Source organism: Stenella coeruleoalba (genome assembly GCF_951394435.1).
Source record: "Stenella coeruleoalba genome assembly, chromosome: 15".
NCBI lineage: Eukaryota > Metazoa > Chordata > Mammalia > Artiodactyla > Delphinidae > Stenella > Stenella coeruleoalba.
In genome coordinates, this window is record NC_137161.1 from 1,021,402 (window position 1) to 1,090,911 (window position 69,510).

Consider the following 69,510-nt stretch of genomic DNA (forward strand, 5'->3'; position numbering starts at 1 on the left):
TGTAGCATGTTACCATCATCAACAGCACATGAAGAAGTTGGTTTGGCAGATGTGACCGACGTCCAGAGATCCAAGGACCCAAATAACATGCTAAATACCTAGGCTCTGACAGGAGCCGGTGGACATTAAGAAGAAGATGCTGAATCATTTCCTCTTTGGCTTTGAGGGTCAGTTTGCTGTGGCCTCGAGGCTTTACACTTTCTTAAGGAAAACAGGACAAAGTGTCATATTTTGGATTATCACAGGGTACACGTTGTTGTTTTCTCTTCTTGTCCGTCATTTCTTTGTCTTGAAACGTGAAAGCAAAAATGTTTGCGGCCTTATCTGGCCTTCCAGTTCCTCTGACTTTAAACTGCCGACTCTGCTTCTGCTCGTGGTGCAAACACGTAACACAGTGGCTTTAATTTTGGCTTGAGACGGGTGTCCTCGCGCGTCAGCCACAGCCCCATACACGGGCAAACCATCCCACGCTGTCGCCTCTCCATCCTGCTAGAAACCACGTGGCTGGTTTCGGGGCCTGCCGTGCAGGAAACCAGGGGTCTGAGTTACATGCAGGTGGGGTCGTTTGGGACCCTAAGACACGCCCCAGTTCAGGTGGGGACCGCACACCAGCACACCCCACGCTCAGCTAGGACCTGAGGCTGCTGGGGCCTCTCCACTGGGAGATCGCCCTGGAAGCAGGACACCCCCACGCCTGAGCCACACCAGGGCCAGACCCTCTCGGCACTTTGTAAGAGGGCTGTCTTGGAGTTGGCCCTGGGGGAGCCCTTCCTGAGCACCCCTGAAGCCCCACTGCCCCGTGCTGTCCGAGGATCTCAGGCCCCCATCCCTGGGCAGCCAAGCTGAGTTGGCCCATCGCCCTAGATCTTGCAGACCTGCCCCCGGGGGCAGCCGTCTGCCCGTCCCCGCCGTAGCCTCTCCTCCTGCCCCCCAGGAGGCTGAGGGGCTACCTAGTGGTCTCTGCTCCCGGAGCCTCTTGCAAAGGAAGAAATCGGCTGCCGGGGGGCCTCGTGGCAGCGCGGGGAGAGCGTGTGGCCGTGAGGTGATTAGCAGGCGACGCTATTATCATTATGCTGCTAATTAATTCCCAGCTCGTTACATTTCCTGTGGCTAATTTGTACTAGGACTGATTGGATTAAACTCATCTCTATGCTAATAAATGTGTTTTCCATTTGTTTTAGTGGCTGGAGGGAAAGAGTTTGATATTTACATATTTTGACGTTTATCGGAGAAATTGCGGCACCTGAATTGATACCTCTTCGGTTTATAAGTTTGTAGACAGGATCGTAGGTCAGGCATGTTGGTGGATCAGGCTGCCCTTCCTCTCGGTGACCCTCAGGCCCAGCCCAGGGTGGGCGTCCCGCCCCATCACAGCCCTCCTGGGCAGGGCCCCCCTCCCCTCCCTCTGTGGGGCGTGATGGTGCCCATGCCCCTCCCTGCTGACAGAGAGTGGGCACAGGACAAAACCAGCCTTCACATCCCCCAACCCTGAGCAGTGGGGTGACTGGGAACCATGCTTTTCCCCTAGAACAACCTCATCTCGACTGTGGGCCTCATCCCTCCCCAGCCATCCCCCACAGCCCTCGCACAGGTCCCTCCAGCCGCTGTGTGAGCCCCTCATCAACACCTGCACACACACACACACACACACACACACACACACACACACACACACACAGGCATCGGGGAGCCAGACTCAGTGTCCTCACCTCACCTCCACATGGTGGGCCTGAGTCCCGGGGTCTCGCAGGCCCCCAGGCCCCTGGGCCCCTCCTGGTGGAGACCCTTCGGTGCTGCCTCTGCTGGGTGTCCTGGGCTTGGCCTGGCCTCCAGGAAAGCTGAGTAAAAGAACGGTCTGGAATCTACCCATCTGCTACCCGCCAGCCCCGTCCCTCCTGTGACCGTCTGTCCCTCCCTGGGCCCCACAGGCCCTGCACTGGCTCACACCTCCGTTCCCCCCTGTCCAGTCCAGGTCTCCTCGCTTAGGTCTTTGCTTCTGCTCTGATGCCCACCTGGCCCCTGGTTGGGGCCCCTCCTCCCCAGGAATGCCCTTCCCTCTCCTCTGGGGCCTCCCCATACCCCTCCTGTGGGGCCCAGGCTGGAAGGGCAGACGGATCCCCATCCCAGCCCTGCTTGGGCAGAGCGCTTGTGCCATCCCAGACCGCATCTGGTCCAGTCGGCGGGCCCGGGGCTGGGAGGGTGTCAGTGGGCACCAGACCAACCCCACAGGGTCAGTGGATGTAGTGGCCCCTGCTCCACGGGTCCAGGACCAACCTCCAACCCGGCCTCCCTGGAGAAGTGCCCGCCGGCCCCTTGAGGCTTAGATGAAATGCTCTAGGGATGAATGTAATCCAGGAATGACGGAGTGATGGCCCAGGGCAGGACAGTGGGCACACATGGCATCCAGAGCGGAGCAGTCTAGGGGGTCTGTGCTGCCCAAGGGCTGTGAGATATGACAGCCCAACAGCCAATGGGGGTTTCAGGCTGCACCTGCTAAGGAGCGCCCTGCAGGGGATGCTGATGCATAAAGGGGATGAGTACCCCTGCGGCGGGTGTGGGCGGGGCCAGGGAGGTGGGTGTGTCTCGGTGGGTGGGACCTGGGTGGCGGGGCGGGGCCAGGGAGGGCCTGGTGGTTGGGCGGGGCCTCGGCACAGGTGAGCGCCTTGGGTTCTGGGGTCCAGCGCTCACGCCTTCCCGGGACCCACCTGCACGGACCTCGCTCGGAGCCAGCACTTTCTCGGGATTATTCCACGGGGAAATGGGACTTGGGGGCAGATCGCCCTTTCGTTCAGGTTGAACCGGGCTCTGGCTGTTTCCTACCTTTCCCGTGAGGGGACCTCCCAGCTTAGGTCTGTCCAGCCCCGTATCACTGTGAAGGGCCTGGGGCTGGAAAGAGACAGCATGTGAGGAAGGTGGACGTGGGGGGATGAGAGCCTCGGCAAGGAGTGCCCCCACCCACCAGCAGCCAAGATGGAAGACCTGGGAAGGAGAGTGGGGGAGGGGCAGTGAGGGGACGGGGAGTGGGGGAGGGGTGGCGGAAGAGGCGCTTCGGGGGCAGGGAGTGAAGGGGGCAGTGGAGGGGGCTTGGACGCAGAGCAGGCTGCCCAGCATCCTGGCTGACCAGCCCACACAGGGAATCTGAAGCCCCCAGGAGCCCCCCGTGGGGCCCAGCCCCCGGCTTGGCGCCCACTGTGTGCACTTGTGTGCTGCAGCCCCTCACCCTCAGAGTCCCCGGGTCCAAACACGTCAAAAGCACCTGCTGCTTGAAAATATGAGCCTCACCCCGAGCTCAGTAACAGCCGCCTTGCTGTTGCAGGACCCGTCTGTGCGGCAGGCCAGCTGGTGTCATTTCCAGATTCTAGACGCTCAGGGACTGCCCTGCTGACATTTCCGACTCCTGCGGGGCCCTGGGTCCTGACCCCTGGTACGTGGGCGCTCACAGGGGCCATGAACCCACTCTGATAGAAAATTCCATCTCGCTTGTCTTGTATTTTGTCATTGTTGCTTCCATCAGCACCGACATGAAAGCTTTGCCCAAACCCTGGGGCCTCACCTATCTCCCTGGCCCAGGGAGAAGCCAGAGACTTCCCCGCTGTGCCCCCCACCCACACCTCAGGCAACACCACAGGAACGCCCACGCCATGCCTCTCTCTCCAGTAGCTTCCCCACTTGCTGCTGGAAAGGTGACAGGCCAGCCTCTGTTTCTCTGACAGAATGTTGCCCCCTCCCTCAAGAAGGAAGGAACATAAATATTATGTTACATTAAGTGTGATGGGGAATGGAGGGGATATCCTACTTCCTGGGCCTCCGCATCTCAGCATAAACTCAGGGTCGGCACCAACCAATAGGCCACAGAACACAGGCCTCCTTCTCAGGTCTGTAGGTTGCGATTACACGGAGCAGTGCCCAGGGTACTTCCACTCTGCCTACCGGCCTGAACCCCAACTCTCAGGGCTGGGAGAAACTTGGACATTTCCAAATCATTTTCTCAGGGGACCAAGCAGAGGAAGGGTGTCCTCCTCTGTCCTTTGGGGAATTGCTGTGAAGAGGGAGGGAGGAAGGGGAGGAGGGAGGGAAGAGAGCGGCAGGGCACGAGGGATAGGATCAAGGAATGCGGCAGGTCGGCTCAAGATCTGACCAAGGTTAATAAAAGACTTACGTTCCCAAAGACGTGCAGGAAGAACCATAACTCAGATGTGTTGAAGTTAGGCCCAGGGGAGCTGGTGTTTCTTAAAGCCGCTCGAAACTCTCAGAGCCTGGAACGAGTGTCTTCAGCACCTTGGAGAGTGCCTCCAGGCCCAGAGCCAGTCCTGGCCGGGTCCCAGCACCGTGGACAGCGGGCCAGGCACCCTGGACACCCCAGGGACTGGAGGACGCAGGGCCCAGGCCTCTCCAATGGGAGGTAAGGCAGGGTGGCTGCAGTCGCCCTGCCAACAGCCGGGCGAGGACGCGTCTTGTCCTCCTGCGAGCTGGCTGTCCTCCATGGGGCTCTGACACGTGCCCCTGACGCATGATGACAGCTCAGCTCCCTTGGGGCGGCAGGAGCCTCTCCCAGCCTGGCATTTTAACTGGCCCTTAACCAGCAGGTTTTCAAAGCCCAGAGCTCCTGAACAGGTCAGACCCAGCTGCCCTTAGAAACTGGGTGTGGATGGGGGGGGTCCCAGTGCCCCCAGAGCTGCCAGCAGTGAGAGGCAGCTCCACCAGTGGCGGGGGGCCTGGCCCTCCATCCACACCCGCCTCCTCGCACGGTGCTGGCCGCACACTGTGAGCCGGACAGGGTGACCCCCTGTGGTGGCGGCTGAGCCACAGGTTCCCTCCGTGTTACATTGCTGCGCTCTCTGCGCCCTGCGGTCTATCACGCCAGGGCAGCCAAGTCCCAGCCTTTCTGTTTTGTTTTGTTTTGTTTTTTTGCGGTACGCAGGCCTCTCACTGTTGTGGCCTCTCCCGTTGCGGAGCACAGGCTCCGGACGTGCAGGCTCAGCGGCCATGGCTCACGGGCCCAGCCGCTCCGCGGCATGTGGGATCTTCCCGGACCGGGGCACGAACCCGTGTCCCCTGCATCGCAGGCGGACTCTCACCCACTGCGCCACCAGGGAAGCCCCCAGCCTTTCTGTTTTACGAATCCTGACCGTTACGTCCAAATGTGGCTCAGCCGGCTCTGTGACCAGAGATCAGAGAAAAAGCGCCCTTGCCCCATCCCAGCCGTGGGCGAGGCTATCTCTGCTCCCTCACCAGGGCCCGCGGCAGCGCTCCACGTGCCGCTGGGGGGACCAGCAGGCTGGCTTCTCTGCCACTCTGCGGCCCCGGGCCGGGCCCAACAACAGGGCCGCCGGGCAGGTGAGGCTGGATTTGAGGGAATAGCCCGGGACAGGGGCCCAGGGGTCCGGGGTCTCTGCCTGGAGCGGCCTCCCCTCCCTTGCTCACCTTCCAAAGAAGTCGGCACAAATGCCTTCTCTCCACAGAAAGGAGTCATGACGGGCGCACGCCCCCCTCCTGTGTCCTTCCCAACTGCCCATGGGGCCTCCTCCTTCCCTGCCTCAGCCTGCTCTCAGCTACACGAGTGCCGGCCCGCCAGGGCCCCACGTCTCCCCCCCAGGATGGTGGTCCCTGCTTCCTGACCTCTAAAAACCCCCTTTTCCCTGGGAAAGTCCCTTAATACTCCCCAGGAGGGAAGGGGTAAGCAAGTCCCTGTGGGGCAGGAGAGGGTTAAGGACCTAGCTCTACCGTGGGAGTGTGTCTGCCTCCCCCGGCCTGCTATTTCTGTGGAAATGTTCCATTTTGCTTTTCTTCCCATGCTGCCCACCCCAGGAGGCCTAGGTGTCTCTGGGCTCCAGGAAAGCAGGTGGCTTCAGTGGGGCGGGGCCTGGGGCCCAGACTCTGGGAGCTGGGCATGTGCCTCCCGTCCTGGCCATGGCAGGTCCCTCCCTGCCCTTCCCCCTCCTCAGCACCAGGAGGGAGGTGGGGGGCAGGGGAGCTGCAGAGGAGGGAGAGCGGGGCTGTCGCCCACCCGCCCGCCTGTGAATGCATCTTTGTTGCAACTTTGTCTGAGGTCCGCAGCCCCCACTCCTGTCTGTGGACATGAGAGCTGCCCTCACTCTGCATGGAGTGGGGGACCGGGGGTGCAGGAAGGGGGCGGCAGGCAGGACTGTGCGTCAGCACCAGGCCTGGGCTCCCGCCTCTGCCCCCCACCCATGCAGACCCCGGCCCCGCCCAGCTCACACGCACCTCCAGCGAGCAGCCCTCAGGTGGTCAAGAGGGCTGGGAGGCCTGCGTCGTCCCACCCAGCCCCCTAAACCTCAGGCCAGGCTGTTCAAGGAGGGAGGGAGGGAGTGCACGAGGGAGTGAATGAGTGAGTGAGTGAATGAATGACTGAATCAATGAATGACTGAGGGAGTGAATGAGTGAGGGAGTGAATGAGTGAGGGAGCGAATGAGTGAGGGAGTGAATGAATGACTGAGTGAACGAATGAATGACTGAGTGAACGAAAGAGCAGTGGTGATGAAAGTCGGGAAGTGACATCAGGCTCTGGGGCTTCGGTGCGAGCGGAGCCGCTGCCCCCTCCACCTGCCCCGGGATCTCCAGACTGGAGCCCAGGAGCAGGTGGTGGTCAATACTCCAGGGTCCCTGCAGTCCCTGAGAGTCACGCTCCCCCCACCTCCGACCAGGCCCACTGTCGCTGTCCTGGGAGCCCTTCCTGGTCCCCTGCTCAGAGCTGCTGCCCTCCTCTGAGCAGAGCAGCTGCCTTGGGGTCCAACTGGACACATGCTCCCGTGAGAGGGGTCACTTATTCACGCCTGTCTGACGGGCGGGTGGGGTCAGGGCAGTGGACAGACCCGCGCAGGGAGGAAGCCCGCTCACTCAGGCTCCAGGAGGGAGCGCCTCCCGTTGCCTCTTGGTGGCCCTGTCCCCGCGGATGCACCTCTCACCATGTGCTGTGTCAACCCCACTCTGGATCTGTGGGGGCTTCTCGGACAGCAAAACCAAACTGCTGTTTATTTCCGTCTTAAACAAACCTGGAAACCTTAAATTCTGTATTTTGTGATCCCGCTTTGCCCACAAGACCTCAGCACCGTCAGGTCAAAGCTGTCCCTTCCTTACAGGTCGTTCAGGGCCCTTGTGTTCCAGAGCCGAGACAAAGGAAGGCCCTCGGCCTGGGCCCTGACGGCAAGTGAGCAGGAGGAAGAGCCCGTGACCCGGGGAACAGAGGGCAGGTCAAGGGCTACGATTCCACCCCTGGCTCGGTGCTTACAGTAGCATTTCGCATTGTCCAACCTGAGAAAAAATTAACGGAAAACGGCCTTGACGCGGAGCAGACATCTTTCCACCTGGGAGGATGGAGAGGCGCACAGACGGCGGCCGTTCCAGCCCCTCCTGAGTGTGGCCTGCGGCCTCCTCACACGTGCTCCCCAGGAGGAGGCCTGCTTCCGACATGGCCACCGAAAGGGCTCTGAGAGCCTAACAGCCCCGGAGAGGGGGTCTTGGGCCCCAGGAAGGTCTGGACCGGAGGCCCTTCTCCGGAGAACCAAGCACCCACCAGCAGCAGAAAAGCAGTGAGATGGTACCCCTCTTGCCCGGTGTAGCCCCTCGCAGCGGTACCGAGGTCTGAGGTCTGAGACAGGTCCTGTCCAGGCACCGCCCAGGGCCAAGTGCCTCGGGGGCAGCCCTGTGAATGTGGCCGGTCCTTGTGAAGGCTAAGGTGTTTGCCTCTCCGGGGGACCTCTCCCCAGCCCAGCACGTGGGAGCAAAGCCGCTTCAATCTCGTGAGATTCTCCCAAAATGTATCACCCAGCGAGGAAGAGAAGCCAGCGACTTTTTGAGGGCAAAATCCGTCTCAGGCATCCACTGCAGGGGCGAGGACGACGCTGCCTGGCGTTGTGTGCCCATCAGCAGGTGGCACCCCTTGCCAGGCATGTGGGAGATAGTGGGTAAACCCGACCCCGGCCACAGCCTGTGACGGAGCCCGAGGTCTGGGGGGACCAGCACACCCTAATCCCAGAGTCGCACGGCGCACCTCCAGCCTGGACGAAACCCAGCCGCCAAGAGAAGCCCTTGGAGGCGCAGGACCAGAGCAGGGATGCAGCTGCGTCCGGCCCAGCCGTCAAGAGGGACCCTGTGTCCAACCTTGCGGGCGCTCAGGACAAGGGCAGCCCAGCCCACCGCCCAGCAGCCCAGTAGGCTTGCAGGCGTCCCTGCCCGCCAGGCCCCAAACCAAACGCCCAGGGTGTACGGCCGTGGTGGGAGGAGCTGCTGGAGGCCTGGGGGCTGCTGCCGCACTCGCTGCTGCCTGAGGTCCCCGTTTCTGTCCATCCCCCGCCGTCCTCCTGGTTGGCATGCTACTCTAGCATCCTCTGACGACTGTTTAGGGCTTGTTTTAAACCATGAAAAACAGAGCTTGTGATGAACAATAGCTTCTAAAATTATTTCTGTTCCGGCAGTTTGGGGAAGAATCAACGCCTTGGCAGAAGATACAAAGATTCTCATTTTCCCGTCTTTGCTTCGAGCCGACGCCAGCCTCAGCTGATCCTGGACAACGGAGACCATCAGACAGCTCCCCAGAGAGGCCCACGGCACTCACGGGGCCGGAGCCGGGGCCAGAGCAGAGTCACCTTCCGGGGCTGAGCCGAGCGCATGCAGGGGCGGTGGGGCAGCGCCCTGACCGGCAGCAAACAGCCGGCCGTGGGTGGACATGCCTCCCGACGGCAGGAAAGGGCCTCATCTGTGCCAAAGATGGGCCGACATGTGGGTCAGGCTCTGAAGCTCCTGCCCCCTTCGCCAGCCCTCAGTCCCGCTCAGCCCGGGGCCTGCGAGGGGCCCCTTCCTCCTTCCGCAGATCCTTGAGGTCTGGGGGCTGATTTGGACTTGTAATCTCTTTTGCAGGTTAATTTTCCACGAAATTAGCTACACTGCATGCCCTTGAAATGTTCTCTCTGAAGGACTGTTTTCATTCTCCTGAGCTGCTTGTGTCTCCCCTTGTGACTGTCGGAGACGTGGTCACAGATACCTGGAGCAGAGAACAGAGGCCGTGGGGTGCATTTAAACCCAATCTGATGCAGAAGCTGTTTCCGGACAGCCCCTGGCAGGGAGATGCCTCGGGCAGCCCCGCGTTTGGGGAAACCACACGAAAGTAAGTGTGTGAAACCGTTTCTCATATTCACCGTTAGCAAAACCAAAGTGGGAGCTGAGGGCACACGCGAGCTGGTTTTGACAAGACGAACGGCACATGCGCAGTGTCTCCAGCCCCTCGGCAGCAGGAAATCCACACGGAAAACGCGACGGAAACGTCTCCTTGTCAAGACCGGGATTTCTGTCCAGCCCTGCAGGGTTTAAGCCAATGCAGCAGCCAAGAGCAACCTTCCCCAAGAGGTGCTGGTCTCCCCTGGGGCTGGGCTGGTGCAGCCCCTGAAACCAGCCCTGCCCCTGCTGCTTCCAGAAGCTTCCTGCCCAGAGTGTGGCCGCGGTGACCTCCAGCCCTGCCCTCACCAGCCACGCTCTCCGCTCTGCAGACCTGGCTGCCACATTCCTGTCTCAGAAGCAGAGTCACCTGGCCCGTAAGGCGGGAAGCCTGACGCATCCCCATCTCGCCCCAAACAGCGTCTTCCTCGAGATCTAAGGCCCCTCCTGCACACGCCTGACCCCTACGGGAATGCCCAGCCCCGTCTCAGTCCAAACCACGTTTGCTGCGCTGATGCAAAGGGGGCCAGGGTCCCACGAGTCAGGATGCCAAAGCCGCGGGCACAGCCTTCAGCTCTCAGAGCATGTCCTCCCACAGCGGAGCCCCCAGGCGTGCGGCTTCTGTGCGCGGCTCCACCTAGCAGCCCCCCCACCGCATGCACCCTCTCCCGAGGATGTGTCTCCACCGGCCCCCGGCGGCCTCAGCAGGATCTCTCTCTTAGTCTCTCTTGTCCCCTGTCCCCACACACCCGGGCCTGGCCCTCCAAGGTGCAGACACCTCCCCACCTGGGCCGGCGGCCAGCTGGGGCTCAGGTCAGAAGGTTCCTGCCCAGCTCTCTTCTCACCTGCCCCGCCTGCTCCAGGATACACCAGCGGCCACTCAGCTTCCTCTTTCTCAAAGAGCCCGAGACCCAAGTCACAATGGTGGAGGAGACGCCCCCCCTTCACCTTTACCTGGGGTGGGGGAGGACAGAGCCTGCTGCTGCCGGAGGGATGGAGGGTTCCAGAATGGAGCCCCCGGGACAGCCAGGAAGGGCTCTGCGTTCCTCATGAGTTCCCAGGCAGCCCACGGGGGAAGTCGGCTGGTGGCCGTGGACGTCTAGGTCAGGCACTCAGCTGCAGACGAGGCCCCGGGAGAATTCGCTCTCCCTGCGCGGAGCTCAGAGGAGCGGCTTGGAGGACACCCAGGGTCCCCAGGCAGGAGGAGGGTCAGCCACCCAGTACTGGGCGCCCCCCAGCTCAGCTGTTACACACAGATGTCAATTCTCCCAGCCTCAGGAAGTGCCTTGTGCCCCAAGCTGCAGCCCCACCCCACGTGCCATCAGGAAGCGCCCCCTTGTGCCACCTGCCCGGGACCCTCTGTGACCTCAGATGCCCCACTGAGCCCCCTCAGGGCCAGGACCCCCCTCAAAAGACACAGTTGCCTAACAGGTGCAGGGGCCAGGCTTCCCCCAACCCAGGACACTGTGACAGACTCCACCCCTGTCTGGGCAGGGCTCGGGCGCTGCAGGCCTGGCCTGGGGTCTGACTGTGCTGCGGAGCGAGCCCCGGGGCGGCAGACGGCGAAGTGCTGCCCCCGCTGGTGAAGGTGCGTGAGCCGCCGCGGCCGCCATCAGGTCGGGAACATTCGGAGGTAGCACTCGGCCGCCGGCCCCCAGCCCAACCCTTACACCTGGAGTCAAGGGCCAGGTCAGGGTGGCCGCAGTGTCATCTACCCTGCTGACAGCAAGGGCCCCAAGGAGATAAAGAGGGACCGGGACAGTGAGGCGGTTCCCTCCCATGTGTGCACTCGCCCGCCCGCTGGGAGGGGCAGGCATTTCCAACACCTCGGAGGAGACAGACACCCCCCTCCACGTGGGGCTGCCCTTCCCCGCAGTGGATGCCTAGCCAGCCCCCCTGCCAGCTGCAGGCCTGCTCCAGCCTAGCTGACCCCTGCAGCACTGACGGGGGCCCTCGCATGGCCCCCTTAACCGGAAGAGGAGCAGAACCAGGGGCAGGTGGTGAGGCAGCCTCCGTGTCTCCACTTCTGAGGGTCCTGGCGTCGCTGGAGTAGGTCCAGCCTGCAGGGCCCGCTGTCGGGAGGAGGGGCGACGGTGACAGTGCAGCGGCCCCGAGGTGGAGGAACACGGAGGTGTCTGCAATCAAACAACTGGGGGGGCACCGTCGCCCTCCATGCCGGGGGTCACCCTGGGGGCCACGCTGGGATCCACGCCGAGGACGTGGCCGCAAGCACAGTGGGGAGCGGTTGCCAGGCCCCAGGTCACACCCACACACACACGCACCTGCAAGGGTGCACACGCAGGCACCCACAGAGCTCGGGCTCCCACACTCCCACACATGCAACCACTCCTGCAGAGCATGATAACACGTGCACACGTGTGTACACTTACAGATACGCACACGTGCACAGTGAAACCACAGGCACTCATATGTGTGCCCCCAGCACCAAACACTCACCAAGTGCACGTGTGTGCGTCCATACATGTGAGCAGGGGCACACACACGTGTGCACATGCTTTCGAGCACAGCACACCGGGCAGGTGGTAGCTGGCCGGCGGCCACCTCCTTGGGGGCACAGACCCTTCTCTCCTCTGGCAGAGCCCCTCCTTCTGAAGCTGCGTCCACCCCAGAATCCCTCTGGCCCGTCAGATACCCAGGGCAGGGCTGGGGGTGGTCTCTGAGTCACAGGCCCCCAGGGAGGAGGTCAGTTAACCCGTTGTCCCCCAGGCTGGCACCTCAGCTGGGTTTAAGGAGCTTAACAAAGCCTTGCAGGACCTAACGGTGCTGCAGCTGTGGCTCCTGGCGGGAGGGTTCACTGGGAGAGACGGACCTGCACCCCCTCCCTTCTGCATCTCTCTTTCGTTCTCCGCCAGATGAATTCCTTGAATTGGAAAGGTCACAGGAATATTCTGTGTCACTTGCAGTCACGATATCAGACTAACTGCAGGGGAGGAGGGAAACTTCAAAAACGGAAGAAGAGGAGGTGAGGCCCCTGTGCCCCCACCTGGAGGACAGGGGGGCCCCTCGGCCCGCTACAGGGCGAGTCCCTGCTCAGACCAGCAGCCAGACGCTGCTTCTGCCGAGGTCTGAGCCGCGAGGAAAAGACACCTTATTCCCGCCCCCCCTCCTTGGCCCCTGCGTTAAACGAGTGAGTGGACAAGTGTGTAAATGAGTGAGCGAGGGGGTGAGGCTCCTCCTGGGGCCACGCCTGCCTGGTTCCCCTCGGAGCTGTGGGCGATGCAGCACCCCAGGCGCTGGGCTGGGAGTGGCCCGGACATGCCGTCCCTCCAGCTCCACCAAAGACGAATCCCCAGCAGGGCGGGGGCCACACAGGTTGCAGAGATGGACACACCACGTGGCCACGTGTGGACGTGCCGCTAGTGGCTGTCCCCCGCCTGCCACTCCCCGCGGGGTTCCAGCCTCCAGACTTTAGGGACGACGTGGAGACCCTGAAGCGAGGGGGGTCTACTTCCAGCCAGGTCTCCGACCCCCACCCACCGAGTGGCTGGCCCGCCGCTGCCCTCTGCTGGCCATGCAGGCCCACTGAGCCCCAGGCCGGGGCCAGGAGAGGGAGGAGACCACCGGCGAACTGGGCCGGTGTCAGCTCCAGTCGGCGGCACAGAGCTGGTTGCCATGGCAGCGGGAGGGTGGGGGAAGGGCCTTGAGGCCTTCGGGAAAGCAGGGAATGCGCTGTCCTCCTTCTGCTGGAGCCAAATTCCTCACCCCTGCCTCTCCCGCGAAGCCCATGTGACCGCCCAGGCCCAGGGAGGGGGAGGGGCGCAGGGAGAGGCCTGGCCTTGCTTGGGACGCTGTGGGCAGGCAGGACTGTCGCTGGCCACTGCCCTGAACGCTCTGCAGGCCACATCCCCTCCTGATGGACCTGGAAGGCACCTGGGGCTCCCCTGCCAAGTCGGTGGGCTGGGCCAAAAGCAGAGGCCGGGGGGACCTGACACACAGGGCGTCCCCGAGGCCTCACCCCACCCCGGGCCCCAGCTCTTGCTGAGGCCACTGTGCACACATCGCTTGGGGAGGGTGGCAGCTGCCCTGGCCTGGGTGGGGGTGGGCAGAGGGGCTGTCTGAAGCCGGGACCCCAGGCCCACAGCCGGCAGCCCCATTAGTATGTAGCCCACAGCCCTGGGGCGGCCCCCTGCCGCAGGCACTGGGCCAGGCTGCAGCCTCCAGGCCCCCCAGCCATCACACACACCCCGTCACCAGCAGGGGCTGGGCAGCTGAGCTTGGAGCAGAGCGGTGGGAGGGAGGCTCGCGGGGGGGCCCCCCCCAAGGGTCAGCATCCCCCAAACGCTTCTTCAACATGCGACGTCTCCTCGTCCTCCAGTTATGACTTTATGTAGACCAACGGGAGAGTCACCGGCTCTAAATCAAGTTATTTGTCTGTAAATTAATAGATCACATTCTCTCCTGAAGTAGAGGGAGGAATCATGTTAAAGGCTGACGTGGTCTAACGCGCTCATTTGCATATGCAGATACGTGTGATTGTTCAACGGACAATTAAAGGCTGTGTGTTAGCAAATGAGGCTAATTAGGTACATTTATCTATGATAATCAGCTTTTTACAAACAAAATAGGTCCCCTTTCGTTTCACCAGGAAGGGTCGAGGGAGCTTGCCTGGAGCCTGGTCCGTCCTGGGCCGCAGATCACAGAGCGCAGGTGGAGGGAGGGAGCGTCTGGAGCCTGTTCTCCCACCGACCAGCACCAGGAAGTGGAGCTTCCAGGCTTTGCAAAAGCCATGGGGCCCGAGGGCGGGTCTCTGGGCCAGGGAAGGTCCGGGGGAAAGTCTGGAGAGTTGCAGAGTCCAGGGTGGGGGTCCTGTCCCTGGAAAGGAAAGGCAGGTGCATCCCCTGGGAGGGGAGGGGAGGGGACGGGAGGGCCTGCAGGCACGCTGGGTGCAGAGAGCGTCACACACCAGCACCATCGCAGGGCGTGAGTGACTAGCTGTGGGCCCGTTCCAGCTGGCCAAGGGGCCACCAGCCTGGACACTCACGGGGTCACCCGCCAGCCTCGGGTGGCAATGGATCCCTGAGATGGGACACAAAGCCCCGCCCCCCACTCCGTGCCGTTCAGGCCCCAGAGCCACCCTGGGATCTGGCTGAGGCCGCGCTTTCCCAAGACCCTCCCCGCACTCTCCTCCGGCCACACTGGGCCAGGAAGACCCCACACCCCGCGTCTCCATCGGCCCTCGTTCCAGGCAGAGGGAGCAGCAGACGTCCCACCCCCCACCCTGTGAGCAGGGCCTGCGGGGGGCCCAGCGCTCCGCCCAGGCCCTCAGAGAGCCCCCGGCCCACCTCGCCGTTTACCCACCATGTCTGTCTTCCTACAGCGAGCCTGCTGTGCGCCAGGCCCGTCTGGGGACACTGACGCCATGAGTGCAAAACTGAACAAGACACCGGACAGAGAGCGGCCTTTGGGCCCGCGTCCAGTGCAACCACGACCAGCACGACCACGTCCAGACACAGGTGCTGGGGAGGGTCCAGGGCGCCTGCAGGACTCAGGACACCGAGAGATGGCATCCGCACACCACGGACGCAGCGAGCTCTCCCTGCCCCTTCCACACACCTCGTCATAGTCGTCCTTTTTCGGGCAATTAAAGCCTTTATTTGGAAAAGGCCTGACACCCAATTTCTTCAGCCGAGCGGCTTTTTAAGCAGTGTGTCCCGGGTGGGGCCTGAGGCCATGAGGACGTCCTGCCCTGACCGCTGAACCGGGTGGCCGTCCCTCTGCCCCTGGGGCAGACAGAGGCGAAGAAGTCCAGGTGACAGGGTCAGGGAGGGGACACGGGCGGCTGGACAGACAGGCCTTCGGCCTCCTGGAGCTCAGAGGGCGCCTGAGCCCCTCCCGGGACGGCCCCGCACAGCCCCGTCTCCCTGCGAACGGCCCGGCCTCCAAGCGGGTGAGGATGCCGCCGCAGCAGGTCCCCCCGGAGTCGATGGCAATGGAATTAGGCAGCCGGTCTAGCATCAAATGTCCTAATTTCCCCAGGCTCGCTCGGGGACACGAGTGTCTCTTCACAGCCGTGGCTACCAGCCCCACCTGGCCTGCGCACCCTCCGCGGCCGTGTCAGGGGATACCCAGCAGAAACGCTGACTGTTTTCAGAGCCCTAATTAATTAGACCAAGCGTCTGAAAGGCACTCAAAATATCGCCGACAATGTTAAAGGGCAGGACGTGAGCGCAGACGCAGAGCGTCCCCGGCAGCCCCCGTGGAGCCCCCGCGGGGTGAGGGGCCAGCACCCCCTGTGGGAGACACCCTCCTGGGCCCCTGGCTCCCCCCCGTCTCGGGGTCCAGGGCACGGGAAGAGAGCCACGCTGACGGATGCACTGCCCGCCCCCGATAAGCCCAGAATAGGGGCCATGGCAGCCCCCAGTGGGTCGGGATCCCGGGGGACCAGCCTCCGTGGACATCGCAGAGGCCCGCACTCTGGCTTCTGGGTGGGTTTAGCCAATGGGGCCCAAGAGGAGGAGGAAGACGCGTAGGCATTTGCTTCCATCCCTCCCCGCTTGTCTGCTGTTGGCTGAGTCTCTCCTGCGGGTCAGGGGCCCCAGAAGCCCATGGCCCCTCCAAGGGCTCTGCCCCGCACCCGTGGGCACTGGCAGCCTCACATCCTCCCTGCCCCCGCTCCTGGCCCCCTTTCCGCACGGCCCCCGGCGCTCCGGCCAAGGCCTGTCTCTGGTGGGATCTGGCTGGCTTGGTCACTGGTTGGTGAGCTCACTCTGTCACAAATGTTCTTCGAGCCCCTGTGGTGTGTCGGGGGGTCTTTAGACGCTAGAGACACAGCGGAGAATCAAGCAGCCTTGCAGACGCACCAGGCCTAGAGGAGCTGCTGGAGAGCACGCAGGGGCCAGCCGAGGCGGCCCCGGACGGCGGCCCTCCTGCGCCCTTGCCAGAGCTGGGAGAAGGGAGCCGACCGCAAGGTATGCTGGCACATGGCCGGTGCAGAGCCCCACCAGCATCCGCAGAGGCGGGGCTCCGGATCAGTGAGCGTTTGCATCGCTGGCCAAGGCGCCCCCCCCAGGGCATGATCGCGGAACCGGCGAACACCCTGAGACTGTGAGGCCCACACCCGCCGAGGCCACAGGTCTGGAGGGCGGGGTGGGCTTCCTGCAGCCACGAGGTCAGGACCCTGGCCGATGAGCCCTCCAGGCGCTCCAGCTCCCAGGCCCCAGGGTCCCTGTCACCTGCCTGCACATCCCGGGCGCAATTTCCCTCTGGGATCACGCCTCGCAATCAGCTGAGTTAATATGTTACCCCTAAATAAGTTAATTATGTTATTACTTTCTGATGCTGCAATCACAGATTTTTGTTTTGATGCTAAATTCGGTAAAACTTTAAATTAGGGTAATTAAATAATTAGCTGCAAGATGACAAGCTAGCAAACAACTTCCCCCGCCCTCAGACACGCCCAGCGGCGTCACCTTCGTGGAAGTTGCCTCAGAGAGCGGCGTGTGCAGCACCACAGAGCACCACAGAGCACCACAGAGCCGGCACGGGGAGGTGACCCCGGCGCCAGGCCGGCCTCCGCCTTCCCGCCGGGTCCCTCGTCCCCGGGCGCCTGTCTCAGCGTCAGGGCCTGGCAGCCTCTGCGTGTCTGGGGCGGAAGGAGCAGAGCTCGGTGTGACCCGTGCTTCGAGGTGTCCCCACCCCTGCTGGAAGCATCCCTGCGGGAGGGCCATGGGGCTGCTGGGTTTAAGATGGACACGGGCCTACAGTGCCGTCCACGCCGCAAACTGAGCGCTCCTGTCCCTGGGGAGGCTGGGGGCGCAGCGGAACCGAAGAGCAGTGTGGGTCTGAGACCAGGTGAACCCGAGGCCTGCCGCCTGCCCTGCAGATCGGAGCCGTACTCCTTCCTGCCCCTCATCCCAGCCTCCCCGGAAAATGTACCCGCGGCAGCCGTGCGCGGCCGCCGGCTGTGTTCCGGGCGGTGCGGCTATTTGAAGAGGCGTTTGGTTTCTAGGTTAACGCGGCACATTCAGGCCCCAAATGTTCAAGGAAACAGGATCTGAGGAGCGGCCTCGTTTCTGTCCAGGTGAATTCCCCGTCCAGGTGGGACGTCAGCTCTGAGTGTGATACTGCTTCCTTGTGTTTCTAGGGGTCAGACTGCACCGGCTCCCGTGGACTTGGGACACCGTTCCGCTGTGACCATGCCCCAGGCTTTGGGGAGAAACTGCAGGTTTTCCCCGGGCTCTCCGGTTGCACAGCCCCTGTTTGTGAGTGGCGAGAGCCCACGGCCCGTCTGCAGCACGGACAGTACACGAGGGAGCTGCCGGCACGCTCGTGAACACCGTGTTTCCCACACGTCCCGAGTGAACCGTAACACGGCCCTCCGGGTATGGGGACCCCACCTCTATAACGCCCTGAGCCAGCGGGAGCCGGCACCTGACGTCCAGCAGACACGTCGCTCCAGTGGACCCGGCCGCAGCCTGGGGGCCCCACTCGGTGAGCTGTGACTTGCCCAAGACCCTTCTGCCTCTGGAGTGGGGAGGCAGTATCGTTGTTCACTGAATGTGGGTGAAGATGGGCCCCACGGCTGCCCGCCCACAGACGCCATTAGGATGCGGCAGTACAAGGAGAAAGGGACCCGAGACCAAGGCTGAAGGCCCCCCGGGGCTGGGCACCACTGCTGAACCAGCTCCAGAAGCCGGCTCCCGAGAGACACTGTCCTTCTGCCTGAGACAGAGCCGCAGGCCGCGCACCGCCCTAAGCTTCCATCCCCACTTCCGGGCTGCCCGCCGCAGAGAGGTCCCCTGGGTGAGCCTCAGGGGCCCCATGGCCTCAGCAGGTGCCATGAGCGTGAACCCGCGCGCGCTGGCGGACAGTCCTCCCCGCAGCTTGGATGGAGGGGCCGACACGCACGCCCGCTCCCTTGCTCACGCTCCCACTTCGTGGCCAAATCTCCGCGGTCTCTTCTGTCCCCCCGGCAGCAAAATTCCCTGTTCATGGACTTTCAGGCAATGAAAACCCTCAAAGGACAAGAGGAGGGGGACTGGGGACAGAGGAGACCCCTCCCCAGGAATGCTCAGATGATAAAGGGGGACCCAGCCACGTAATCCATCCCAAAAGGAAGCCCCCAAACGCCACTTGCACATGTGCAGCCGCCTGGGTCCGTCGGGGTCCAGCTGGGAGGATGGAGCCCCCCCGGGTGTGTGACTAGGGCACCAGCTTCAGAGGAAGCATGGGAGCATATGCTATCGTTTCGAGGTCCCTTTGGAAGCCAGGAACTCGGAGGCACAGACGGGCAGTGGAAGGAAGACAGGACGGGGGTGACGGCAGGAGGGGCGCCCACAGCGAGGGGGCCGGACGGGCAGGGCCTGGCCGGGGTACAGAGCCCATGTGGTCGCTGCCATGCAGACCTTCCACTTGTCCACGAAGCCCCAAGCCTGGGACAGGCCTTGGACCAAGGAGAGGGGCGAGGGGACCCCAGCTCCACAGCCCGCATCGTGCCGCTTTCCGCTGAGGCTCTGGCCGAGAGGAGCCCCTTCCCAGGGGCCAGGGCTGACGTCCCAGCAGGTCTGGGTCCAGTGAGCAGCTTCATGTGGCCACGTGGCCATGTGTGTGTCCTGCTTGCGGTGGCCCCTGACCCCACGAGCACCCCTGGAGAGCCCGCGTGTGCGCGCCTGTCCAGCCCTTGCCGCCCCTCGAGGGCCCTGCTCTGGTGGGCGCTGGGCCGTTGGCCTTCTTCCAGCCTCGCTGTGCTTTGTTTCTTTGCTGTCATTTCATTGCTAATCACGGAATTTTACTCTCAAACCAGAAGATGTTCAATTGCGTAAAATCTTGTGCTTTACCCCGACCACACCCCACTCTCCTTGTTTTAGGGTTTCACTTCTGAGTTTGTGCCTCCTTGAGTTTACTGAGTTCACGCACAGAGATGGGCTCCGTCCCGACAGCGTGCACAGCTGCCTTCTGGGTCTGAACGGGTGTCACCTAACCCCAAGCCCCCGCGGGGGGACGCGTGGCGGGGATGCAGGAAGGGGCAGATGTGGCCGTAATTAGCTCTGGCTGCAGGACGGCTGGAGCCTGGGACCCGGCTGAGCTGCTGACCAGCCACAAGGGCACTGCCGGCCCAGCCCCCGCACTCCCGCCGGCTGCCCACCCACCGAGAGGTGGGGCTGGGGGAGGGGCATTTCTTTTTGGCCATGACCAAATTCAAATGTACGATTTAAAAACACGCCTGCGGGGCTTCCCTGGTGGCGCAGTGGTTGGGAGTCCACCTGCCGATGCGGGGGACGTGGGTTAGTGCTCCGGTCCGGGAAGATCCCACATGCCGCGGAGCGGCTGCGCCCGTGAGCCATGGCCGCTGAGCCTGAGCGTCCGGAGCCTGTGCTCCGCAACGGGAGAGGCCACAGCAGTGAGAGGCCCGCGTACTGCAAAAAAAAAAAAAAAAAAAAAAACCACGCCTGCACTTCCCACCCCAGTGCCTGTGACGATTGTGCTGAAGTTGTCAAACACCTCATAAATAATAACGTGACATCTTCCGATTGGGCGTCTGATTACCTAGCTGTCATTTGCAGTCTGAGACTGGGACTGTCCCCACAGCCCCCCGGGGGCCCAGGAGTCGAGGCCCCCAGTGAGGTCCAGCACAGACGCGGCCCTCCCCCCAGGGCAGAGGGAGGGGGAGCAGTGCCCCCCACTCCAGGGCTTGCTCTCTGCGTTGGGAGCTGGGCGTCCCCAGCTGTGTGTTTCCCACGAGCCTGCGGCCCCCCAGACACCCCCTCCATCTTCCTGACGCCCGGCCTGCCCGAGTCTGGCCCCGGCAGACGAGAATGATGAGAGAGGGCGGAAGAGCAGGAGGTGTCCCCACCTCCCGGAAAGGGCGGAGGGCGTGATGCGCTTGACGGGCACCAGCTCAGGGCCTGCTGTGCCGGGAGAGCCCCGTGGATGCTGATACCGGCTCCCCGGTCACCACCAGCAGAGGCCTGTGGCTGGCGTGGGGTGGGAGGGCGGAAAACGAAGCCCAAGACACAGGAGGCGTGTTTACCTGCCTCACCTGGTAAATCTGCAGGGTGCCAGGTGAAGCACAGGCCTGATTCAAAAGGCAAGGAAAGCCGCGAGAGGCATGGAGACACCACGTCTCCCTCTTGCCTTCTCTGCAGACTTGCATGGGTGACTTTTACTCAGTATTCAGTGTCGTTCTAAGTGAAGAAGAACGAAATGCCGAAGTACTAGCATAACTGTGCGAGGCCCATCGTGAGTGAAGCGTAAGAGCCACGGAAAAGCACGGTCTTACTCTGAGGCTCATATGCGCATTGTTCTCACAGCCCCAAAAACACCGCACGCGCTCGTCTCATTTCACAGCTTGCTACGCGACCTTCCACCAGCGTCGCTCCCTCCCTCACCGGTGGGTCCACAGGGACACAGTGAAGGACTCCGGGTTTCTTGTCTTCTCTACCGATCCTTCTACACCATCCTTTTCACCGAAAGTGGCTGCCTAACAGGGAAGTGACAGGAGTAAGAAAGAGGCCACCGGCTCTGGCCGCCGTGTCCCGACCACCTTTGCTTCCCTTCTGTGTCTGACGCAAGCTCTGGTTCAGAGGGAGAGCGTGGCCCTCGGGCCGTGGGCGGGCTGCGTGCTCCCCGCGACGGGACCCCTAGCTGCCTCGTCCTTGCCTCCATCTCGCGGGACCCCACGCCTGCTGCCCCTGAGCATCCTGAACCCTCCAGGTGAACGAAGGAACGGCCGAGAAATGACAGGCTCGCCCCTTGTCTCGGCCATCATCACTTACGAAGCCCAGGTTCAAAGATAAAATTATTAAGAATCTCAAGATTGCTGCAGAGCGCGGGCCCAGGGCCCCGTCACTGCCATGTCACAGCCTGCGAGGTGGGCCTGGTCCCCACGAGGGTGGGTGTCACCCACACTGGGAGGGCTGGGGAGCAGGGGGCCGGCGGGGCAGGAAGATGAGGCCCCTGGGGCGTGAGAAGCCACGTGGCACACACTCGAACACACGCACACAAACGCACGCGCACTGCCGCACACGCACACACGTGCCCACTGTGCGTACAGGCGCACACAGTGTCTGAAATCCCATCGGCACTTCCTTTCTGTGGGCTTCCCTCCTCGTTCACTCCTGATCCTACGTCCCAAAAGGATGGCGCTGGGCTCCTCCCCGGAGGGTGGAGGAGAGGTGGACCCGGAGATTCGGGTGCTGTGCAGGCCTGACCGGCCCAGAACGCGCTACTGGGCAGTTTCCATGGAGACGGGGATTCCTTCCTGGCCCCCCAGCGGCCGTGCGGCAGGCTTCTGCCTCCTTTCCGTGGACGGGGACAGTGCTCCAGGCTCAGGCATGGGGAGCCCCCCCAGGTCCCAGTCTGAGCCCCGGAAGCCCCGCCAGCCACCCTGACCACCACGTGTGCCCTGGCCGCTCCATGTGGGTGGCCCCAGGAGCCACCTGGGGGCCTGGGAAGGGCTGCCACACAGTCCCACCTTCCCCAGGACCCCTACGAATTTGGCTGGGGTGGGCTCTCTGAGGGCAGCTCTGGGCTCCCCTGGCCGCTCTGCTCAGACCAGCTGCCCAGAAGCAAACCCGAACCCCTCAGCAGCCCTTGTCCACCCCTCCGAGGCCTGCATGGGCTCCACGGCCCCCCAGCACCTCTGAGTGGCCCATGTGGGGAGCCCCGAGTGCAGCTGAGAGGGTGGCGGTCCAGGAGAGGTGGCCTCACGTCTGACTGCTGGCCCTCGTCCTGGAGTCTCGGTGACGACCCGTGGAACCTGCACGTGCACCGGGCACCTGCCATGAGCCCCCCACATGGAGGGGTTCATTCTTCAGATCCACCCCAGCCCAGCAAGGGCATCACCTGCCCAGGTGAGGACGGAAGGAAGTGGAGGGACCCAAGCTCGGCTCCTGGCGCTAGAGTGGGGAGACCGTCCGCCCTCCTGACCCTTCTGTCCCGTTCCAGAGTCACCTCATGCAGGACCCGCCCGGCCTCCCGACCAGCCAGGCCCCACCCGCCCAGCTCCCAGCTTCTTCCCAGCATGTGCAGCTGGCCATAGGATGCCTGCTGGCCTCCGGGAGCTGTGACCCCCGGGGGACACAGGAGACGGGGTGCAGGGTGGATGCCGGCTCACTCGGCCAGACAAGCACGTGGCCTTAGTGACCTGACAGGGAGCAGTGGCCCTGCCTGAACCTTCTAGAAGCTTCTTTCTTTAGGTCAGGATCACATGACCAGTCAGTGAGCAGTTGTGCAGCCTGAGGCTGGAGGCTGGGCCCAGGCTGAGGAGCCCACACGCCCGACAGGCTCAGGAGGCGGGAGCCACCTGCTCAGAGCACAGCCTGCGGGCGGTCGAGCACTGAACGTTGGCAAAGGTCACGCGGCTTCGGGGCTCCAGCAGACACAGGGTATCGGGGGTCCCAGGCCAGTCACTGGACGCCAGCTCAGACCTGGCCTCTGGCCCAGCGCCCCCTGCACCTGCTGCAAACAACCCCCAGACCCTGAGAGGCCTGGTTCTCTGTCTCCAGCCCCGACTCTGCCCCTAGCACGACTGTATCTTGGCGGTTTGCGATTTTGCCCTAAAAGGATTAAGAAAACAAGAAAGCAGAAGGCAGGACCCTCCAGCCCCTCTGTGGAGCCTGCGCTTAACTCTGTGGAGCCTGCGCTTAACTCTGTGGAGCCTGTGCTCAGTTGAGGATGCGTCTATTTATTTCCTCCCCTCAGTGGTCCAGAACATGAAATAGTTATTTTTCTTGTTGCGCCTCTGCACTCAAACAGCCTCAGACCCACTCCCTGCAGGACCAGAGAGGAAACTGTCAGTAACTCAAATGAGGGCGCAGACCACATGGGCTGGAAGCTCCAGTGGAGCCCAGGCTGGGGCTTCCGTGGAGGGACGCATGCCCCCAGGCAGCTCCTGTCCCCGGCCGGGGGCAGCCCCACACACTGAGCTCGTGGACCTGCCCTTGGTGGTGCCGTGTCCAGTGGAGCTCATGGGGGGACCTAAACGCACCCCGCGGCCCAGCGGTCCGGCCCAGCGGGGAGGTGGGGCGTGCAGGCACGTCTTTGAGCTTGAATTGCAGAAAAAGATGGGAAAGGCCTGGGGGGTCTGAAGCGTCTGGATCCTCCCCCAGGGAGGGCAGAAGTCATCACAGGCAGAGAAACAGCCCTGTGTCTCCACGGGGCTCTGCTAGCACCTCCCGGCTCATAAGTAGGGCAGCTGCTTCTGTGGAACATGGTTCCCCCACTTATTCTGAGAGTCGAGCTTCTTAAAACAGAAGTCATTTTTGAAAGGAGGGCACCCCAGCTCCCTGGAGCTGCACGCAGGGCAGCTGGGGGAGCACGGCCTGTTAGGGGCAAAGCAGGGGAGGGGATGTCTCCCGGTCTCCCACCCCCCAGGGCGAGGCTGGAAGGAGCCCCCGCAGGCCTGGCCAGCCCTGCCAGGCCCCTGCGTCTGTGGCGCCTACACCTGCGCATTGGGAGGCGTCCGAGGCCCTTGGAATCGGGGGCGCCCGGAGCAGAAATCCTGGGGGAGGGGCCGTGGGAGATGCAGGGGTGCCTCTCACGTTCCAGACGTTTGGAGAGAGGGAGGGGCGAAGTGCCCAACCCCCTCCCCATCAGAGGACTCAGCACAGGAGAGGAGGGAGGAGAAAAACGGGAATCCTACTGTCAGTAACGTCACACCTTAATATTGTGGCACATTAGGGCAATCTGGTGGCTGCGCCCCCGGAAAGTGGTACCTGTGCTGTCACTGGGCACCGCCTGATGCCCCCTACACACCCTGCCGCCGCCAGCACCCCCTGCTGACTGTAAGCCCAATTCAAGGGCATCGAATTAACTCCACCCGTCTCCACTCAGCAGACCAGCCACAGGACCCTCTTTGTCTCTCTGTTAAAAGGAGGGGGGGGCTTCCCTGGTGGCGCAGTGGTTGAGAGTCCGCCTGCCGATGCAGGGGACATGGGTTCATGCCCCGGTCCGGGAAGATCCCACATGCCGCGGAGCGGCTGGGCCCGTGAGCCATGGCCGCTGAGCCTGCGCATCCAGAGCCTGTGCTCCGCAACGGGAGAGGCCACAACAGTGAGAGGCCCGCGTACCGCAAAAAAAAAAAGGGGGGGGGAGCACTCACCTGCACAAACTCACGTCAGGAAGTTAGGAAAAGCAGGAGAACTTGACTTCCTTCCCCCCAAAATGACTCTTCTGACTGAAAGGGGAAACAGTGCAATAAATGAGGGGGTCCATTGACATCGCCAAAGAGTGGCCACAGGTAAATTACCACATTGATAAGGTGCTGAGCCTGGGACTCTGGATGGAGGACAGGTCTGAGCCCAGCTAGGTTTGTGATAAGGAAGACCCTTGTGGTCTATTACAAGTTCATCACTAAAGGGATGTTGCCTATAAGCCTAAATTACACTTAGTGGCCCATCTCTGAGGAACCTGCCTCCCAGGTAATGAGCATTCAGCTAAAATATCTTTGTTTAGCTCCCAGGAAACATCTTGCCCAGGCCCACCTGTGAATGGCTGCAGGAAGGAAGGAATTAACACATCCGCTCCGGAGGCTGACCGGAAGCAGGACATGTCTGACTTTACTCCCTCCCCTTTTAGTGTAGAGGGAGCCTGAATCCTAACTCAGGCGAAAGGGTTCTTTGGGACATGAGTCCACCCTCTTCTCCGTCTGCTGGCTTCGAATCAAGTCACTATTCCTGGTCCCAACAACTAGCCTCTCGATTTATCGGCCTGTCGTGCGGCCAGAAGTAGGACCTTGGACGCAGCAACAATTTCAGTTTACTTTTAGGTGAAAATGTTGAGGCTGCCCACAAGGTAAGTTGTCCAGACACAAGAACCCACATGTTGTGTGATTCCACCTCCATGAAATGTCCAAACCAGGCACAAGTTGTCAGTGGTGGCCGGGGGCGGGGAGGGGCTTCCTTCTGGGTGACGAGGGTGTTCTGGAGTTAGAGGGTGGCGATGATTGCAGTGTTGTGCATGTGCTAAATGCCGATGAATTGCACACTCTAAAGGATGAAATGTACAGAGTGTGCGTCATATTCCAATACAGCTGCTCCCGAAAAGGAAACCCCAGCCACGTGGTGCAGGCAGGACCGAGGCAAGGGGGCAGCATCCCCGGCTCCCAGCAGGCACCGTCCCACCAGGGTCGTGAGGTCGGCTGTGCTCCACTTGGGGGGACACTCTGGGGACACAGGCTCTGTGGGGGGCTGACTCTTTCCTGCTGTGCATTAAATAGATTCCACTGACATCACCGCTCGGGAGGCAGCTGCAGGCGGAAACTCCTGGACAAATTCTAACCAGGCCTCCTGAGCTCCCTTTCGGATGAGCCTCCACCCTGGCTTCTGGGTCCCCCTCATAGAGTCCAGTTCTGGCGAGACCCCTGCTAAGTCCGCTTAACCAGAACCCCCAACCCGGCCTCAGGGGCAAGGGACCCGGGCAGTCACTCCAAGTCCCGAGCTCAGACATATTAATGATTAAGGCTCTGTAGCTGCCACCTGGGACTCAACTTTTGAACAAGGGCCCTGCGTTGTCATTTGTGCTGGAGCACATACATTCTGGGCTGGTCCTGCATCCCCCGTTGGGGGAGATAAAGGCTGACCACATTCCCGGCTTCCTGGTGTGTCTGGAGTGAAGGCCAGTGGATCCTCGCCCTGCCAGCCCCCAGAAAGCCACAGCCGCCAGGAGGGACAGCTCTGGGGATGGGGCAGGTCAAGGCCGGCTAATCCCCGGGGGTAGGACCCCAGGGGTCCCGGGCTCTGCCATCCACTGCTCTCAGCATCTGAGCCCCAATGACCAGCAAGGGGCCAGCGCACGTGGAAGGCGGGACGGAGGGGGCTGGCACATGTGGAGTGAGTGAACGAGGCGGGGGCTCGGGTGAATTCGAGAAAAGAAACCACAGGGACAGGGGCTTCCCTGGAGGTCCAGGGGCTAAGACTCCGCACTCCCAATTCCGGGGACCCGGGTTTGATCCCTGGTCAGGGAACTAGATCCCACATGCTTCAACTAAGAAGTCCGCGTGCCACAGCTAAGGATCCTGCGTGCTGCAACTAAGACTCGGCACAGCCAAAATAAATAAATAAATAAATATTTTAAAAAAATAAAAAAAGAAAGAAACCACAGAGACAGCCAGGGAGTGAGACGGCAGGAGGGTAAACTGTCCGTGCCCCACGTGGTTCTGGCCTCCCTGTTACGAGCTGAATCGTGTCCCCCCAGATTCGTCTGCTGAAGCCCCAACCACCAGGACCTCGGAATAGGACCTTATTTGGAAATAACCCAGAGGCCACTGCAGATGCAAATAGTTCAGGGGAGGTCCTTAGGGTGGCCCTGATCCGACCTGGCTGGTGTCCTTAGAAGAAGGGGACATTGGGACACAGCCACGATCATGGGGGGACAGACGCAGGGATGGGGTGAGGTGTCCACAAGCCCAGGGCACCGAGGAAGGCCGGCACCACCAGAGGCTGGGAGAGCCGGGACAGACGGTCCCCCAGACCCTCAGACCCAGAAGGACCAGCTTTGCCACACCTTGACCTCCGATGTTGGCCTCCAGAACCAGGAGAGAATGGATTTCTGCCGTGTGAGCCCCGCCACAGCGTGTGCGCTCTGACAGCGGCCCCGGCTGGTCCTGGGGGAGGCGGACGCGCCCGAAGAGGCCGGGACTCCCTGCGCTGATGGTCACCGCCTCGCCGTGTGCAGCCCACCCCCGTGCGGATGGAGGGCCTCTTCTCGCGGCTCCCGAGGGTCCAGTGCCCAGCAGACCAGGCCTTCGTGGCTCCCTGGGTCTCCCTCCTGGTGTCACTCAGAAGCTGCTGGGATGGCGGCGGCCGGGCCGCCCACCCAGTTCCTCCAGCTCCCCGGGACCCCCGGCCGGCCCCACCCTCTCGAGGCCCACGGGGCCAGTATGTCGCTTCCCGAGCCATGGAGCCCCACGGTGAGCGTGTGTGCACACGGCAGAGAACAGCAGGGATGGACACAGAAACGGCAGCTTCCGAAGAGGCCTGAATCCCAGCCACAAGCATCTATCGGCTCAGAGGAGCGAGCTCGGCACCTCGGTCAGCTAAGCGCCCGCTGTTCCGAGCTTTCATCCTCACGGAGTCCTGGTCGTGGCGGTGGATGTGAGATCGCGCCCGCCTCGCGTGTGGACACGGCAGGGCCGCCCCCAGGCCCCCAGCCTCTGACCAGCCTGGGGAGCGTCTCGGCACTGGGAGGAATCTGGTTTCTCAGACATGAGAGCCTGGGGCTCTCAGGAATTCCGTGTTTTCCCCAATGTTGACCGTTTTCATCATCAAAATAGTTCAGTTGTTTACTCGGGTCCTTTCTTCCTCCACTTTCCTCCTCGCTCTGTGCTGCGCTCAGCCCTCGACGGGAAAGAAAACTTTGGAGTACGTGAAATATGATGGGCTCAATGCCACCCTCCACCCCATCACCCCCTCCCATCAGCAATCCGACTGGAGAAATCACAGCAGGACCCCCTCCAGGGGCTCCTCTGGCTTCAGAGAAACTGCTGGAAATGAAGGGGCCCCGAGAGAAAGTGGACAGAGTCGCTGACGCGTCAGCACGACCTCTGCTCACGGCAGGGCCTGGCTCCAGTGACACCGACCCCACACCGCCGCTGGCGCTCCAACAGCCCGGGTCCCAGGGTGCATTCCCAGGGACCAGCGACCCCACAGCGATGGACCCAAAGCCATTTCTATCTCGTCGGGAGATGCTGTGTGCGTGTGCGCGTGCGTGCGCACGTGTATGTCGGGTGGCGGCATTTCTTGCTAATTAACATTTTTATGCTGAAATCTCTAATTTTCACATTGTTCTAGAGTCTACTTTGTGTGGAAAATGTGAAATAATTCTGAGCTCCCACCCTGTTTTTAAAAGTCGCTCACATTTGACTAATTTCAAAACCTGGGGCCAGGTCAGCTGCAACTGTCGCCCGTCCCCACCAGGTGGCGCCACCATGATGAGCTGCTTACTCGGGCCACAAACGTGGATGCCGGTAGCGGGGCTGGTCCCAGCCGGGCCAGGGGGCATCTGGCCACATCTCCTTCGGGTCGGCACCCACGGCTGCGGGCACTCTGCTGTTGACACGCGTTGGAAGGTTCCGGTCGCCTCCGGGGCACACAGCCCTCGTTCCCTCCCTGCCGCCCATTCCCCTTAATTAAGCAGAACGTGGGGCGACACTGTCCCTTTCACTAGGGTGCACCCGGGAAGGCGCAGGCACAACGGAAAAGTCCCAAGTGCCAGCTGGGCTGGGGCAAAAGGGATGGCGCTGAGTCCGATGCTGAGCAGACCCAAGTCCAAGCCCTCCTGACGAAGGCAGGAGGCTGGGGAGACTGTGCCTCTCTGGGAACCAGAAGTGACGGGCGGGCAGGGCCCTGTGCAAGCCGAGGGGTAAGACCAAGGGGCTGGGTCTGCCCAGCTCTGGCCCCCAGGGAGAGTGATGGGGGAGAGGGCTGGCAGCTCACAGCACCAGCGTGGGCCAGTTCCCAGCAGGACAGCAGCCCTCTGCTCAAACAGGACACCACCCAACGCAACCTCCTCCAGGAAGCCTTCCTGGAACCAGCCCAGCTACGTGACTCCCCATCTTCCCACTCCCCTCCCCTGGGCCTGGGTCCTGCCGCTTTCCAGACTGGCTTGGGGGGTCTGCAGGGTATGACGGAGGGAGAGGGGGAACCCACAGGAGACGATCAGTCTAGGTTGGGGGTGGCTCTAGGGACTGGGCTGCCTGGGCAGAGGCCAGGTGCTGGCACTCGCTGGACTAGACGGAGCTTGGTCTCATGTGGGAGGTGGAGGGGCGGGTTCTGATGGCTGGGTGCCCATCCCTGGAGATGGGGAGGGTCAGCCACCCAAACCGCAAGGACCAAGAGTAGGGAATGAGACTCTGGATAGAATGTTCAGGCTGAGCGAGCAGCTGCTAGAAGGGAAACGAAGCGCCTGCTTCCCCTGGGGCTGCTGAGCTGGTAGGACGCTAGCCTGCAGCTCCTGACACTCTGGGGGGCCCACCTGCCCGAGAGCAAAGTCAGCACAGAACAAGCCGAGCTGAGAGACGGGGACGAGTCCTCGTGCCGTCATCAGGGCACCTAGACCCAGCTGTGCCTGAAGCCATCCTCGGTTCACAGAGCTGAAAACTCCAGAGGCCCCTGTCTTCTTAAACCACTTGGAATTAGTCAGGATTCCTTCCATCAAAAGTGACTGGATTCCAGCAGGTGGTGACTTAAAGAGAAGCCAGACGGTCACAGAGTCAGTACCAGGAAGCTAAGGTGTCGGCTGAGTCAGTGCCCTACGCACAGATCTCTGGACCCCAGCGCCCCGTGCTGCTCACACTCTGTTGCTTGGACGCCCCCTTCCCACCCCCCACGGAAACGGTGGAGGGGCGGTGGGTCATGTCAGAGGCTGTGCCTCGTGTCTGTGGGTCTGGAAGGAGGAGAAGGCCCCACTCCCACCTGCCTCGCCATGATAAATGGCAAACACCCACTTAAGGAAGCAGGGGGCCAGGCCGTACGGGCTCCCTGCCCCCTGTCACGGGCGATCCCCCTCCTGACCCCAAGACTCCAGCCAACAAGCTTGCTCCAACAAACACCATTCATTTGCTTTTTTTTTTTTTGCGGTACGCGGGCCTCTCACTGTCGTGGCCTCTCCCGTTGTGGAGCACCTGCTCCGGACGCGCAGGCTCAGCAGCCATGGCTCAAGGGTCCAGCCGCTCCGTGGCATGTGGGATCCTCCCGGACCGGGGCACAAACCCGTGTCCCCTGCATTGGCAGGCAGACTCCCAACCACTGCGCCACCAGGGAAGCCCCATTTGCTTTTAATTGTGCCATAAGTAATTGTTTAGGGGGCTGAAGATCTCCTTTTTAAATTTTCTATGTATTAATATTTAATCTTAACGAAGTACAGAATCGTTTGTGCAATAACGTGGGAGCCATGGAAGGAGGAATCAGCCACTGACACGTCACCAGGGTCCCCGGGCTGCTGCAGGCGTCACGCCTCCACACGCACTGCAGGCCCCTGGGTGCTGCGGCCAGAAGGGCTGCCGGGGAGCAATGCAGCCAGGGCAGCTCCGGGTTCAGGCCAGGGCCCAGGCCAGGGTCCTGGGCCATGTGTGATGTGTGGAAGGGGACATTTGGGGGAGACCGGCTCCTCTCCTCCTGCCTTCAGAGGGTCCAGGCATGCAGGTCTCCACATCCTCGCAGACCCCTCGTCCATCCAGGCTGCCCTCACACCTGCTGGAGGCCCTGACGCAGACAGCTGCGGCCACGTCCATCCAGCACTCGCCCACGTGAGACACAGGACATGGAGATGGGGGGAGGGGGCAGAGCCAGGTGGGCCTCAAGTCCCCCAGGTGAGAGTGCAGCACCCCCGCCCAGGACCCTGCACCCTCCCAGCCGGGGTTTCAAGCCCAGGGCGCCCCTGATCCCGCTCTGTAGCCAGAGAGAGGCCAGTACAAGCTCGGGCTCTGCCCCTGAGGGCCGTGTGACCCGGGCCACGCCGACCCTGCTGTAGAGCAGGAGGAAAGAGGGCGCTGGCGCCTGGCAAGGAGCACAGTGTCGGCAGAACCTGCCCCTCCGCTGTTCAATAAACATCAAAGCCTCAGAAGCCCTGGGTTCCAGGTGACGGGGAGAAGAAGACCCCGAGAACCCAAGGTCAATCCAGAGACGAGAAATACAGCCGACGCACAGAGACGGAATGGACACGGGGAGAAGAAGACCCCGAGAACCCAAGGTCAATCCAGAGATGAGAAATACAGCCGACGCAAAGAGACAGAATGGACACGGGGAGAAGAAGACCCCGAGAACCCAAGGTCAATCCAGAGACGAGAAATACAGCCGACGCACAGAGACGGAATGGACACGGGGAGAAGAAGACCCCGAGAACCCAAGGTCAATCCAGAGATGAGAAATACAGCCGACGCACAGAAACAGAATGGACACGGGGAGAAGAAGACCCCGAGAACCCAAGGTCAATCCAGAGATGAGAAATACAGCCGACGCAAAGAGACGGAATGGACACGGGGAGAAGAAGACCCCCGAGAACCCAAGGTCAATCCAGAGATGAGAAATACAGCCGACGCGCAGAGACGGAATGGACACGGGGAGAAGAAGACCTCTGAAAACCCAAAGTCAATCCAGAGATGAAAAATACAACTGAGGCAAAGAGACAGGATGGACAGAAGTAACAGATGAGACTTTGCAAGAAAACAAGTCAATTTGAAGACAGCAATATTAATACCCAAAAGGAAGCCCGCAGAAGAAAAAAATATCAAAAAAAAAAAGAGCAGAATGTCAGCGGCATGGGGGCAATATTAGGGTGGGTGGTGGAGGGACAGAAAAGTGGACCCTAAAGTGTGATGGTCAATTTTCCAAATCTGTTGGAAATCCAGAGATTGAAGAAGCTTGCCGAACCCCAAGCCGAATAAACGTAAGAAACCACCACAAGCCTAACAAAACCGTCAAACACCAGTGAGGAAGGAAACTCTTAAGCCATCAAAGAAAACAGACAAATGACATAGAGACGGACAGGCGTCTGAGTTAGAGCAGGATTCCCGGGGAACCACACAGGTTAGAAGACTCGGAGGTGACGTACTGCAAGTGCTGACAGAAGGAGGAAATGGATCCAGCTAACCGCTCCGTCCAGTGAAAACATCCTCGCGACGAAGCTCCTCTAAACCGACGCACGAAAAGTCAGCCCCAGGGCACGCACAGGACACAGGAGAGTTCTTCAGGCAGAAGGAGGGTGACGTCGGATGGGTCTACACAAAAGAGAGTGGGCCAGATGTGGGAAAGACGTGGATCAATAGAAAAACTGTTACAATCATTTTTGATTTTTCAAAGGTAATGGACGGTTGAAGGCAAAAATATTAATCACGCGCTGTGGGGATTATAACCTCTGTAGATGGGTAAAATGCACGACAGGCGTAGCACAAAGGCTGAGGGTGGTAAGTGTGTACAGTCGTGCATACATGACGGGCACACGGCTGGTCAAAGACCGCGGGGCCGTTTGGAGACTTGCGTCCTACACCTGCCGGGTGTGAAGGATCAACCCCTGAGGATGTGAAACGCGGAGGAGAATCTCAGAAGCCAACAGTAAAGGTAGAAAGGGAATCACCTGAGAACTCAATCCAAAGTGACGCAGGAAAAGAGGGGAAGAAGAAACAAGAAGAGACGGGACAGACAGCCAGCAAAACTTGTAGGAGAGGCGGATTTTCAAAAGCGAAAAGCATTGAAGAGAAAAAGACGTAAATAAACACAGAGACCCCGAAAGCGCCTCAGTACATGGAAAACAGGCCATTCAACACCATCGAGACAAACTGCGCTGGGCTTCATCAGGTGAAGCCCTGCCCGCAGAGGACCCCGGGGGACACCCGCCAAACTCCACAGATGATGGGGCTCACGGGCCAGAGCTGGATGGACACACGGACAGACAGACTTTCCTCAGCACCGCCGACTGGCAACGGCCCACGTCCAGGCATCCACACGGGGTCTAATGCGAATATGGCAGCCAGGACACAGCCCGCGGCCACGAGTCACCCACGCAGCTGTGGGCAGGGAGCTCAGACCGACGGAGACGCAGGACTGCGTGTCTGGGGGGGGGGCGTCCGATGCCAGGACAGCGCCCAGGGCACACACGCCCCAGGACGTCATGACCACTAGCCCAGTGTCGGGTCCCTGCACCTGGACACGCACCACGCGTCAGGGCTCAGAAGTGGTGCGTCCAGGCTGAGGGGCAAGGAGAGGGGGACCCCCAGGGTGGGAGACCGACCTCCACAGTCTCTCCAGGCGACCTCTCGGCCTCACTACCCCACTTTGCGGAAGGGGAAATGGCTGGCCTCCCACTCAGGAGGCCCGTGGAAGAGCAGGGCCTGCTGGACGGCCAGCTCCACACGGCGGTCATCCCAGCGGGGCTGACCTGCCGGAGTGCGCGGGGCGGGTGGCGCACATGGGACCCTCCCCAGACTCGCCTAAGCCCACAGCGCCCGAGAAGCAGGTGCCACAGCTGGGCCTCGGTTTACCCATTTTACAGGTGAGGACAGAGTTGGGGGTCCAGGGTGGGCTGCCAGCAGCCTGGCTCCGGGACCTGGGCCCTGAGCACCGTCCATCTGTGCCTGACGCTGACTCCAGACCCTCCCTGGGGCTGGACCCACCTCCCTTCCGGCACCAGGCAAGCATTACACAAACACCCGCCCCCAGCCCGCTCCACTGCCCTCCCAGCTCAGTGGTGCCCAGACCTGCTGCTGGTGTCCGCAGCACCCCCTCCAGAGCTCACCCTGACCCGAGGCTGCTGCCTCCAGAGCAGGACGGTGGGGCTGGGGGTCAGAGGTGGGGACAGCAGGCACCCGTCCCCCCCTTCTGAGCCACTGTGCAGAGCCCAGCACTGGCCGCCCTCCTGGCTACACCCCCATTACTCCAGAGGGTCCAGGGCCTGAGGTCTGGCCCAAGGGCACCCAAGGCCACACTCGGACACCAGCATCCTGCTGCCCCCAAGCCTCCCCCGGACTCGGCCACGCAAACCCCGGGCCTTGCTGCCCCCTGGAGGCCAGGAGGCAGATGGCCCCTAAGGGGCGGCCCTCCTCCGCCTTCCCCAAGTCAGAGGAGCTGGGTGGGGGCAGGGGTCTTGCCCTGGGCACCCAAGCTGTCCCCTAGCCGGCACCACGAGACCTCCCCTGGGCAGCCCCCCTGCCCACGCAGAGCCCGCCACTCACACCCACACCTATTAAGTGCTCAGCAGGGGCTCAGGGCCCCTCGGGGGACCTCAGGGAGGCCCGGGCGGGTGGGCGAGGCTCAGCACAGCTAAGCTGGCGGACAGGGGGCGGGGAGGGACACGGGCCTGCGGGAGGCCTCTGCATTTCGTTTATTTCCCATCAGGGGTCCTGGCCTGTGACTTTCTTCTCTCCTGTCCTTGTCTGGCTTTGGTACCAGAGCAATGCTGGCCTCGTAAAGTGAGTTTGGAAGTGTTCCTTCCTCTTCAAGTTTTTGTAAGATTTTGAGAAGTCGTGTTAATTCCTCTTTAAATGTTTGGTAAAATTCACCAGAGAAACCATGGGCCTGGGCTCTTCCGTGTTGGGAGGGTTTTAATTACTGATTCAATCTCCTTACTGGTGACTGGTTTGCTCAGAGTTTCTGTTTGTTCATAATTCAGTGCCGGCAGGTTGCGTGTCTCTTGGAACTTACCGATTTCTTCAGATTTGTGCAACGCACGGTGTCTTGTCCACAGCAGCCCCTCCCGGTCCTCCGTGCTCCTGTGGCACCAGCTAGAAAGCACGCAGATGTTTATAGCAACTTCACTCACAAGTGCCAACCGCTAACAGAAGAAACAGACGATATTTGTAAGTGTGTGGACATGGTTAACAATGCACTCAATACATTTGATCACATTAATTTGTTTAATATTTATTTATTTTGGCCGTGCCGGGTCTTAGTTGAGGCACGCGGGATCTTCATTGTGGCACGCAGGATTTTTTAGTTGCGACATATGGGATCTAGTTCCCCAACCAGGGACCGAACCCAGGCCCCCTGCGTTGGGAGCGCGGAGTCTTAACCACTGTGCCACCAGGGAAACCCCAAGCAAATTAATTTATAAAGAACACCACACTCCCCAAAAAAGTTCACAAAAATTGAGCAGATAAGTCACAGAGGCTTGGGGTGAGGGAGAAACAGGTGGGGAACAGGAGATTTTTGGGGCCATGAAACTATTCTGTATGGTGGACGCATGTCATTATACCTTTGTAAAAACCTGTAGAGTACAACACAAAGGGTGAACCATAACGTAGACTATGGATTTTAGGTAATAATGATGTATCTGTTGGTTCATCAGTTGTAACAAACGTAGCAACCAGTGCAAGATGTTAATAATAAGGGACACTGAGGGTGGGGTGGGGGAAGGGGTGTGTGGGAACTGTGTACTTTCCCATCCATTCTTCTGTAAACTTTAAAACTACTCTTTAGGGACTTCCCTGGGGGTCCAGTGGGTAAGACTCTGAGCTCCCAATGCAGGGGGCCCGGGTTCGATCCCTGGTCGGGGAACTAGATCCCACATGCATGCCGCAACTAAGAGTCCACATGCCACAACTAAGACCCGGCGCAGCCTAAATAAATAAATAAATCTACTCTTTTAAAAAAAGTGTATAAAAATCTTTGATTGACCATACGCTGAGTCTAAACCAAGTTTGAACAAAGAAAATAAGTAACCGTATTAATGTCTTTGGGGAACAAATTTTTCAGATGAATCTTAACGTGCCCAGTAGAAGGGCTTTATGGGTGGTGTCAGTTTTTCCTCGCCATCTGTCAATTTTTGTCTGATATATTCAATAGCACAGTAAAAGACTTTATCACGGCTCTTTCAGCATCTATCAGACAAATACACACACACACACAAAGAATTTGAACAACACAGTATGCTTGATTGAATATATATATATAAAATTTCAACTATGCCCAATAAAATTCCCATCCCCTATTATATATGAGCCATGTTCACTGACCACGATGAGATAAGATTAGAAATCAACAAGAAAGCGAAATCAAAAAGTATTTCTACATCTGGATATCTCACCCGAGATTTACTTACAAAATGTAGACTAGCTTTCCTGTGAGAAAATCTTCTAACAGACGCTGCTTCAGAGGAATTCAAAGGCTCCGGGTCTGAACCTGGAGAAGCAGGCAGTGTTCATGAACCTGGACTGAATGTCACGAGGCTTTTGGCCAAGCTTGTCGCTCCTAATAAACCATGGTGGAGGCGTATCTTGTCCAGCTGGGGGAGGGCGTCAGGAGGGCTTCCGGGAAGAGAGGTGCGTTCAGCCCTGGGGAATGGGCAGGGGTGTTCCAGGTGCGCAGATGGCCAAAGTCAAAGTACAGAAACCAGAAACATCCCACATCACTGGCGCCAGCGTAGCCCACCTGGCTGGTGCCGGGGGCAACACGGGACGTGGCTCACGCGTGGGGATGGGCAGGACCTAGAATGCCCCAAGGAGCAGGGCTCTATCCTGCCGGTGACTGGGAGCTCCCAGGCATCTTAAGTGGAAGGAGATCAGGTCAGCCGGGAATCTATGTACTGATGGAGAAAAGGGGGCAGAGAACACGCAAGGAAGGGCAGAGCTGAAGCCACCTGCGTCAGAACCCCGGGGGCCCCCTGCTTCCTCCCCGAGTTTTCGCGCGGACTCAGCAGCTCTCTTTTTATTACTCCAGGTCAACGCTGTGCCACTAACCAAGGCGTGTTTGGGGAGGTAAATTCAGGCTGACGCGTTCTGGGCATCCCCCCTGCACGCCCGGCAGGGCCACCTCTGAGGCGATCTGAAGGTCCAGTTGGTGGGACGTGATCTGAGTCTTGAGCAACTCCCGGGAGACGGTCAGTACCAGGGGACTGTCTCCTCTATACCCCACGCAGAGGCCACAAGCCCGCAGCTCATAGGGCGTTAAAACCTCCTCTCCTGCGATGTGGATGGACCTGGGAAACACGCTCAGTGAGAGAAGCCAGTCACAAAAGGCCACAGAGCGTATGAGTCCATTTACACGAAACGTCCAGAGCAGGCAAATCCATAGAGACAGAAAGCACGTTGCTGGTTGCCATGGGCTTCATCTGCAAAGGGAGGAACGGGAGTGATAGGTAATGGATACGAGTCTTTTGGGGATGACGAACGTGCCCTGGAATAGACTGTCATGATGGACACTGTGAATGACACTGTGAATAAACTAAAAACCTTGAATCTTAAACTTGAAGTGGGGGGAAGTGTATAGTACGCAAATTATATCTCAGTAAAGCTGGGTTTTTTTTAAAAATTTCTTTTCATCACCCTGGACTAACCTGGCACGGTGTCCGCTAGTGGGGTGGGGGGAATAAGGGAGGGGGGAGGGAGGGCTTTGTAAACTGTCAAGTCCTGTCAAAATGCAGGAGGTGGTGGTTTTGTGGGGTTTCTAAAAACAACTTGAACAAAAACAGGTTCTTGTAAGTGGATTGGGGGCCATCTTTACCTTCCCCCCAGGGGGACATGGAGACTGCAGACGGTCAGAGGCCAGAGCTGCCAACCAGAGGTTCTGAGGCGCAGCTCGGGGGACTTAAAGGACAATTACCAAGTGCTACCCAGAGGCACTTGGTGAGAGGTACACGGAGACACAAGCCCCTAAAATGAGCCTCGGGACTGGCGCTCCATCACCAGAGACCCATGGAAGCAATGGGGGCAGGGGCGGAGTCTCAGCTGAGACGCAGGACCAAGGCTGCCCCAAAGGAGCCTCCGTTGAGCCTCTTCCCTGCCTGGCGAGGCCCGAGGCTGTCTTGGCTGCCCCAACCTGCTGCCCTCGGCCTCCCCCCGGAGACCTCCCCCCGGAGACCTCCCCCCGGAGGAACGTCCACACCAAACGGCAAAGAGCCGTGACCGCGTTTAGCCTTCTGCGCTTAGGAAATAGCGCAGAAAAAAAATCACAACCCAAAAGCAAGTGTGGGGCTGCAAAACAAAACCAATAAAAACACGAAGAGGTTTGAAATCAATATTCCTGGGGTGTCTTCCAGCCCAGGAACGGCCATGGGGCTTCTTAACGTTAAAGCAAGCTGCTTGTCAGTGACGACTGCAATGAAACTGTTGAAACATCAGAAATTATACAAGGAATGAGGAATACCCTCTGAACAGGTGGCGGGAAGTTGAGCGGGGTTCTCATGCCCAGGTGTGGAAAGCGGCATCTTCCACCCCAAGGCTGGCGTGGCCCCCAAAGAGGCCAGTGGGTCTGCGTCCAGCAGCCATGCTTGGGTGCCTTGTCTTTTACCTGATTCTGGTGAAGCGCTGGCCTCTGGAGCCCCCGCCTCCGAATTCAGGGAGGGGGGCTTCTCGCTGTGCCCCGCTCTCCCCGTTGTGGACAGGAGGTGAGGCTTGTGTGGACAGGGTCCGGGAGGGCCTGAGAACGAGTATTAACCAGCAGGGCCAGCGGGTGGAGCGCAATCTCCCAGGTGGCCAGCAGGTGGCAGCGTCTGACCAAAAACCATGCCTCTCCCGGCGCTTTCAAGATTTGCGGCCGAGCATCGCCCGGATTGGGCCCTCCGGGGAGGCTGCTTGAGGGTCTGGGACCCCAGAGGAAGGCCCGCGCCCCCCACCCCGCCTCCAGCCCTTCTCTGAGCTGCTGAAGTTCAGAAACTGGCCCAGAGCCCTCGCTTCCTGGACTGGAGTGTAGACATCCCAAAGGCCAGGCTGGACCCCAGACTGACACTGTCAGACCCCTCTGGCCCGGGCCCAACGTCGGATTTAATTTAATCTCCCAGCGATGCTGACCTGCAGCCACAGCAGGGGCTCTACTCCAGCCCCTCTTCTGAAAGCCAATATCCTGGGTGCCTGTGGCTTCAATTACTGAATGCTCTGACGACGTTTCCATGTCCCCGTGAGGGCCTGCCAGACACCCCTTGGGTGGTTCAAACGCCCTCACACTCAATCTGTCCACAGCACACCCGCCCCCTCAACCCTCCCGCCCTCCAGCCCTGAGTCCCAGAGGTAGGAGGTCATTGGCCCCCATCAGGCCACACCGCTCGTGTCGGCCGCGGGGGTAACAGTGGAGCTGGCCCACCTCTCTCCACGTCCCCTGTCACCTCTGGCAGCTCTGCCAGGCCTGGAGGGACAGCCAGGAGGAAGTGCCCCATACCCCCTGACCACAGCGGGAGCAGTGATCTGCAGAAAACGCTTCCTTGAGCTCCTACGGTGGCGGCCTCAGCCCTCCCAGCAAAGACCGAACTCCCCACCAGACTGGCCGCCCCTTGGTCTCTGGGCCCCACCCTGGCCCCCTGCTGCCCCCTCCAATGTGCCACGCCCCTTCCAACAGCCTGTAAGCCCCCTGCCCCCCAGGGTGCTCCCCCACCCCAGGTGCTTGGCCTGACACCCACTCACCCTTCAGACCATGGCCCAAACACCATGGCGGCCTGTCCATGCTGAGCTGTCCCCACCGCCCTGCCCGTGCCTGACCTCAGCCCAGAAGGCAGTGCAGGGGCTCCTTGGAGAGCCCCCCCAGACCCTTCTTGTCCCTGAGCCCACCTTCAGCCCCAGACGGGACAGGCCCCCCTCCCCTCATCCATCCGCAGGGCCCAGAGCACAGCGACTCTGGTGTTTCCCGCGACTGATGACCCACGTGTTTGTGCCTGTCTCCTCCCACCCAGCATGGAAGCCCTTGAGAGCCAGGATCCCCATCACTGCTGGATTTCCAGAACCTTCCAGAGCGCACACAGCTCTCAGCCATTCGCTGCATAAGAGCACCTGCACCTGCTCACGTTCCCCGAGCACTCGACAACACCGAGATCATCTCTGTTACTCCTCTCCCTGGGAAACCTGGAGAACAGAGAGGTTAAGCTACTCTGTCAAGGTCACACAGCAGGGCCTGGTGAGTGGTTCCCAGGCAGTACTGAGCTGGAGGCCAGGGGGACACCATCTCTTGACTGAGTGGGAAGCAACCACCACCCGCCAACTCCAGAAGACCTCCAGGCACCTTCTCACCTGGAGAAAGTCTGGGGTCCTTCATCTCTCATTGGAAAGATTGAAAAGGTGAGCCCCGCGGCTGGCAGGATTCCCCCAGATGGGGCTCAATCCGCGAGGAGGCGGCACCTCTGGAAACTCCGCCGAAGCCCTGCAGCCAGTGTGCGCTCCCTGCACTTAGAATGTGGAGAAAGGTCAGGTGGCGCTGCGCTGGCCGTGCACAAAACCAGGACCCAGGTTTGAAAAAGGAACCAGGCTGCTCTCAGCTTCCTACCCTCCCGGGGTTTTTCAACCTGTATTAGAAACTCCATCATTACCCCACCCCTCCCAAACCTTCCGACAGGTCTGGCCTGAATCCTTGCCCCCAACCTCCCAGCCACGGGGACTCTCCTGGCTGGCAGCCCCAGCTCGGCCAGCGCGTCACCCTGAGGCGAGCTGCGCCCAAGGACCAGCCCCCACACCCTCCCCGGCCCAGGCTGGCGGGGAAATTGCGGAACCGGGCATCGTGCATCCCGGGGCCCCGCAGGTGCTCAGGCGACACCCCTGGTCTGACGTCCCCCTGGGGGCACCACAGCCGTCCCTGGAGGGGTTTCTTGGATGAGACTCAGGCCAGGACAGAGGACCCGCCCCCGCCCCAGCCTCTCGCCGGCGCAGCCCCCATCTGCTTTCTGCAGCAGAGCTGCCATGCTCCCCAACTTCATGGTGGAGCCCTCGCCCCCGCCCCCAAGTAGAAAACTGAGAAAATTCCTCCTCTATGGTAGGGCAAACCATGGAAAAAACCTTTCACTGGAAATAGCAGAGAATTGAAACAAGGTTTTGCCTAAACAAGAGGTTTTTGTCCTTAAGTCTCCGATCCCCGCCTCAAATCACTAAGACTTCAGGGAGCGTCCAGGACGCACTTGTCCCCGGAAACGGCGCGGCGGGGACTGGACACCCACGAGAGGGCCAGCTGTGGGGAAGGCCCAGCCCAGCCGGGCCTCGGGGCGTTCGGAGCGCGCCCTTTTCCCCGCGGGTTACCCAGCTGTGAGGCCGCTCCTGGAGGGCGCCCACCGAGCGCCCCGGGCGTGCGCTCCGCACCTCCTCCGGCCTCGGCGGGTCAGGCGTCCGCGGTGGGCTGCGCGCTCCCTGCTCCGATACCTGCCTGCGCGGCGCCGGAGGTGGCTCCTGCAAATGGTACCGAAGACGAGGACAAGGCGGCCTGAGGCGGGTGCCCACGAGCGACGGGGGCGCACAGTGACGGCAACCCCCGGGGGTGGCAGGAGGCAGAAGCTCGAGACGCCGGGAAGCAGGAACAGCTCTCCCGGGTCCCGCGGCTTCCACAGCCGTCTCCAACCAGACCTCCAGCTCCTTCCATCCCGGCGGCGCCCCACCCCTGACCATCGGTCTGCGCCGCCGGTGGAGCTGGGCTCCGGGAAGAGGCGGTCACCAAGTTCCCTCTGATTGGACGGCCGCGAAGTCCCAGAGGGCGCCTCCGCACCTTAAAGCAGGAACGGGAGAGGAGAAGGTAGAGCCCTCCGCAGCCCAGCCCTGCGCGCGGCAGCGAGAGGTGGGGAGGAGGGGGTCGGGGGGAGAGGACAGAGACGAGAGAGGGGGAGGCGACCAGGAGGCGGGGCTGGGGCGGGACCCAGAGGCCCCGGCGCGGGGAGGCCCCGGGACCGACCGACCGACCGACTGCCGGACGGAAGCGCCAGCCGGGAGCGGTACCCAGGCTGCGGCAGCGGCCAACGCGCGCGCGGACCCCGGGGCGGCTCGGGCCGGGCCGCATGAGCGCCTGCCTGCCCGGCGAGCCCTCGGGCCCCGGAGGCGCGGCCATGGCCGAGCTCAAGTCGCTGTCGGGGGACGCGTACCTGGCGCTGAGCCACGGCTACGCGGCGGCGGCTGTGGGCCTCGCCTATGGGGCGGCCCGGGGGCCCGAGGCGGCCCGCGGCTACGGCGCGCCGGGCCCGGGCGGCGACCTCCCCGTGGCGTCCGCTCCCCGAGCTCCGGCCGCGGCGGCCGAGAGCAGCGGCGAGCAGAGCGGCGACGAGGATGACGCCTTCGAGCAGCGGCGGCGACGGCGCGGGCCCGGGGGCGCGGCGGACGGGCGGCGGCGGCCCCGGGAGCAGCGCTCGCTGCGGCTGAGCATCAATGCGCGGGAGCGGCGGCGCATGCACGACCTCAACGACGCGCTGGACGGGCTGCGCGCCGTCATCCCCTACGCGCACAGCCCGTCGGTGCGCAAGCTCTCCAAGATTGCCACGCTGCTGCTCGCCAAGAACTACATCCTCATGCAGGCACAGGCCCTGGATGAGATGCGGCGCCTCGTGGCCTACCTCAACCAGGGCCAGGGCTTGGCCGCTCCGGTGGCCGCCGCGCCCCTGACGCCCTTTGGCCAGGCTGCCGTGTACCCCTTCTCCGCCGGCGCCGCGCTGCCCTGCCCAGACAAGTGCGCCGCCTTCTCCGGGACGCCCTCGGCGCTTTGCAAACACTGTAACGGGAAGCCGTAAGGGCCCCGGGCCGCCCCTTCCTTCCGAACGCGTCCTTCATTTTACCTTGACCCCATGACTGTGTCACCCTGCCCCCACCGGACCCCGCCCACGGGGAGAAGGCGGCCAGGCCTCGCTTCCAGCCCTTGCGTGCTGAACATTTGGGCCCGCGGGAAGCGCAAAGCCCATCCGGGCGCGGGATTGAACCGGACAGCGGGGCGCTGGAATCCATGCCCTGGAGCCCGCAGCGCCCAACGGGCACCCTCCCGACGCCCCAGCCCTCGACTCTGGGGACGGGACGGGGGTGACCAAACGTGCTTTTCCGGGCGCCGCCGCTCAGCCTCAAAAAGAAAACCAGGATGGTCGCGACCCCCGGGCAGGTGGTCCTCCCCTGAGCCACCCGGGGGTTGGCGGAGCGCGGGACACAGCGTAGCCCACCTTGGCGGGTCGTGGCCCTCGCTTTGGAGCGCGTCTTTGGCCCCCGTCGGCCGCTCTCGCCAAACCTCCGGGCCGCGCTCCGGGTGGGCGTGTCCCCGAGGACGCGCCGCGCCCGGCACCTTCCCCCTCTGCCTGCTCCAGGACCCCCGCGCCGAAGCAGCGGAGCTGCGGATGAGCCCCGCCCCGGCCCCGGCTCCGCAGTTGTCGTTTTCAAAGAAGCCGGGCCGCAGCCGCAAGAAGACCCTGGCCAGGAGCTTTGCGGCTCCCAAGTCTGTTGTGTTTGTTTTCTTGCTTGCCTAGGGGTGAGCGGACGCTAACGCCGGCTGCAGAATTCGTTCCCTAAACAGCCCCTGGGCTCCCCAGCCACCAATGCCCCCGCCGGATCGTCCACACCCTGGCGCGGCCCGGGTGGAGCTGGATGGAGACCTCGGCGCGCCCTCTGCTTAAAGGCGGCTGCATGGAGGAGGAGTCCTGGGGTGTCAGGGAAGGGCCTGGTCTAGCCCTGGCGACCGGCCAAGCCCCCAGCCCACCAACCCCGCACATTTCCGGGAGAGGAGACAGGGCCACGGTGAGTACCCTGGTGGGGGCCGCGCCCTGGCCGGTGCGAACCGCAATGGGGTCTCTTTTAAAGTCGGTGTGAGGACGGGGTCTGTGTTTTTTAAAGTCGGTGCTCAACTCAGAACTCTGCCACCAGCCGGGGTCCCCCTCGCCCCCCCGGCCCGCCCCCCCCCCCCAGCACAGCCGGCGGCCGCCCTGGGGGACCGAGCTGTCCGCGCCAGTTTGCGCCGGAGCGGCTCTGCGACGATATCCGGCTTTATTAACCCAATTTCTTCGGCTGTCGCTAATGCCATGCTAACAGGGCGAGAGGACCAAGGCCCTGCACAGCAGCCTGTCACAGCAGTTAACTTTAATTAATGCATTTCAAAAGACCCTTTTGTATTTGCAAAATGAAGTGGGGGATTAAGTCTTATTCACAAAGACATATGCTTAATACTGGTTTTTGCTAATTTCCGTATTTATTTCTTATTGTCTTTTTTTCCCATAACGGACTAGTTTATCAGTTTTGCACATTCAAAAAGCTGAGTGTTGGAAACTGTTTCAAATTTCTTTTAGATAACTGCATACCCAAGAGTCACCAACTTCTAGGGTCATTTCAAAGTGACCCTAAATCAACTTTATAAATTACTTATAATCTGAAACAGAGTTGCTTATTCTGGTTAAAGTACATCATTTATATTCAGAATAAAGTATTTGATTTCAACTAATTTTTTGAATAATATATTAAATTTTAATATCAATTTAAATCGTGTTCATTTGTGACTGAACTCATAATTTCAGTGTTCAGGGAGTTGTGTCAGTTTGGGCCACATGCTTCTAAATCACAGAGTCCAAAAAGTCTCTAAGACACAGACAGCTTATCTGTAAGCAGCCGCTCGGCAAATGTATGAAATAAGAAGAAAACGGTGAAGGAAAAAAATCTCTCTGCCTCCTCTAGGTGAAAAATAAGAATTTTAAAAAAGCCATTTAAGTAATCAGAAGTCCTTCCAATAACTTCGTTTAAGTAAAAGTTAAATTAAATTTAAACTTTTCTTTTTTTTCTTTGCAAAGCTGTTTCTCAACTGTTCTCCAAAAATGTCAGCGTGCGGCTCCCTGGGGTTGTGCGGAGTTTTTCAAAGTGAAGTTTGCTGGGTTTCTTGACAGCAGCTGCTAATCAAGCAACCTGGAGCCTCAAAATAAATGGCGTCCGGCCTCTCCCAAGTCTGCACAGCAAACTCACCTGGAGCATCAAAATAAATGGCGTCCGGCCTCTCCCAAGTCTGCACGGCAAACTCACCTGGAGCATCAAAATAAATGGCGTCCGGCCTCTCCCAAGTCTGCACGGCAAACTCACCTGGAGCATCAAAATAAATGGCGTTCGGCCTCTCCCAAGTCTGCACGGCAAACTCACCTGGAGCATCAAAATAAATGGCGTTCGGCCTCTCCCAAGTCTGCACGGCAAACTCACCTGGAGCATCAAAATAAATGGCGTTCGGCCTCTCCCAAGTTTGCACAGCAAACTCCTCATTCTAAGACAACCTAGACATTGGAAGAACATTCCCAGCACGAAAGGTTTGACTGCCCCCTCCCCACCGCCCCAAGTATAACCAACCAGGGGTGCCTATTGGCGCTGCCTGTCTCTGTTGCCAGAGACTCTCTGGAAACTTCTGATGGGGGTTCTGGTGTTTTCCCTGAAAGCTTGCTCTCCTACAGGGGTGGCACGAATTGCTGTGAATGAACTTGAAAAAATTCATCACCCCACACCTAACCCAGAGCTCGCCCCCCTCCAGCACTGGGGGAGGAATTAAGCACGAAAGAGCTTTGCTAGTAGCTAGGATTTGACACAGCTTGTTCTCAGAGGAACAAGATATTAACGAGAGCCCTTTAAACCGGGGTTGCCGCAACAAGGAGAGTGCCGGCCACGTGTGGAATCTTACAATTTCTGGTGGCCACGTTAAGAAAAGGAAAGAGAAGTAGATGAAATTAGTTTTTTGTTTTTTTTTTTTGCGGTACGCGGGCCTCTCACTGCTGTGGCCTCTCCCGTTGCGGAGCACAGGCTCCGGACGCGCAGGCTCAGCAGCCATGGCTCACGGGCCCAGCCGCTCTGCAGCATGTGGGATCCTCCCGGACCGGGGCACGAACCCGTGTCCCCTGCATCGGCAGGCGGACTCCCAACCACTGCGCCACCAGGGTAACCTCAGATGAAATTAGTTTTAATGACTTTTATTTGTTCCAACATAGGCCAACTATTATCATTTCAACATGCAATCAATATTTTTTAATTATTAGGAGCTCTTTCACGTTCTCTTTTTGGACCGAGCCTTCAGAATCCGATGCCTCACACTCAGAACCCGTCTCGATTCAGAACAGCCCACTTCAAGTGCTCAGCGGCCACGTGTGGCTTGTGGCCGCCCCAGTGGAGACAGCAGCTCTAGACGGTAAAAACGCAAACCATTCAAAGTGCATTCGAATAACGAGCAGGAAACCTCCGCAAAGTCGGGGAATACATTGTAGCGCAAGACACATAGGGAAGGCTTTGTCCTAGTCACTCAGTCCTGGGTCACCAGATCTCGCTGGGGCTGGGGCAGGCAGCAAGAACCACCGTGACTTCTCTACCAAGAGTGGAAGCCGTGTGTCTACTAGTCGCTGGTCCCAGTGCGTCAGCCTTGCACGAGCCAGCCACACCCACACCTAGAGAGCCAGTGGAGTGACTGTGGGGTCCTCCCTGCTCTGGCCAAGGGATTGCCTTGAGCCAACAGAGCCTCTTCCTCTGTTGACCCCACAAATGAAGGGGTCGGCGCACTGGCTGCTGCTTGAGTGACTCTCAGACCAAGACTCCTTCACGCTCAGGTTATGAGCCCGTGAAGCCTGGCTCCTGGGGGCTTGGGGCAGCCTTCTCAAGCCCAGTGGCTCCGTAGGGGTCCCTGGCCGGGGTCAGAGGAGGCAAGTTGCCCCGCCAGGGTCCTGCACCCCATCTTCATTCACTAACCCACGTGACCGGCGTGGCCCCAGCGCTTTCGGTTCAGATGGTGCCCAAAGATCTTTGTTTTCCCCGGTAGGAAATTCACGCACCTAAAGCAGCATCCCTGGTTTCCAGTAATGGCACCCAGACTCTGGGGGCAGAACTCTACCCAAACCTGGCTCTGCCCCCAAGGACCGGGGGTATGGACCACGCAAAGGGCACCCAGCCCACGCGAGTTCATACCCAGGCCCGCAAGTACCAGGTACGTGGCTTCCACCGTTTCATTTTGTTGATTTCATCCCAAAGGTGGGATTTCCTTTTCACTTCTTCACAGAAGACTCCTTGGGGAGCCTTGCTTCCCCTTAGGAGTAATCCGACCCTAGCTTTGCCAGATACGCCCGTCTTATTTCCTCGCAGGTTGGGAACGTTCACAGAAGGGGTTCTGCCTCATAAAGGACAGATACTGCTTTCCTGAAATGATGGGGGAAATGCACCGACCATCACTCCGACCGGCACGGCCAGCCTGGCCTCTCCCTTGGCATCTGCGAGGGCGCCCACTGCAGTCTCGGCGCAGAGGCCCCTGGGCCCTGGTTAATCCAGCAGAGAGTGATTACAGCAATGTTATCATGTGAATTTGCTTGTGATATGTTTTTAGTCTTTAATCGCTTTTGGTATCCCATTTGAAGGGATGGAAATAGAGGGATTTATGATGTATTAAATCATTTCTCCAACAATTACCTCTTTGGGCTCGTAACTCTAGATGTTTCAGCTCCCCAACTAAAGCCCGTTTCATAAAATTAGAAAGTTAATACACGTTTGCACATTTAACCCCAAAGGAGCAAAACCCACGTTACCATAAATGCAGAAAGGCTGAAAGAATTAGCAAAGTTACCCAGTGTTTTCCCTGTTTTAAAAAGTGACTTGTGCTGTTTTCTTTCCGGTCTGAAGTGCCCGAGGCCTGTGCGTTCGTATCATGGTATAAAAGCTGATTTTCAGGCGTGGCTCTCTGAGTGGGAAGACGGCCAGAATTATTCTGGAGGTTAACATGAGGCGGGTCACACTTGTAAGATGCACGCGTGCGAGGGGGTCTCTGAATAAACCCTTTCCGCTCTGTGGTCGGCTCTGTAGAACTGACCAGCTGGTGCCTGGTGGGGATACAAAGGGAAGCTGCTTCGTGGCCCCAGGGCCTCAGCCTGTGTTTCCCCGAGGCACAGCCCTCAGAACGCAGTGCGGAGCCACGCGTGGGCCTCTGTCCCCCACGACACACAAGGCCTCCTGGGGTGGCAGCCCCACCCGGTGGCAGCCGGCCTGCGCGTACGGTGCTGCCACCGGGGACGGGAGCGCGGTCCTAGCTCAGGGCCTTCGCGGAGCAGCTCGCCAGTGCGCTGGAAGTGGCCCAGCCTTCCCAGCGGCCTGGTTCCGCCTCCAAGCCCCGTTTTGTCTAAAGCAATGAGCCCACAGTCAGTTGCTCTCCTGGGGGCCCTGATTCGGCCTGACGGGAGCCCAGTCCCCCCAGTTCCCGAGGACGGCTCATGGTGCCCTAATGAGGCCAGGCCAGCCTGGGAACCTGGCTTCAAATCCCGAGACACATTCAGGACCCGCAAGGCTCTCTGATATCCACAAGGCATCTGCCAGGATGCGTTTCTGTCGCCTTCGTCACCCTGCAGCCCGCTGGCCTGCGGCACCGGAGCTGTGTCCCAGCCCTCCCCGTGTGTCCCTGCATTTGACTGCAGACGGCACCCAAGTTACAAGATCCCTGGGAACAAGCGGCCGGTCTGTGCACCTCGTGCATACAACCAGAGCCAGCGGACACCTGGGGACGCGAGTCAGGGTCGGGCTCAGAACGCACCAGCCTGGGGGTCCGGAGAGCGGCTCGCGTGACCCAGCCCCGCATGGCCACTGAGCAGGCAGGAGCCAGGTCCCCTCTGCCAAAGTAACTCCCAGTCCTGGGACGGTTTGTACAGAGCAGCCTGGACGCCGTCCACGGACCACAAGCTGGTCGCTCAGGAGTGGACGCATCTACACGGTTTAGTAATAGAGATGCAGAAACCCACTGTCTGTGAGTCGCTCTCTGGCCTGTGGCGCCCAGATTGTGGGTGGAGGGGCCGTGTCTCAAGCCTCTGGGTGTTAAGACCCTTCCTCCTTCCAGCACATCCCTGACCAGCACCACTGCTGGTGCCCTTGCAGCCCTCAAACAGCTGAGGGTTCCAGCAGGGCATCACAGACACATGGGAAGGTGTTTATTTTCTGTTCAGGGGTCTGGGTTTCCAAATAAACGTAAAGCCTTTTACCTGAGGCCAGGATGTGAAAACAACTGCTCTTCTCACACCTTTCCTCTGGGCTGTGGGGTCAGCAGTGGTGTTCCAGAGCTTTCCATTAGCTCCTCCCCCATGTCGGGGACCTGAGGCTGCCCGATGGGATGAGAAGCGCCGTCCCAGAATGTCCGAGGGCTGCTTCCAGGCCCCCAGCACACATCTGGCTCGTTCTCTCTCTCTCTCTCTCTCTCTCTCCTGCAGCTACACTTGGGAAAAAAGAAGGGTCTATAACCCTTTCCCTCCCTCTGGGTAGGCCTATTGCCCTAACACGCATGCTTCTTAAAATATCACAGGTGTGGGGTCTCATGACCCTGGTCACTGCCCCCAGTGCAGTGCTGGTTGCTTCTGGTTTGGGAAGGGGTGCCTGATCCAGGAGAACCGCTGACCGGCCGCCTTCGGCCTTCAGCCCGGCCTGCAGCCAGGCGGACACGGGCCGGGGCAACCACCCTCTCTGCGGAAGCATCACTCACACGCGGGCGTGCGCGTGGCTGAGCACGTGTGTGTCCGTGCCTGAATATACGTGCAAGTCACGCTGTAAACTGTTTCACCCCCTGCCGAGGCCAGCTCGTGCCCACGGGGGCCGGAAGAGGAGCTCGTTGCTGCCCGGCTGTCCCGGAAGGTGGGTGAGATGCCCCTTCGCGGGCAGCGGACAGGACCCGAGAGAGGAGGTTTCCACCTGGTCTCAGGGAATGTCCTCACAGTGAGGGAGCCTGGATGGCCGTGTGGCCACAGTCAGGAGTGACCGCAGAGACGGGTCATGGAGAGCTATACGGGGGTGAGAGTGCCGTTCCCTGAGTTGTGGTCAGTTCCCTGGTCACCCAGCCTGGCCAGCCCCAGCGCCGGACCCTCCCCACCTAACCCATAGCCCATCCTGACTTCAACAGAGGTAGAGGGGAGCCCTCCCTGCGGGACAGAGGCCTCTGGGCGTCAGGGGAAGGAGGAGGCCACGGCTGCTAACCGAGCTGTAGGAACAGGGGCCGCTCAGCGCCTCCTAACAGGATGTTGTGGGCGATTCCGCCCTCATCTTCTGCTTAATAAGGCTGGTTAAACAGTGATTTTGCGGGGCCTTGCATCCCCTAAACCTGTTCGTTCTCATGGCGCACTCCCTCTGCACTGCAGGAGGTGATGGTTAATTAATACCGTGCCGAGAAGTGGCTGTGCTGACAGATGAGGGTCACCGGCGAACTTTCAAGGATGCTGACTGCATTAAGCGGCCTCATTACAGCCCACAGAACCGCTCAAGACGTCGTTTGAAAGGAGGTGCTCTGCGTTCAACTGCCCCTCGCCGCCCTCCCTGTAGGGGAACGAACAATGTTTCCAGAATAATGACAAGTGAACAAACAAGGTCAGGGGACCCCGCAGGCGGCTCCGGCAGGCATTCTGCCCAGTGTCCTGGGCCAGGACCGCAGAGCCCCGGATCCGCTCCCTCCCCGTCCGGGGACCCTGGTGAGGCAGCCGCGGGCTCTGAGCTGTCGGGAGGACTGAGGGGGGTCCTGACATGCGGCTTCGGCCCCCAACCCCCTCGGTGCTTCATCAGCGCCAGCTGTGCTCCAGGCCAGGTGAGGTCGCGTCTGCAACCACAAACTCGGTGTGGCCCTTTGCTGAGGACCACGACCCCCCTCGGGCCACCAGCAGAGCCGCAGTGGAGGAGGTGCAGGGCAGCCACTCCAGAGGGACCGTCCGTTCATTCTTCACAGAGCTGCTCTTTCCTCTTTTTATTGTGGTGAGACATACTTAACATAAAACTTACCGTTTAACCGTTTGAAGTGTACATTCCGCAGCACTAAGTACATTCACAAGGTCATGCAACCAACCCCACCATCTATTTCCAGAACTTCGTTATCACCTACAGTTGGATTTTTTCAGGTCAGGCTTATTGACGTGTAACTGGCACCCAGTAAAATGCACGCCCCCCTTAGATGTAGTCCCTTGAGTCTTGGTAAACGCACACGGCCGTGAGCCACCCCTGGGCCGGGTGTGGGATCTTGCCCGCACCCAGAAAGACCTCCTGTGCTCTCCTGACTCCAAAACTGCCGGTCTGCTTTCTGGCCCCATAGTGTTGCTTTTTCGGGAATGTCTTCTAAATGGACGCTTACAGTGTGAAATTTGGGGGTCTGGCCTCTTCACTCGGCCTAGTGTGTCCGAGCCTGGCCGAGGTTACCATCCGTGAAGTGGGGTGGTGATCTCAGTGGCACAGGAGACTTGGGGGAGCTGGATGACCTAACCCTTAGCCCCTCCTAACCCTTAGCCCCACGCCTGCCCCCACGGGCCGTGCGCTGCCGTCACCACGATCCTACTGCACCCACCTTGGTGCCAGGCTTTGAAAGTCATGGGCCATGATTTCTGCAGAAGCAGCCCTGCGTGAGCCATTGTGACATCAGAGGCTTCGGGGGGGGAAGTGAGCAGGCCCACCTCGCTCCTTAAGGGACGGTTTCCAAAGATGGCTCCTGCCGGCCGTCCAGGGCGGGCCCAGAACGAGGCCCAGGTCCACAGCCCCGTCGATGCCGACTGCCCGTCTGTCTCCTGAATGTCTTCCTCTTTCCCAAAACACGTCCTCTCAAGGAACACCTGGGCGTGGTTTCCCCGACAGGGTGAGGGGTGGTGAGGGTTTGGGAAGGAGTCGCTGAAGTGGTCCAGGCTCGGGAAAGGCGACGGAGGGTGACCGCGCCCGGCCCCCTGAGCTGGCCCGACGGCCACGCGCGTCCTCGTGAGGGGCCGGAACAGCACGGGCCTGCGGTGGACGCCCTAAGCACTGATTAAATGAGGATGACAGCAGTGGTCACGGAGGGGCCCCGGGAGGGCCAGGAGGCAGATGCCCCGTGATATCACTTTTCTGTGAGCTCAGCGCCCCGGGCTGCCACTAAGCTGCTTGTCAGTTAGCGTTAACCTGGAGACACCCAGCCCCTTATTGGGAACCACAGAACAGAAGCCAGAAACCACGGACTCTCGTAAGGAAACGGAAACGCTGACACGCGTGCACAGGGCCTCGGCCGGGGAGATGCGAGCAGGTCGTAGCTGGGAGGTAAACCAGGGCCCGAGGGGCCACGCCTCACAGCCACCGTCTGAGGATTTTCTGCTCGCATCTGGTGTCAGCGTTTTTCTCCTGCTGCACTTTTTTGATAGAAAAATATGGAGAAGAGGCTCTAAGAAGCAAAGTGCCTGGAACGGGCTGTCGTCAGGGTAAATGCTGGTGCCGTTTACATGGGCTGCGGCCACGTGTGACCTGAGTGCCCCCGATATGCCGCCTGCCTTGTCCCGGTGGGGCCTGCGGGTGCCCAGGGCACAGACGTCAGCGGGAAGCTGTCTTCACAAACGGGAGGCGTTCCTAATCCTCCGTGTGGCAGCTCAGTTGTCTGTCCGGTGGCGAGGGGACGTCATGGGTGAGGCTGTGATTAAATTTCCTCATGTAACGACCCTAAGTGAATCTTTGCAATTTTCATTTTGCGGAGATTTAATATAGATCGGGGCCCTGTTGTTGGCTCCCATTTTAATCCCAAATCACTCATTAGATGAAGGCCAGCAGACGCCAGTGGGCGAGGCCTGTGGGCTGAGCCGCAGACTGGACCCACAGGAGTGCGTCCAGATGGACGGCTGCTGCCCTCGTTCCGTGATGGGTGCTAATCTCAAACCGACCTGCTTCCTCCCCATTACGCATATTAAATGCAGCCAAAATTCTGGGGGTGGTGCGGTCCACGCCGCTCTCCCCAGATGCCTCTGGTCCCGACCCCGCCTGCCTGCTCCACACGGAAGCAAACCCACCTGGGAGCCGGGGCCGGGCGGTGCCCACTGACAGATCCACCTGGCCGGACACCCCAGCTGGGTTGCCAGGTAAACACAGGAGTCATTTTGAGTGAGACTCTGCCTGAAATAATTGCGTGGGACATACACTGAAAACGCGTTTCTTGATTATCTGACGTTCAGATTTCAGTGGGTGTCCTGTATTGGGATTTGCTGCCCTGGCCACTGTCCTTGGCCCCTGCACACTTAGCCCTGAGCCTCCCTGAAGCCCACTGACCAGGGCCACTCACGTGGCCGCAGACCCCACCCTGGCAGCCCTGCCTCCAAAGACTCAGTGGGTTTCCTGGGGGCCAGATGAGCTACAGAATAGCAGTCCCAGCATAAAAGGAAAATGTGGGAGCCTAGTCCCCAAATGATTCAGAATTACAGGATGGCGACAGCCTTCTGAGGGCCGGGATCTAGGCACACTGTTCAGGCCACCAACCGCAAAGCCGGTCCTACTGGGGGAGGAGGGTCGCAGAGCCCACCCAGGCTGCACGCCCAGCCCGACCAGGACGCCCCCTTCCGACCACCCTCCTCTTCATCCCACATGGCCCCTTTCATTCCGGGACCCAAGAGACACCCCCCGCACGGGCACGCACTTGCACACACACCTCCACGTGCATGCATGGACCACATATTCAGATATGTGCTCACATCTACACGCACACGGAAATATGCACACTTTTGCACACACCCACACACATGCTCCATGCGTGCACATGCCTGCACACACGTGTACTTCCTTTAGACACTTTGCTCATTTGGGAACATGGTGACAGGTCTGGCTTAGCTGTGTCGCCCTCTCTGTGGAAAGGCAATCTGGCCTTGTGGAAAAGGCGCAGGCCTTGGGCCAGCAGTTCTGCTGTGGGAACGCGTCCCTCGGCACAGTCGGGGCCCTGGAGAAAGACACCTCCAAGACCTCCTGCCAGCGACAGGGCCAGGAAGCCGCTTGGCCGCACCTATGGGGCAGAACCAGGGTGATCACACTCACGGATACGGGCTGTTTCCACGACTGACCATGTGAAAAAGCAACAAGAAGCACTGTTTACAACAGGCTTCAAGGGGGGATATTTACACAGATGTAAAGCCTCTCTGGAAGGACGAGACCCTGCCCTGAGGGGCTCCTAAGGAGGGCGCTCAGGGCCCGGCAGGCAGGTCAAAGGGGGAGTGGCGCCCGGTGGGTACTTCTATACTCTGAGCCCTCTTCCCACCACCGGGAATGTCTTCTTTAATTAAAACCAGAAAGCAGCAGTCATGGGCTGAGTGGTGGCCCCCAAATATGTCCACATCCGAATCCGTGGACCCTGCAAATACTACCTTACATGGCTGATGACAAACTGAAACTATAAAGGAGTGACCACAGTTCAGGTGAACAAAAGTCAAGTCAAGCGGCCATCGACGATCCGATGTCAAGATGCGGCCCTGCCCCACCGGGAACTTGAACTTTCTCTGAACTGTACCAGGTCCGAGGACACCACCTGCCTGCTGCAACCTTGTGGCCTCAAGGTCTCCCCTGGTGACTATGCAGCCGTTTCGGACCCCAACCAGCAGCCTCACTTCTCACCAGCTCCAATTATAATTCTTTTTTTAAAAAATTAATTTATTTATTGTTGGACGCCTTGGGTCTTTGTTGCTGCGCGCGAGCTTTCTCTAGTTGTGGTGAGCAGGGGCTACTCTTCGTTGCGGCGCGCGGGCTTCTCATTGCGGTGGCTTCTCTTGCTGCAGAGCACGGGCTCTAGGCACGCGGGCTTCAGTAGTCGTGGCTCGTGGGCTCAGTAGGGAGCCTCTGGAGAGAGCACCTGCCTGCCTGCATTCTGACCTTGGACCTCTGGCCCCCAGACCAGGAGAGACTGCTCTTCTGCTGTTCAAATGCCAGTCTGTGTACTCCGCTATGGCAACCACGGAAGCCACTGCAGAGCCCACCCTGGAGGTTACAAGGGCGCCCACCGCCCCTCGTGGCGCAGCCGACTCCTCCGTGGCTCGGCCAGGCTCCTCCGTGGCTTTATTCTCCCAGAGGAACAGGAAGGCAGGGAAGAGCCAGTGGCAGCTGCTCCAGGCCCCCGGCCGATGGCGCACACCACCCCCTGGGTGCACACAGCACCCCCGTCCCGTCTGCAGGTCAGCCCGCAGGCCCCCAGAAACAGTGCAGGGCCGCGTAGATGGACCCACGGCCTCTGCACCACCAGGAGCCACGTCGTGGAGTTGTGGGAGGGTCACGCGGACTCAGGCCCTGACAGTCATGTGATGGGCGCGCCTGCTGGATGCTCTGGCAACCCCCAGGCATCAGCCGTCCTAGGAAAACCTTCTTCATGTGTCACAGGTGGGAGGTGACGGAGCAGGTGAAGGGCCGTCTCGGGTCACGGCAGCTGCTGGGTCCCTCTGAGTCCTTTCCTTCCTTCCTTCAACAAGCACTGCCCAGTCGATGGAGGTGGATGACTTCCCTCAGGAAGGGACTCCGCAGGGTCCCAAGCCCCCCGAAGGGCTGGTGAAGCAGAACCAGCCTTGGCCTCTGACCCCGAGGGGTAGATCGCGACCCACCCAACGGGGTCCAGCTCGTGGTGGGAGGTGCTTTACCATGAGCAGAGCCGGTGGGGACGTGGGGAGAGGGGAGGAGACCCTAGGGCAGAGACCAGGGGCCAAGGGGTCCCCAACCCAAGTGCTGGTCACTCCACAGCAACCTTAACATTTTCTTCCCACCTGGAGACCTGACTGCGTCCTTACCGGGTGTGTCAGGTAGCTGTTGCTGCATTACAAATAAGCCCCAAACTTCGCAGCCTGAAACAATAACACTCATTCGTCATCTCTCCGTTTCTGCGGATCAAGATTCAGGAGTGGCTCCCTCAAGGTGTCTGGTGAGATGCAGCCTGGGTGTCAGCAGAGGCTCTGGTCATCTGGAGGCTGGACGGGGGCTGGACGGTCCCCTTCCAGGTTGGCTAGATCACACAGCCCTGGGCTGGAAGCCCCCGTTTCTGGCCCCGTGGACTGTCCTCACGACGGGGCAGCTGGTCCCCGGGGCCAACAGTGATGGATGATCTCGTCTCAGAAATCATAGACCATCCCTCCCACCACTTTTTATTCGTTAGAAGCACATCATTGGGTCCAGGCCACACTCAAGAAGAGGGAATTAAACCTTTTCCTGAGGCGAGGATTGTCAAAGAGTTCAGAGATGTATTTTAAAGCTACAACGTTAGCATAGTTCCCTTGAAGGGACTGAAAGAAAATCCCCCATAGATACCCCATCCTACATGTAAAAATGTTCCCACAAACAATCACAGGGTCTGAATTCAACCTTTAGATGCTCATTTCTTTGACTTAAGCATAAGTCAAAGTCCAAGTGTCCAAGTTCTATAGTTGGACGTGACTGTCTCAACCAGGGGTCCCATGTGAGGAACCTCCTCGTCAATCCTTTCCAAGGGCAGACTGCTATTGTCTCTCTGGGGATCTCTGCTGACTGTCTTCTGGGCCACATCTGTCCCCTGGGCCCCACCTTCAGTGCCTGGGTCGTGCTCGGAAGTAGGAGGCATTTGATAGGCAGATGTGACCTGTCACCCTGGACCAGAAGAGGGTCCCCAGCCACCTCCAGTGAGTCGCCCAGCCCCCGACGTCCAGCCCGAGCACTCAGGAGGCGCAGCGTCCGATACACTGGCTCCATCAATCCCCTGGTATCATCCTTTATGGGCAGCAATAAGTGCTGCACTTATTACTGGAATGGGTTTAACTGCGGTAATGATTTTATATCACAGGAGTGGCCATTCCGGGTCTGATATAAAAACCACAATAATAAAACTTCCTCTGTGGCATTTTCGTTGTTCTGAAATGCAGTCTGTGCTAGAAGATTCCGGAGGGGGTGCTCTGCTGGGACATGGAAGGGGTCCTGGGACTGGAACAGCCCGCAGGCCCTGTCCCACTGCAGACGCTCTGATCTGGCTGGAAAGGGGGAGGCTGTGAACAGCGGGTGAGGCGTCCCTGACCAGGTAGGGCCTAAGGCCTGGACCAGCCGCTGGCCGCCGAGAGCCTCAGCGTCCCGGGTTGTGAAATGGGGGTTAAGATTCTGCCGGGCCGGGAGGTGCACCTCAGCCCTGCCGCCCGCGGGACCAGCAAACACCCAGTGGGCTCCGCCCTCTTACTAATGGCCCGCCTGGGTCCCCTGGCATCACATGAAGGGTCGATCAGGGTCCCAGAAACCAACTTGTGCATGACTTTCCCAGCGATAACGCTGTTCTCCAGGACATGACCCTTTTTCTTCCCCACGTGGATCAGCTCCCGGGATTCATTCGGACCCTCACTAGGTCTCCAGACACCAGGGCTAACTGGGGTCCGTGCAGCCACGGGGAGGCCCACGGGGGTGCGGTGCTTCTCGGATGCTGGGACCCAGGACGCAGTGGCCTGAACCAGCACCCCTCCCCCTGGTCTCTGCAGGGATCCCTCCTGAGCTCAAGGTGATGGGGACACCGAAGATCAACACCACTGTCACCAGCATGGTCAGAACCAGCAACTCCGGGGTGCAAACGAGACCAGGACCAGCGCACCCGGAAGACCGGCTCGTGTACCCCTCCCGCCATGGGCGAGGCCAGCTGTCCCAACTATCCCGGACCCCGTGGTCGGTTCTTCCTGAGCTACGTGCACAACGTTTGGAGAGCAGTGTTGGAACTCAACCCCAGGATTTAGAACCAACAATTGGGTTCAGGCTTCCTGCTGATTCGGGTAGTTTTCAGCATATACCCCTCCCCCCAGGGCCCCCTTTCTCCTTCTCTTCCTCTCAGTCTGGGGAGAGGTCTGCCTTCACGGGAGCCCTGGGCTGACCTCTCCCTCTGTCCAGGCGAGGACAGCGGCCTCCGTGGGTCCCTCTGCCTCTCGAGTGCTTCTGCAGACTCTGGAGGACTCTTTGCAGCCAAAGCAAAAGGAGCCGCCACGGCGAGAGGCACCTGCCCCGCAGCAGCCCGACCATGAATACTGACAGCCCTTCCTTTGCGACATGAGTCCCGCCCGGGCCTGCCGCAGAGCAGAGTGGCGGCCGCTCTGAGATCCATGCAGCTTTGTTGAGCGTCAGGACGCATGGCGTGACAGATGGACGCTCGCCTTCAAACCCCCTGCCCGAGCCCGGCGCCGAGGGCCGGGACGCTTCTAGTATCACACGTTTGCCTCGGGGCTTGTTTTAAATCCCGCTTACCAGGGGCGCTGGCTTTTCATCAGTCAGATGCCTTCAGCGCTTTGTCAACTTGGACATCTGGACGCACAGTTTAAAAATGTTTTATTTGCTAAAATATTTAAGAGTGTGGCATGGGTGTCGCTGGGGACTTGAGCTGCCAGGCATATGTGGATGCCAGCCACTCCAGCAGAGAACCACTGAGCCCCTAGGACGTGGCCCTGGCAGCGGCGATAGCAGGCCCCGTCCCGGTGGGCGCGGCCCCTCTGGCTGAAAAGCTAGTATTCACTCCATTCGGGCTGGGAACGCTCTGTCCCCCTCGAAACCGGGAGCAACTGAAGGCCGAGGGAGGGGTCTGTGGACTCTCAGGACAGTCACAGTTGAAAACAGGATGCAAGTCCTTGGACACACGTGTCCACGCAGACCCTCGACACACTCCTTGCGCCGTTCAATACCAAAAAGGAGCCCAAACCGGGGACCGACCAAATGTGCGCCAGCTGTGACCAGCAGAAGGCGTCCGTCCAGATGTGGGTGTCACTCAGCTACACACTGCACGTGGATGAGCCTTGAGGGCATTACGGTCAGTGAGAGAGGCCAGACACTAAAGACCGCACCGTGTGTCATTCCACTTGCAAGATGCCCAGAACAGGCAGATCCAGGGGGACAGAGAGTAGCTTCGTGGCTGCCGAGAGCTGGGGGTCGGGGGGGGGTCGGGGTGACCGCTAAGGGGCACAAGGTGCCCTCTTCAGGTGAAGAAAAGGTTCTGGAAGTTGACAGGGGTGTTGATTGCATGCTGGTATTGATTGGAACGGCCCTAACCCTGATTGATTACCAAAGGTTGTTAATGATCAAGGGTCCCTGGGCGCTGGGCACAGCTGTCTGCCGAGGACACAACCGTGAGCAAGGACGCTGGCCTCGACTCCGGCAGAGCACACAGTCGAGAGCAGGCACAGACAGTCACCAGGTAAGTTAGCCTGAACGAAGGAAGGCTTCCCGGAAGAGGTGACCTCGGACGGAGCTTGGGAGAATGGCGGTGGGGCATCCAGGCAGAGGAAGAGCAGGTGCAAAGGCCCCGAGGCAGCGGCATAGCCCTAAGGGATGAAGGAAGGATGACCTGGTGGAGAGGGAAGAGATTGGGGAGGTGATGCCAGGTGCCCGGCTGAGCAGAGGTCAGGGGTGCAGGACCAGAGTGGGGAGGGTCCCCAGAGCAGTGATCACCCCTGTAGAAAGAAGGTGGGTTCCAAGTGGGTTCCAGGAAATTTCCTCCCATGATGGCCTTGTTTTAGCCGTGGTCCCTCACCCTCTCCAGAGACCCCAGGGTCACTGGCAGAGGCCATGCAGCTTCCGGGCAGGGCCTCAGCCCAGGTCTGGGTCCAGAGCTCCCGTCCAGCCTGCCAGCTCCAGTGAGGACCCTGGGATCGAAGACTCCTGAGAAGTCCCGAGAGGCTGGCCAGGGCCGTGGGGCTACAGCCTGGCCCCGGCAGCCGAGGGCCCCCAGTGTCGGGCAGGGGGCTTTGTGCCAGGTGAGGGCGCATCTCCATCCCGCACCCTCTCCTGGGCCACCTTAAGGGACCACCACCGAGTTTCACACACATGCCCCCTTCCGGAAGCAATAAGAACCCCCTGCGTGTCCAGTGAGGCGTCTGTTGCTTGGACAAGAGCAGATCATCCTGCCCACCTGGCGCCTTCCGGAGAGTCCTGAGGGTCAATTCCAGGATGAAGGGGCCACGAGATGGATCTATCTTCGCGTGTTAAGGAGGCATTACCCGGGAGCCCCGGGAGGACAGGAGTTACAGCCCGCAGGTATGGTCCTGGGGGTGGCGACCTCGGGCTACAGGGGCTGCGTGGGGCAGGCAGGGGAGGCCCTCACTTGTTTTCTGGCCTAAACGTAAGACTTTCTCCAGGCTCATCCCACTGCCCTCAGACTTGGGACCAGGGGAAAGGATGCTTGGTACCAGGACTGGACCTCAGAATAGAGCTGGAGGGGCTGCTCCTGACCACGCCCCCTTGGGGAGGCACCAACTCCTGGGCCCTGGCTGGGTCCAGCCTCCAGCAGAGAAGGGCACCCAGCTCCGGGGCTGCACACAGCCTGGGGACCTCATCCCCAAACGCCCACCCCAGGACCAGGCCGACGGGAGACGTCAAGAGGGACAGAGCATGGAAGGACAGATCCTGGACGCCGGAGGGAAACTGAGCCCCCTAGGGTCCGGAGCGTCCACCTGGCCACGACAAGGACGCTCCTGGGGGGAGACAGAGGGGAGGAGAGGCTGGAGGAGAGGGCACCGTAGGGCACAACCTGGGGAGACGATCCAAGTGGCTGCGGGTCCCACGTCCCGTCCCCAGAGAGGCCGGCGGTCAGCGAGCAGGGCTCCTGCACCCAGATCCCGCCCGCCTTGGATGGGCCCAACCTGCTCTCACCAGCCCCGCTGCCTCTTCTCCCGGCCCATCACTTCTCACGACCCCTGGGGCTCCCCGCTGTCCCCCACCCTGTGTGCAGTCATGGCACTGGCCCACCCCAGGACCCCTGCCTCCACTCAGCCTGCCTGCTCCCCCCAGCCTCTTGCCTGCATCACCCATCTGCAGGCTCTGGGCGGGAGAGGACAGAAACAGCCCCCCAAAGAGACCCCACGACACGTTGGCCAGCGCACCTCTGCACCCCTGGATCCATCCCCAAGCCTCGTGCCAGGACTTTCCGGGCAGCAGAGGAGACCCCGGAGGCTCCCACGCTGCCGACTCAGCCCGACAACCTCTCCAAACAGCGGCTCCCTGAGCTGGCGCGGCGAGGCCTTTACCTGCCCCTCCGTGCCCACTGGGCCTCGCACGCCTGTGCCCGGAGCCCCGGGGGCCCTTCACCCATCTCGCCCACCACATCCCAGCCGGACGCCACCTCGGGGAAGCTGCCCAGAACCCCCTCGGCCTGCTTGTTGAGCTGGGTTGGTGCCAAGCCAGCACCTTGAACAGGGCCTGGGGCGGGGAGCCCAGCAAAGACCCCGAGAGGGGTTCACAGGGCGATCACCTCGACTCCCAGAGGGGACAACAGCAGGTGTGACGTAGCAGCAGGGGTGAACCGGCCGGGCCTGGGAGAGATGTCAGAGGCCGGGAGGTGGGTTGAAGGAGACGGGGAGAGCAGGCATCGCTTGGCAGCCCGCGTGCCCACATGACCCCCAGCCGAGACGCTGTGTCCTCGCCACTTCTTCTAAGGGGACACTGTCCTCCTCTCAAGGAGACAGGCTCTTCCCTCCTCCTCAGGGTGACCTCTCATGTCCCACAGAGGCCCACAATCGACAGGAAATTGTCTGCCCCTCCCGCTCTCCGATGGCCTCGTGTCTCAGGCTGACCCAGGTCACCTGCGTGCCCTGACGATCCCCCTGCTTCTGCCCTGTGCCCGGTCCCTGGGGAACCCCGGTGGGTCTGGGGCCTGCAGCCCCCTCCGCCAGCAGCACCAGGACACAAGCCAGCAGGTTTGGATTCTGTTGTTTCTCTTACCTTTAGATGTTCAACAGCATGAATATTCTTACTTTTTATTTAAAGCTAATTTGGAGCTCTCGCTCTCCAAGCGGCTTCTAATCACCAGAAGGCGCCTGCAGTGAGGGCTGACTGACAGGCGGCGGGGCCGCTTCTGAGAGCAAGCTGGCCACTGGCGGCGCCTCGCACAAAGGGAAGCGCCGAGCGCTCGCTATTCATGAGCTATTAGGGCAGCGCAATCAGCATCTGCGCCCCACATGGGCGAAAACACCTGGCAGACATCAGGAGGCCGCAACACGCACACGCTTCACAGCCACTTTGTTTAAAAAGTCATTAAAATTGAATGTCAGCTAAAACCTAGGAAAACATTTATTCTCCGAAGCCCTTTGAATCTTGCTGGTGAGCAGGAGACAGGACTGTTTCTGCCGGGACGAAGACACGAGTTTGTAAACAGGCAGGCGAGTCCCCGGAGCGGCCACAGTGACAGAACAGGACACGGGCGAGGAGAGGCGTCCGTCAGGGCCCCGGACGGAGTGTGGGACCTGGGACGCCCGCTGACCCCGCCCGCCCCACGCTGACCGGGGCCGAGGTCGGCCCTCCGCCCACAAGGAGGCAGCTGCCGGCCCCCCCCCCGCTTCTTCTTCCCCCAGTGCCGCCCATTAGGGCCAGTTCTGGAGACCCGTCCGCGTGGGGACTCACGGGCGCAGGCCCAGGATGGGGTCCGAGCAGCAGGCGGGGCCGGGGGTGCTAACTCAGGAGCCAGAGCAGGGCCGGGCTGGCTCCGCGGGGTCTCCTGCTGTAGGGTTGAGACCCCTGGCCGCCCCTGCCCATGTCCCGCTGCTTCCCAACAGAGGGTCCCAGGGACAGAAACTGGCCCGAGGCCGCCTGCTGCCACAGTGTCCACTCAACATGGAGGACTGTTGAGGATGCGGAGGGCTTGCCTCCGGCGGCGCGGCAGGAAGCCCAGCGTCACCCCAGCCCCGCCGGACGCGGGGAAGGGAGGACAGGCTTGCAGCAGCCGCGCCCTCGGCCGGGGCTTCAGACTCAGGCTGGGCACAGGCGGGGAGGAGGGATCGACCGGCAGTGGGGACCTTGGCTCAGCTGTTTTGGCCCAAGAATGTTGGTCTTGCCCAGATTTTGCCCGGTTTTGCCCAGTCTTTGCCCGCGGCCTGCGAGGTGCTCAAGGTCGTGTTTTGTGTTGAGCAACGGTCATTGGAAGGAAAAGGTCTGTTTGGCAGAAGTTAAGGCTTCAGACATGCCCAGGACAAGAGGGTGAGGCGGCCACAGGCCCCAGAGTGACTGGACCTCATGATTGGCAGATTTTGACGTAGACCAAGTAGCTGAGCCTTGTCTGTTTTTCACATAAAAGAATTAACCCTAGGAATTCCCTGGGGGTCCAGCGGTCAAGACTCCGCACTTCCACCGCAGGGGGCAAAAGTTCAGTGCCTAGTCAGGGAATTAGGATCCTGCAAGCCGCGCAGCGTGGCCAAAAACAAAAGAAAAACAGAAAGAAAAAAAAAAGAATTAACCCTGGTGAAAATCATTTCAGAAAAGGAAACGTGGAAACAGAAATGATGGAAGTAGTGAGCGGCCCCACGGACGGATGACTGAGGAACCCAGCCAAGCCCTCCGTCGAGAGACAGTGGTGGAGACAGGGCTGCAGACCTGGGACCCTCCCCACCTGGCTCCTTTGGGCCCGTCCCTGTGCAGATCATCCACTTGGGGCAAAAGTGCCGGAGGGGAGGAGGCCGACTCATTGGCCTGGGGAGAAAAGTCCGGGAACCCGTGCCGCTGAGGGTCCTCGGGGACACACGGGCCGGGACCGCAAGGCCGGGACCCCTGAAGCCCCAGCCCGGCCAAGCTCGTCCCGCAGCCAAGGGGGGAAGGGCGACCCATGCCCAGCTCGAGGGTCCCTCACATGAGCGCCCGGGCGCCTGGGGGCTTGCCCCACCTCCTCTGGGAGCAGGACCCAGCTGCACTGTCACCAACTTACCCCCGTTCCCTGGGCGTTGGGAGCGGTTCATCCCTGGGAGCTGCGTCTCCTAACGCAGCTCTGGCATTTCTTCCTTGTTTAGCGTATGGAGAGCCCCAGACATGGCAGACGTAGGTCCCTCCCAAGCTCGGAGGGGCTCTGGGAGCCCCTCCCAGCTTGGGATGCGGGGCCTGCCTCAGGTCGGGCCCCCTGCAGGCGAGGCCGAGCTGGAGACTGGCTGCAGGAGGTCATGGGGGTGGCCTTGACACCAGCCGGGGGGGAGCAGGGGCGGAGTTGGGGTGCAGTGCACCACAACAGAAGCCTCCACCCCCCCATGGAGAACTCTGGAGCCTGATGCCCTTTAGGGTTGTCCCCACTGAGGCCTAGAGCAGGGCCTTAATCCCCGGCAAGATGGCGAGTCACACTGGGGGTCAACCCCGGGAAAGAGACTCAACTGTGCGCTGTCGGCAGCCCCCTCCGCACCCTTACCGGGGGTCCGGGCGGCCCGTAGCACCCACTAGGTCTCCACGGCAGCCCCTTCTGGCTCCTACGGCCCTCGGTTCAGGGTAGGTGGAAACGGGGGAGCCACACTGTTATGAGCTGTATGATGTCCCCCCAAATTCATATGTTGAAGTCCCAACCCCCAGGAACTCAGAATGTGACTGTATTTGGAAATAGGGCCTTTACAGGGGTGATAAAGTTAAACTGAGGCCCTTAGGGTGGCCCTGGACCAGTCTGACCGTGTCCTGATAAGAAGAGGAGATCAGGGCACAGACGCACACAGAAAGACGACCACGTGAGGACGCAGGGAGAAGACGGCCGTCTACATGTCCAGGACAGAGGCCTCAGGAGGAGCCCTGCCCACACCTCGACCTCAGACTTCCAGCCTCCAGGACTGTGAGAGGATCTGTGTCTGTTGTTCAAACCCCCCTCCTGAGCGCTTGGTCCTGGTAGCCCTAGGACAAGCCCACCGGACCCATCCTGAAAGCGCTGGCTGCTCTGTGCGGAGGTGCCAGGTTCTGTTAGTAAAAATGCGTCAACGGACGCGCGTGAGAGTAGAAGGCAGGAGGAGAAGGGGCCAAATGGTGCAAAATGTCCCACCGGGTGTGGCAGGGAGGGGGCGGTGCAGGCAGCAAGCGGGTCTCCACGGCCCCACCCCCTGCCAGGCCTCCCCTCCCCCAGGTCTCCCTCCAACCCCAGCCTGAGTGCCGGCTGAAGGTTCTCCCAGCCAGAGGCGGGAGGGAGAGCAGGAACCACGCGCAGGCGTGCAGGATGGTGGTGGAAGCTGACGCATTAGCTGACGCATCAGCTGGACAGGCTGTATCTCACGCCGCGGTCCCCGCACGCTCAGCGCTGTCTCCCAAGGTCTGTTCTTGGCTCTGATGCTCTTCCGGCTCTTCCCTAAAGCAGCTCCTAGGTCCGCTGCCCGCCTGGCCAAAGGCAGGACACGCTTTTGGGAGGGGGTCAAATTCTCTCCCAACTACTGGACAGCCACAGAGTGGCCGGTGACCCTCCGAAGGGGGCACTGACTGGAGCCAGGTCCCCACTGCCTGGCCAAGCGGGACTGTCCCTGGGGCTGTGCTCGCCAAGCAACAGCCCCCCCTCCCGCCGCCTCCCCCAGTCCCAGCTCAAACACACCTGCTCCTGCAGCCCCCTGGACGGCCCCTCTCCTGAAGCCTCCCGTCCGTCCTGTGGGATCTTCTCTCCAGCTCTTACCTGGTTGCTATTCTGCTCAGTTAATCATCCCAAGATCTGGGTGCTTTTCTGTCCATCATCGTGTGCTCTCTGCCTGTGTCTGTGCCGGGCATCTGGCAGGGGTGGGCTCCTCCAGGCGTTCCGATCGGGCTTCCTCACAGCATGGCGGCCCCAGGAGGGCAGGGCATAGGCTCACCAGCTCCAGTGTCCCATTCTGGTCTCACAGGCCCACCCAGATCCCAGGGGGACACAGGCCCCATCTTTCCAGAGAAGGAGTCTGGGGGCCAGGTTTTGAAACAGCTGCAGCATCCTATGCTAGATTGGCTTCTGGGGCTGAGTGGGGTCCTCCCCGCTACCTGCCTCCCCCAGCCCCTGATATGGGCACCAGAAGTGCCCGATCAATGCCGAGACCACAGGCCCAGGATTTCTGCCACCCAGCGTGGGACGCAGGAGTCCCGGGTCCTCCTGGCGGGCACCCCTGGCAGGCGGACAGTGTGTGCCACGCACCCCCAGGCCAGGCCTCCTGTGCCCTTTGCAGGCTGCACCCTCGCCAAGGAGCACACAGGCGGGGGCACAGAGGAGCCCCTGCCTAGCAGGGACCCCCGCGTCAGCACCATGCGCGTGTGTGCCTGAGTGTGCTCACGCGTGTGCCTGTGTACACGTGTGCGTGTTCACGAGGGTTGCACACGTGTACTAGATGGAGTGGGGAGGGGGTCCAGGCGGAGACAGAGGCCCGGCCAAAGTCTCCAGGTGGGAGAATACGGGCAGGCGCCTCTAGCGACCGCGAGAGCCTGGGAGCCAGGGCTGGGGGGGCGGAACCCTGTGGCTCAGAGGCTGAAGCAGGAGCCTCTCAGAGTAAGGCCCAGAGAGGCTGGAGGGACAGCTGGACTTCGTCGTCCGGGACCTTAGGAGAGTCGTGTCAACAGATGGCCAGGGTGAGGGGCCCGCGACCCCTCTGGGGAGAGAGAGGCAGAGACAGACAAAGACAATGAAGAGAGACAGAGATAAAGAGGCAGAGACAGAGACAGAAAGACAGAAACGGAGATAGAGACAGAGACAATGAAGAGAGACAGAGATAGAGAGAGACAGAGACAGAGGGAGACAGAGACAGAGACAGAGACAATGAAGAGAGACAGAGATAGAGAGAGACAGAGACAGAGGGAGACGGAGACAGAGAGCATGAGCTGGAAAGAGACGTGGAGCTGACACAGCTGTTGCTTCACACCCAGCAGGAGGCAGGAGTGGCAGGGAGGGCGCCCTGCAGTGCCCACGAGGAGCAGCGCGGCTTCGGGTGGGCTCGGGGGCCTGCCCGCTGGGCTCAGCGTGTCCACGTGAGAGGAGGGGACCACCACGCACTCAGGGCGCTAGGCGCATCCTTCCCCACCGTGCGGGTGCTCTCGACGAGCACTGTCCCTGGACTTCTTGCTGTCCATCAGGACAGAGCAGAGACGCGAGCCCAGTGGGGGGCGGGCGGGCGCAGCTGGCCCGGGGGTCTTCCGTCCGGCCTCAGGGCACTGCTCTCAGCCCCTCCTCGCAGGACGCTGCCAGCAGGGTGGCGCAGGCATCACCCTCTGGGTCCTCCCTCCCACCCCACTGCTCCCCTGCACCGGCCTGTGACCCCAGGAGAACCCATAGGGCCACGTCCTCCAGGTGCAGGGAGGAGAAGCCAGAGCCCACGCGCCCGAGGAGCGAGGGGCGGCCAGGCACACAGTCCCTGCACCTGCACCAGCCTCCCCGCCAGCTTCCTTGAAAGCTGGGGGCCTCTTTTGTATTCCAAAGTTCAAAGGGCCAAGCTTGCCTGTAATTAAAATGCCCCGTCCTTTAATTACAGGTCCCATAACACATGAAGGGCATCTACTGAAATACGACGTGTTACACAGTCATTTCTCTGCTGTTAATTACTAATTAATGAAGCTATTTCAATTAATAGCTTCCCTACCTCGCTCCCCCTTTGACAGGCGCCGTGCTGGGGCGCGTCCCGCAATCAGATGAGGCTTCCAGCCACCTCGCTGAATATTCATGCCACGGCTTCAACGGTGTTCAATTAAACATGATAAAGCAAGTGCCCATCAAAAGTGTGTTCCTACGCGCAGCCCTGCTCCTTCTGCAGGAACCAGCGGACGGAACGAACGGCAGGCTCCACCGAACACTGGAGAGAACACGGCCTGCGGCCTCGGGGGCGCCCCAAACGCCCAGGATGGCCCCTGCACATCCCGCCCAGGAAAGGCGAGCAGGGGTCCCCCAGGGGCAAGGGGGCACCCCCAGGGCCTTGTCCTACAGCTGAAGGACAAAGCCAGAAGTGGGGGTGGGGGGAGCCCAGAGAGGTGGGGCTAATTAACATGCTAATTACAGATATTAACTGGCCATTAAAGATCCTGTTTTAAAGAAATGACAGAAGAGTGTCACTTATGGTGACCAGGAGGGGACACCCCGCCTGAGAGCGGGAGATGGGGGAGGGAGCCCGGCAAGGCCTGTGTGGGGCTGGTGGGGTCTGGGGACAGGACATCGGGGGGAGCCTGGACTGGCACATCCTGGGCCGTGCTCCGGGAAGATCCCACATGCCGCGGAGCAACTAAGCCCGTGCGCCACAACTACTGAGCCTGTGCGCCTAGATCCCGTGCTCCGCAACAAGAGAAGCCACCGCGGGCTTCCCTGGTGGCGCAGTGATTAAGGATCTGCCTGCCAACGCAGGAGACATGGGTTTGAGGCCTGGTCCAGGAAGATCCCACATGCCCCAGAGCAATTAAGCCCGTGCACCACAATTACTGAGGCTGCGCTCTAGAGCCCGCAAGCCACACTCCAGAAGCCCGGGAGCCTAGAGCCCATGCTCTGCAACAAGAGAAGACACCACAATGAGAAACCCACGCACTGCAACGAAGAGTAGCCCCCACTCACCACAACTAGAGAAAGCTCGCGCGCAGCAACGAAGGAACCAACGCAGCCAAAAATAAATAAATTAAATAAATAGTTTTTTAAAAAAAGAGAGAGAAGCCACTGCAATGAGAAGCCCGTGCACCGCAACGAAGAGCAGCCCCCGCTCGGCACAACTAGAGAAAAGCCCGTGCGCAGCAACAAAGACCCAACGCAGCCAAAAATAAATAAATAAATTTATAAAAAGAAAGAAGAAGTGGACGCCGTAACCCCGTGTGTGCAGGCCCAGCAGCCAGCGGGAGGGACCCACAGTGGGGACCCAGACTGGGGGAGGGGTGGTGGGAGAGGGTCCCCGCTCCCATACGCGCACCCCCAGGTCCTGCCGCTCCTCGGGCCCCCTCCCGCCTCGGGGTCCAGCCTCGAGCCTCCCTGCGCCTGGAATGTCCTTCCAACCCATCCCTTCCTACAGAGCTGAGGGGCAAGAGCACCGGCCTGCACGGCACAGGGTGGCCAGCTGGACCCCTCGGCTCCCACCTGGCGCCCTAGGGAAGCGTCAGGTCGGCTGCTCTGGGGCCGGGAAAAGCCCTGTCAGACGGCGCCCTCTGTCAGCCAGCTGCAGGAGGACAGCAGCCTGGCCCTCCCGAGGCGCCTCCTGGCTGTGGGCCGGGCAGGCAAGGCGTACACACACGCGTGCACAAATGCACACACACACATGCACTATTGCACACATGCCCTGCACAAGTGCACACTCACGGCCCCGGGCGGCCAGAGCCCCTCCTCTCAGGAGGGAAGTGTCTGGGGTTTGGTGGCCCTACAGACTCCGCACCGGCTCTCCCCCTACTGCACTCAGGGGTGGTGTCGGCCCTGGGATCCTGCCAGGGCCAGCCGGGCTGGGGACGTGTCTGAGCCTGGCTGCACCAGATAACACAGCGGGGCCCGGCCATCCTCCCGCCCGTCTGCGCTAACGCTGCCCTCCCCGCCAGCAACCATTTCACCTGGAATCCTCGGAGCCCGACCCAGGGCCCAACACTGGCATTGGGAAGGGTTGAGGGGCCGCACCCAGCTCCAGGTGACACTGAGCACGAGGGACGGCAGTGACGGGAGGAGGCTGGGCCCAGCTACTGCACAGCAGGCCCGGGGCCCCCACATCCTGGCTTCTCCCTCCCCTATTCTGCCAGGTGCTAACAGAAGCGTGACCAGACTCGGATTCCAGGAGGCCGGGGATCCCAGTTACACGCATGCCCTAGGACCCCCTGCTGAGCAGGACCCACCAGCACCTTCTGGGTCCCGCATCCCTTCAGGGCTCGAGCACTGAGACCCCAGACGGCTATGTTCCCACGGGAAGGGCCGTCTCTCTCACGCTCTCCAAGAGTTTACAGTTTGCTGTGGGTTAGAAAGAAAGGTGTTACTCTCACATCCATGCTCACAGCAGCGAATTCACGGCGGCCGAGAGGTGGAAGCAGCCCAGTGTCCACCGATGGATGAAGAGCTGAACAACACGTGGTCCCGCCATACAATGAAGTATTACACGGACTTACAAAGGAAGGAAATCCCAGCACGCGCTACAGCACGGACGAACCCTGAGGACACCATGCTTAGCGAGATGAGTCAGTCACAAAAGGACAAATGCTGTAGGATACGTTTCCATTGAGGTCCCTAAAGGGTCAAGTTCATAGAGACGGAAAGCAGATGGTGGGCGCCAGGATCTGGGGGAGGGGGAGGGGAGAGCTCCAGTTTGGGAGGAGAAAGTCACGACGATGATGGCGGTGACGGTTGCCCAACAAGAAGGCAGAGCATCCCTGCGCTGCAGGCACGAGGACACACCTGCGTCCTGTGTCCTGTGTCCTGTGTCCTGTGTCCTGTGTCCTGAGGAAACCACCCCGCCCTGGGGAGTTTCCCGGGCAGGGCTCCCAGCTCGGGAGAGCACAGCCTAGAAACCCACCCGCGGTTTCTCATGAAAACCCCCAGCCGAGCAGACAGCGCGGCCTTTATGGCAAATTAACATTCTGGCTGCATCTCCGTGAACAGTCAGGCCAAACCTACAGGGGCCAGACTCACTCTGTAATCGCGAATCTTTCTTTCAGAGTCTTTCTGATCACAAGTGGGGGGGCTGCGGGAGGAAATCTTTGCTTACATGGAGAATTAGGAGTTGTCTGATCCTAGAATCTACACAGCTGACAGCTACACCAAGCAGCTCCGACACAGACGCACAGGCGGGGTCTGTCCAGAGCGGGAGCTAGGAAACCCCACCTCGGCTGTGTTTGCACGTGTGTGTCAGCATCCTGGAGGGTCAGTATGTCTGTTCTTGGCATTTTCCTTCGACTGTTTGAAA

General features: G+C 60.5%; 1 protein-coding gene and 1 long non-coding RNA gene across 2 annotated transcripts; one reads left to right on the top strand and one right to left on the bottom strand.

Annotated features, from left to right (window-relative positions):
• Positions 1 to 30,905: 30,905 nt before the first annotated feature.
• On the bottom strand, positions 30,906 to 36,624 carry LOC307198352. Its single transcript, XR_013831616.1, has 4 exons — positions 36,299 to 36,624; positions 35,662 to 35,741; positions 34,266 to 34,395; positions 30,906 to 31,846 (listed from the first exon to the last, which is right to left on the bottom strand). It is a non-coding gene; the product is annotated as an uncharacterized lncRNA (long non-coding RNA).
• A 4,420-nt stretch (positions 36,625 to 41,044) lies between these two features.
• Positions 41,045 to 42,018, top strand: BHLHE23 (basic helix-loop-helix family member e23; the record flags this gene model as incomplete). The annotated part of the gene is made up of 1 exon (XM_079945784.1): positions 41,045 to 42,018. Exon 1 carries the CDS (start codon positions 41,296 to 41,298, stop codon positions 42,016 to 42,018), a length of 723 nt encoding a protein of 240 aa, XP_079801910.1. The 5' UTR covers positions 41,045 to 41,295.
• Positions 42,019 to 69,510: the final 27,492 nt, after the last annotated feature.